A 72089-nucleotide genomic window follows, 5' to 3' on the forward strand; every position below is an offset into this window, starting at 1 on the left:
TGCTCATTAGCTTAATTGATGTTTAACCCGTAGATCAGCAGCTGATGATGGCTCAATTAAGAGCTTGCTTGGTGGAGGACAGGGATTAGTCCTGTGTAAGTAAGGTGGTTTGTTGCCCTGCAGCCGTGGCTCCTCTGGACCCTGATCCTTCACTGTGGCCCCTGAGGGTCCGAGCAGGGAGGACATGTTGCCAAATACTGCCAAACAGGCTACAACCAGGAGACAATTACAACAAGTACAGCTGAGTTTTTACAGGGCTGATGATTATTTTCATTAGCATTTCATCTGCAGACTGTTTTCTTCATCAATCCATAAAAAAAAAAAAAAAAAATCAATCTTTGGTCCATAAAATGTGACCAAATGGACAAAAATGTCAATGAATGATTAACTGATCATCAAAACTTCCTGATGATCGTTTGGGACAAACTTTTTTTTACAAAACCACTTTCAAGAAAAGCTTCTTTCTCAGCACAAAGCTGCCGTGCAAACCGATCAAGAAGCTAGTAAAGCATCAGTAATCTGATGGTGCGTTCAGGGGCAGCTGTTTGACGTGTTGAGGAGACATTTCGGTCAGATCTGGAGGAGGTTTAAGGTTCAGGTCTGAGCCTGACATGCGTGCACGTAGGTTGGTTTGGTGCTATTGTGCTTTTTATGTTTCATGTACACTGAGGTGGACACTGACATCTGACGGAGAAGGTTCTTACGCTCTGAAAGCTTAGAATGGGAAAATGGGGCCGGGAGCTCACCGCAGCCTGGGCAGGATGGATGCTCGGATTCAGTTTTATTGCTCAAGTGTTCCCAGCTGCTGTGGAAATGAAAGCTAGTAAATTAGAGCGGAGCAAAGCAGGTTCGCGCTCGGCCAAAAATACAGGATTCAAATGATTTCTGAGAAGTGGCAGAAGCTCTGGTCTGGGGAAACAACCCTTTATGGAAAACGTGCTGTTACTTGCAGCGCTTTCAGCCACATCTCATGGCCTTCATCAGGCCATGGAGTTTGCTGCGTGACCCTCCTGTACGTGATCAACAGACTCATCCAAACAGCCACCATGTCACCTTTCAACATACATTTTAAATGGCGTCTTCATTAATGGCTGAAGCAGCATTTAGTGCCCATCCACCCACGCTGCCACTGAAAAATGCTTTGCTACGCTGACATGCTCGACAGCGATCGGACAGTCACGTGACTCCTGCCGACTTTGCCGCCTGAAAACCAATCGGATCCAAAACTGTGCCACGCTGAACTTCTCCGTTCTGGTCCAGGCCAAAGAAAGCAAACAGGAGGTGCGAGGAGCGGCACCAGGAGAGGCGAATCGCCTGGTCTGGTTCCTCCACCCCGCGTGGCGCTCCGGCTGCAAGCACAGAAGGGAGGCCATTTTGAAAGAGCAGCAGGGGGAGAGTGGATTGCGAGGTGAGGCTTGCTGCTGCTGCTGCTTCCCACATTAAGTGGCTGATGGTCTCCTCTTTGCACAAAAACACCTTTGGCTTTAAGTTCCATTAAGGGAGAGCGAGTGAGGATGCTTCTGTCCCTCTCTCAGCGAGCTGGGGTAAAGCGCAGCCCGGCGATGATTGAATCATAGCCATAATAGCAGAAGGCAGAGGCCTGCTGCGCGCCTGAGTTCTTCCTGTTCTCCTCGCTCAGCGTGGGAACAGCCGCGGACAAAATCTGCCCTGGAATCAGCACACAAAAGAGGCCGTGAAAGCAACGCGACCAGAGCAGGTAGTAATTGCTCCTTTCTGCCGAAAAGCCTCGTCCGTTTGAAAAGGAGCAGAGCTCGCGGTGCGAGGCTTTCAGTCCGCCGGCGGTGACGGGGGCACGCCGGTCTAACCCGGCTTACAAGAAGCGTTTTTCCGCCGCCGTGGGACGAGAGCAGGGGTCAGCTGCAGGCGACCGCGCGGAAACGTTGTTCTATTGTACGAGGCTGAGGCGGAGTTGAAAAGGTAAACAGCCAAATCAATGAGGGGGCAGGAGACGCGCCCTCCACGGCGCGGCGGCGTCAGCGGCTCGGCTCACCTCTGTGCACCACTAAAGCTCAGCACTGTTCCTTCTGTCCGCTTCGCTCGCTGTCAAACTTTCAGCCTCCGCGGCGCGTTGATGTCATTTTGTGCTCCTGCTGGCGAACGCAGCCCGGCCTCAGCAGTGATTAAAGCACGTCGATACTCAGCCGGCAAAAAACACATTGATCAGGGAAAATTAGACCCCAGTTAAAATTACAGTGCACGCCAAAGCCCCCGTTCCACTGTGGGTCTGGGGGGTCATGACCAACGCGCAGTGCTGGTTAACTGATCGGGGTTAGAGTCTGAGCTTCGAAACCAACGCAACATTCAGAGCTTTATTATTTTATCTAGACTGTCAGAAAATCATTAAAGTCTCTTTAAAATCACTTGTTTTGTCCAAAAAACCCCAAATTATTCAATTTAAATCCTCACATTTGAGCCAGAAAACATATTTGTTGTGTTTTGCTTGACTTAAACCAATAATCCATGAGCAAAACTTCAGCAGATTGATTTTTTGTTGATCAATATTTCAGGGCTGATCAAAGCTAAAATCAGTGTCAGATATGTGACTTTGTGTGTGAATCATTTTCTTATCTGTTCTCTTCTCGTTTAGTTCAGTAATAAAGCCAATGAATCATTTATGATGACACATAAATGACACGTTTGGTCCATTCTGAGCCGTTCTGGAGCTTTCGATCCTGCATGATCTTCCTCAGCAGATGGAGTTTCTTTTTTTTCTGAGCACTTCAGCAAAGACTTCTCCTTCATGTCGGCCATGTTGGCTTTGCTGCCGCGAGGCCGACGTGGTCGAGAGCTCCTCAAAGAAAAGAAAGTCTCCAAACAAACTTCATCCTGTGACGAAGGTCGTTCGACACCATCAAAAGCTCCAGAAGAGCGACTAATGGACAGATGGTGGACATATATTTTCTACATTTTTTAAGAGAGACAGAGAAAGAACACGATTGTTTAAAGATGTTAGAAACTGAGCTCAATGAATCTGTTTTTTACTAATAAAAGGAGGAACTGGCTGCTAGAGCCCAACAAAGACAAGAATCAAAGCCAGAGTCAGCGAATGTGACGTTTGTATTCTGATATTCAATTAATGGTTTCAGTCATTTCTCGAGCTGTCAGACACTCCCTGCTTCCACCTCATCCAGTGAGAGGATCTGCAGCTGTTCTCTGTAGTTAAGAAACAAATACATGCAGAATATACGGGAGAAAAGAGCACATCTGATGATGACAAATGATCATATTTGACAATTTTCTGACAGATTGGTGAAGACAATGGGCAGATTAATTAACACTGAAATACTCGTCAGTTGCAGCTTGAACTCTGGAGTGATTCTGGGTGTTTGGCTCAAAGGCTAAAAGACCTCAACCCTTCACTTTGCAGCGCTGTTGGACAGTAGAAGCTGCTCTGAGGTGCACTCTTCCCGACAGACACCGCTGCTCTCTGTAATGTCTGGACAGAGCGACGGCCGGCTGCCTGTGTTTGCAATTCAGCAGGAAGCTGCGGCAGGAGAGAATGATTGTACTTCCTCAAATTAGCAGAAGTGAGGAGGGCGAGGAGGGCGAGGAGGGGCTGGCTGTTTTTCACCCCGCTGTGTTTTGACTGAAGGCAGCAGAGCACACGATGGAGCACATGGCTGAGCTTCAGTCAGGACAAGCAAAACCCCGAGCGGCTCCCTCACCCAACGTGGACGGACGTTCAGGAGAATTAATTCTGAGATTACTTCCACTATTAAAACTGTCTCCTGAAGTTTCGTCCTGGCGTGGAGCTTTACTCCGCCGATGCGCGCAGCTTCGCCTGCAGTCACGCTTCTCAGGGACACAAAAGCCCATTACTGGAGCTGAGCCCATGAGTTATCTGCAGCTTAAGCCCCTTTTCACTGAACAAGTCCAGCTACAATATTTTGTTCAATTTATGGATTGTGTTCCTGTGTGAGTACACGAGTGAAAGAGAGAGCCCTCCAGAGACTAGAGAGAGAGAGAGAGAGACGGTGCTGCATGGACGCAGCGCAGGGAGAGGACATCTTAAAGTAAAGTGCACCATCAACATTTCTTCATCCCACTAAGATCCAACAGTTCAACAAGCAGCTGAGGGAGACGATGATGGTGATACAGGCCTGCTCGTAGTGGGAGGAAGGATAGATAAGGTAACGTGTGTGTGTGTGTGTGTGTGTGTGTGTGTGTGTGTGTGTGTGTGTGTGTGTGTGTGTGTGCGTGGTGGGGGGGTTCGGAGCTCCTATTAGCTTTGACATCTTGACAACGTCAGAAACAACAGAGCGTTTATTTTTGTTTGTCAGCCAAAGCCCACACACGCTCGCACCTCACACACACACACACACACACACACACACAGGTGCTGACATCAACCTGTCTCCATGGTGAAGTTTGACAAACACTGGTGAGCGTTTAGTGAGAAGGAGGAATTTAACCAGCATCAGTTTCTTCAAACAGCTGCAAACTTCCACACAGGCCTTTGTTGGAAGACGCTGAGCTTCAGAGCGAAGGGAAGCAGAGCGACGAGTGCAGGCAGAGATCTGACGCTGGCTACTTCAGCTTCCTCTGGACGACGTTCTGACTCCAGCAGGCGGCTCTGATGCAACCTCTCTTTCAGATTCAGGCTGATAAGACAGGTTTCTTTCAACGCGGGCGTCCTGAATCAGAATCAGCTCATTCCTCAGTTAATATTTACAGTTTTGGTATCTGCAGCTCTCTCATCTGATGCTGTCTGAACTGAGATGCAGGAGCGGGACACGTTTGAGCGCTGAGGTTTATTTCACGGGCTCAAATGTGCAGCCCTCTTCCCTCCCATCAGCCAGCTCACGCCTGCATCTCCATATTACCTGTCTTATCTGGACTAACACTGGTTACACTGAGTATCTGAGGCGTCCTACTGCACAAGTCTCACACAGACCGGCTAATCTGACTGCTGGAACGCTTTCCAGCACTGCTCAGCACCCTTATCTGGACTGTCTCCCTCGGGATCCGGTGACACCTTTCTGGCAGCGTGGACTTTACCTGCAGGCGCTGCTGAAACGCTCATCTGTCCGTGTTGCAGCACATCCCTCTGCTGCACTAGATAATGATGCAATAGATAACAGTTCCTCCTGCCTCCTCCTGACATGAGAGACCTGTCTCCAGAGACATATTCTCATTGCCCTCTAATCCCAGTCACCTGCCTGTGCGAGATGCTGCCAAACCAGAGCTGGATGTGAGAAAACTGGCAGAAAGAACATTCATCACCCCCCCAAAAGAAACCTCTGAGATCAGTTGACGGGAGTTTTATTCGGGTTTATTGATGCCATCATTACAGGGCTGCTTCCACGAGCAAAATGGTTTCCGGGTTGGAGGAGGAAATTAGAAGTTTGATGGCACTCTCTCCCGGGAGAAAAGCAATTACGCACAGCAATGAGAGCACAAATGTCGGAAATGGGCTCATGAAAGAGACATAAAATTATTCGACAGGCACAATAGCTCAAAGGATATGAGGAAAAGCACCCAATACGTTTCCTTTATAAAGGAACACAATTTCACAAATCACTACAGCCTTCCTGTGGTACAACAGGGCTCTCTCTCTCCATCTGCCCACTTTCTCGCCGCTGTTCAAAGCTGCCATTTAACGCGTAAACCAAATTGATGGCGCGATAAAAGTTGCCAATAACCTCGACGCGCTTTTCTCCGAGATTAAATCCACTTGCAGAAATGAAGAGAAATGGCATCAAAAGCGGGCTGACACTTGTCGTAAATCGTTTCTGACAGCTCCTAATGGAGTGTTATTACTGTGGCGCACAACGCTCAAACCCGCCGGCTGCGAGCTGCTCTTCAGCGAAGCTCTGCGGGGCTGAAACCTGCAGCGAGGCGGCGAAAAGCAAGCTTTCACCGCAAAACTGACGCCAACTTAGCAAACTACACGAGCACCGCGTGTCCTTGACACAAAACACTGAGGGAGACTGAGGCAGCCCGGGCAGCCCCGTGCACAGCCCCCCCAGAGTTCCCACAAGCACAACACCGCGCCGGTCACCAACTCCCAGCCAAACGCGCAAACGTCTGACGAGCGTCTGGAAACACAGCTGTCAGCTGCCAAAACACAGGAAGAGGCACAAAATGTGGCACAAGCTGGCGAAGAGTCACTTACCCGAGCAGTGTATCCACATCTGTTTGATGAGACGGGAGATTCAAACGTCACACTTTGTTGCGTTCAACACGCGCAGGCGGTTTAACGGAAGCCGGGCAGTAACTCTCCGCCGACCGCGGTGGGCTACCAATTAAAAAAATTCTTCCTACTTGATGTACAAGGTAACTATTTAGTTATGGCAAATGGTGCCTAATCTATCCTGTGGCATTGCTTCATGACTGACAGGAGCATGGCCAATGGGGGCGAGCCGTCCGCGCTGCTTCGACCAATCACATCGCCCGCACGGAGTTGGTGGAAGGTGAGCCGTGAAGTAGGAAGGGCTGATGGCGACATCATGTGTTAAGAGTTTGTATCCCTCCGCTGGTCATGTTTTGAGAGCAGCGACTCTACTTTAACGGCTTTTATTAATATTAACCAACTACAAATCAGCAGTTTGCACCATTGTTTATTTTTACAAGCTACGCGATAGTTTTACTACAAGCAAATAAAACATTTTGTGCGGTGAAAAATATTTATATGTATATATATATATATATATATATATTTTTTTTTAATTAAAATTCTAAATGACTGAGTGCCATCATGTAGACCCCTGGCCAGTGGAAGTTGTACATTTACCAGCAGAGCAGACTCAAGCAGCAAAAGGTCTTCGGTCAGTTATTAGCTGAAATAAAACGTAGTTCTACCATTTATTTTTATGTGCTAAACGCTGTAAATGTGTGATTATATACGTAAACGTCCGACTGGGCTCAGCTGTGGTTTGCCTGGTGTCCAATGAGCGATCATGCGCGAGTCCCCGCCGCCCTACTTCATCAGCTCACGGCGGAGGAACACGATGTTTACAGTGAGCGGAAGAGTGACGTACAGTGACAGATTCAGCCGTGTGGCGCGTGAGGCGTGTTAGCAACACATGTACAGAAATTTACCTTCACGCGAGCGCACGTCTTAAGGTGTGTACGTAGACGACGTAGATCCTATTTTACACCTTTTCCCACTGTTTCCACTTTGTACTGTATGTGCGTTAGGCTACGTCACGTCACGTCACCGTGGAGCAAATGGCAGCGAGATTTAAAGTAATACAGCTCGCGTGTGAGGCGTGTATTTTGGCGTCAAACGCAGACAGGAAGTTCAGTATTAAAAATAAAATCCAAAATAAAATCAAAGGAAAGTAATTAATCATATTTGAAGGCAATATTTTTATACTCATTTTGTATAATATCCAAATATATTTTGTTGGTTTTATTTTGTGTCCTTTTTATTGTCTATTTGTCCTTTTTTTACGTCTCCTTTTAATTCTTGCGATTATTGCCGTCTATAACATCTTAATTTCCCCTGACATGGGATCAATAAAGTTATATCTTTAAGATATATACAAAAATAAAGCATTACCACATTAAAACCAAATAAAATAGCTCTGTCATCCAAAGTAGAGCCATGTGCTCTGTGTGTGTGTGTGTGTGTGTGTGTGTGTGTGTGTGTGTGTGTGTGTGTGTGTGTGTGTGTGTGTGTTCTGATGTTCAGTGTGTAAATGCTAACATGTTGAGATATTTCAGTCATTCACAGCAGAATGTTGTTTTCACTTCACAGTTAAACAGTTTGAATACACAGTCCAACTTGCAGTGGAGGAAGTGAAGCAATTTACTTCAGTAAAAGTAACAATACTTCAATGTAAACTGCTCTTTTCTAAGTAAAAACACTGCATTTAAAAACTCAGTACAGACGTATTGTTATTTAAATGCCATTTAAGTAACAAAAGTACTTGTTCTGCAGGAACATGTGACTGATTCATCGTCATATGTGACGTTATTAAATGTGAGTCTGTATTCATTTCTGTACATTTCCCTAATATTTGCTTCTTTGTTGTGAAATATTAGACAGTTTGAGGAGTTAATTCAATGAAACCACATGAGAAGTTCAGAGGAGAAATGTCACTTTGATGAAACAAACTCATAGACATCTGAAATATGGCAGAAACCCGTCAGACACTGAGTTTTTTAAGGGGTCTGGAATCACTGATTTGACAGTGTGTTGTGTTTAATGGGGTTATACAGAAAGTGTTTGAGGTGAAATCTGGTGGTTACCTTCCATCTCTGCCAACTCGTAAGCTTGTACAGGCTTTCCGTGCTGGATCCACGATGGTACTCCTGTCTAACACACACATGATGAGCAGGGCCAGCCTCAGCTGTGCAGAATGTGACCTCAGGTCAGGTCTAAAAGGGAAGTGAAAGATAGCATGAGTGGCAGCTGGAGTACAGCAAACACAATACAGCAAACCAGAACACATGCTACTCGAAATAGGAAACCACTTCCACGTCCCAAACATCTGAGTAACAGTTAAATCTGATACGGGGTTTAAAGTCAGGTCAAGAATCCCTACAGCTGAGCATTTTAGGTGGATCCAGACAAACAAACCTTTATTTAAACACTCAGAGTGTCAATCAAAACAATGACAACAGATGATGCAGTTTGATGATGTCGTGAAGTAGTGTGGCATCATGGGAGTTGCTGTCTTCACTGTTGAACAACCACTGCTGATGAAAATCGACCTGATGTGACTGACGCAGAAATGCTCACTGATGACATGTTAAAGGTTTATTCATGTTACACTGACGTCCTTCCTTCACTCTCTGAGGGATCATCTGGTGTTTCTCATGTCGCCGTTGACAGGCGACCGTCCGACACGCTTACAGATTTCTCTCAGTGTGAACATTGTTGGAAACGTTTGGGATAATAAAAAAGTGCACAGCTCAACATGTTTAACAGAGGTCTGTTTGTTTTTAGACACTTTAGTGCAGAATGTTGCATATTAATACTCCATTATAAGTAAAAGCAGGAGGTGTAGGTGGGTAGCAGTACGTCTTGTTATTAAAATGCATCCCCTCGTTAAGCTGCCGTCCCCCTTTTATCCTCCACAGTACGGAGAGTGCAGACTGGCTGTTAGTCCAGTCTTCCTGACTCACTGATCTTTTATCGGACTGAGGTTTGAAGTTGGAGTCTGTCGCTGCGACAGAAAAGTACAAGTACTGCTACATTGTGTTTAAGTACTTTATGTGTTTTTATGTTTTATTTAACCTTTATTTAACCAGAAAAGGAGGGAAGACGAGCATTACAAAGTTCCAACATAAAATAAAACGTGTCAAGAAGAGACACGAGACAACAAGACAGCAGGACACTTGAGTAAATGTACTCAACTGTGCAATAACATCCTTTATTATCCATACTGGCGACAGTATTTTTACAAACTGTACATATTGTGGATACTCATGGACTCATGAAATTCAATGTCCTTTCTATGCAACAAGTGCAATACAACATGTGACGTTAGTAGATTTACTCATGAGAATATTGGCAGTAGTATTTTTATAGCATTGAGTATTTTTAGAATCAGTACATAAAGTACATGTACATAGTTATTTTCTATTCTGTATCCTGTACACTTTTTTATCTTGACCTTTCTGTGACTCTGTTTTTGCTTTTTGTGATACCTGCTGGCTGTAAAACTTAATTTCCCCAATGTGGGATCAATAAAGTCTTATCTTATCTTATCTTATCTTAGTTAGTGCAGGCAAACCTTCTGAAGAGTTAAAATCCGCAGCAGACACACGCCTGAGTGTGAAGTGCAGTCGTGTCTCAGAGGAAACACACAGAGTGGCTGCCCTGTCACAGGCTGAAGTAATAGGACATATGGAAACAGAAGCACACAGCAGGGAAGGGAAAGGACAGCTGACTCCACGAATGACACTCCGAGATCTCACAGCTGCAGCTTTTCATCTCAGCGCTGCCGTTACACACACACACACACACACACACACACACACACACACACACACACACACACACACGCCAATCCGCTCGTTTGCCCGAAATCAGCTTCTGGAAACGCTTCCTGATGTTCTGGCTGAGCTGTTAATTGTGGGCGTCTCCATCAAGGTGAGGCTTTATCTCAGCCTCACAACACAAGTGACACCTCTTCAATGTGAACCTGACCTGGTGAGGGGGAGAAGAACAACATAAGATAAGATAAGATAAGATAAGATAAGATAAGATAAGATAAGATAAGATAAGATAAGATAAGACTTTATGCTGGGGAAATTCAGGGAATATTATATGTCTTTTTAAGTTTGGTGCCGCTATGTAAGTATGAATGATTTGTTAATGAAGTCGATGAAGAATGATTAAGAACTACGAGTACTGCAGTAACTAGTAGTAGTAGTAGTAGTAGTGTTGACACCAGCTCAGACACAGAGAGAGGCAGCGACACAGAGGGAGATTACACCGTGTTTTGTGCTTTGCATAAGAAGCTTATGTGATGGGGCTTTTCAGAGGAGAATTGCTGCAGTCAGATGGACGTCCCGCTGCCTTCCGCTGACGCCGTCCTGCTCGTACAGCTGGGTAGCCCAGCGGTCAGCCGCTTGGCTCTGAGGTCAGGGAAATGCCACGGGAAAAATGACAACAAACAAGCACAACCAGGCCAGAGTTTGAAAACAGGAAGCAGAGCCCCCGTCATGGCAGGACGAGCGCGGCGCTCAGAGCCGCTGAGCCTGCTGTCCATCAGGTTACTGCTGCTGCACAGTCTGACCGCCTTCATCAGAGCACACGTCCCACTGCAAAGACTGGTTTTTATTTTGTTCTGATGCCATCCACCAGACGCTTCCACTCACCGGGCCCAAACAATAACTACAGTTTGGCGCCCCCTGTTGAAGAAATGCTGAATGGTGTAGCTCATGAGCAGCAGGTCACCGAGTGTCAGTCCTTGTTTTCACATCGTAATTCATTTTCCGGGATTAAGATGTTGTGTTGATGCGTTTTTCACGTGTCTCACATATCAGTGTGAGCTCAAACTGAGCCTGAACGTGTTTGCAACAGATGTCGCCGTGAATACTTTTGCACTTTAAGTAAAATCTTGAACGGACAAAGATATGAGCATTTCTTCCACCGCTGCACGTGTTCACCTGTCGCACATGGTGTAATATCCAGGTGTCCACATACTTTTGACCATGTAGTGTATCAAGTATTCTTTGTTGTCATAGAAAGTTTTACTGTACTGGAATTCTGATAATAGTCTTTCCCACATGAAAGCCAGTAATTCGGTGTCTCCAGAACATCCACATGTTATTTTTATTAGTGGAGCTCATGTTTGTTCATTGTGCAGCTCTGGGATCAGCTGGTTACATTCAGCCCAGAGTTCACAGATATCAACAGTAACTCAGTGACCCTTCCATTGTCTTTCAGCCTGAATATTCAGCTCACAACACTCTGGAAGATTGCTAATGTGTCCAGGAGGGCGTGAGGTCACGGTGGCTGAGAACACTGCAAATATTACCCGATGTTATGCAATCAAGTGGAGATGCACTGAGCGAGTTGCTGATGTGAGGAGTACTGAGAGCTGCTCTGTGTTTGTGCAGCAACACCAAATGTTCAACCTCGGAGTTAAAACCGAGATCCAGGCTGATAAATGATCTGATGATTGTCCAGTTTGCATGATGTGCCTTTGAAAGGATGCTGCTTAAAATTACAATGTTTGATGTGCAGTTCATGAAGGAAAACATAGAGAAAGGATGCAAACGTAGGTAACATTAAGCTAAGAATCAGCCATGTTTGTAGCCTCAGCTGTACTTTGCATTTAGTGCTTATGAGCAAATGTTAACATGCTAATGCTCTAAAGTGCGACAGTGAACATGGTCAACATTATACCTGCTGAACATACCTGCTCACGTCGGCGTGTTAGCCCGCGTATTTCATGTGTGCTGCTCGGTCTGACGAGTTGTGGAAACAAACGTCTCAAGCTGGAACGGAGGAAGCAGGAGTGAGAACAAGGTGTGAACCGGGTGCTTGCTTTTGTTGATTGGATTTTCTCACATCTGCAGATAATCATGGAGCGCCGGCAGATCAGACCGGATCATTCTTTCACGCTGCCTTTGCATGGAGAAGTGAGCATGAAGTCATTTTCACACAGATTTCCAAACCATACTGCGAAGCAGAGAGAAATACTGATTAAATGTACGGATGGAAGTCGTGCAATACATTTTTCTACAGTCCATACAAATTAAAACCATTTTACTTTTTGACTTTTTTTGCATCCACTTCCCCTGTAGATGCCTTTGAGCATAGCTTTATACATCATGTTTACATACATATTCCACTGTGTTACACCTGTAACTGCTGCTTATTGCTCTCTGGTTGTGCAGCCTGCAAACAGCTGTCCACTCTCCGCTGGCCGATCTCGTTGTTAAGCTTAAATTCATCGTCTGAATCATCTGATTCATCACTTGGAACCAAACTATGATCCACATCATCAGTTGCTCCGGGCTCGTCTTCGTTTTCAGAGTATCAGTGTATCATAGTGTCAGTGACACCACAGTGCCACCAAACAGGAAAACACACTACCTGCTACAGCGTACTGCCTGCTCTCTGCATACTGTGAGGACAGCTGAGGGTTTACTCAAGCCAAGTGAGCCAATTAGACAAAGTGAGAACTGATCAGTCACTTTCAGTGATTTCTGAGACGTCAGATGCTCTCACTCATGTCCAGGCTTCTGAGATATCCACAACATCTCCTCTGTGATCCTCATTTCAACATAAGCATGTATTTCCGGTATTTCTAGTAACAATGGTCCAGTTATTTAGGATAATCCACAGACTTATGCTCCACTGTTTTCATGGAGGTTTGTGATGGCCGCACCTGCTGCCACACACCTGATCTAACCGTCGGTAAACTTCCTGCACTCACCTGAGTTTTCTTCATCGTTCTCACTGAATAGTTCAGTTTTTCCTTTGTGAAAATTCTCCATGAAAACCACAGAAATGGTGCTCATCTCTGGCTAACAGGAGGCTGCTCTCGTGGAGACATCGAGGCAGATTTTCCACCTCTCTTCTGTCGACCTCATCCCGTGTTTGTGGGTGACTCACCCGGCCGTCATCAGCAGATTTCATCATACTTCTATTTTTGCATTCAGCAACACAATCGTGAGTGAATAGTCTGTACAGTAAAAGGCTGAAACCATTACAGCCAGTGTGTCGAGCTGAGGAATGGTTGTGGTTCTGGTGGCGGGCAGCCTACCTGTCTGGAAATCAGCCATGAACAGGTGAAGACGTCAAGGTCTAGACAGACACACAGCCACCAAGAAAACTAAAGTAAACCAACATAAATAATCTTTTTGGCATAGTTAAAGATAAGTTCTTGCTTTGGAGAAAGTGAGGGAGTCACAGTAAGTTTGGATCTTCATCTGTCACAAAATGAAAAAGTTCCTTTAATTCGTTTCTTCAGGATGCAGGATTTGACTCATACCAGACTCATCTCACTGTAAAATCCCTTCATCAGTTATATTAAATAAACATTCTTTCATTATTCACTCAGTGTAATTAGATTATCTTCCCACTGAACACAGCTGTGTGATCAATAAATCAAAGCACGTGGAAACGAAGTCCATTAACGGCTAAAAGTTCCAGCTGGGTGCGACGTGCAGACTTTAGCTGCCTGAAGTAAAGGAACAGACATTTTTCAGCACTTTGGTTTTTACAGTGCACCACCACCATCACCAAACAGAGGATGTCCATGAGAGGGATGGAGCTGAGGCTCGTTGTGTTGTTTTTTCTCTCAAAACGCAGGAAACTGGTGATTCAAAGGCAGACAATAAAACAGCCTCCCGAGGTGGTTCTGCATAATTGTCCACTTTAAAGCGCTGTGTTTGATTCACCGCACGCCGCTTTACGTAAGCTCTGAATGCCTCCCTTTTATCTGAAGAAAAGACTCAAAAAAAGCCAAATGTTGTATGTGTGCAGCCTCGTGTTCGTCTAACCTTCTCTGGAAGGCTGCTGCTGACAGATCACATGGAGAGACCAAACCGAAAATGTGTTTTGTTGCTTCCTGCCCCGTGAGCAGGCCGGCTGCTTCCTGCTGAACATTTTCATCTTCAGACACACAAACACAGTGGACTGCTTCGTTAAAACAAGACTCCGCCGGCCACTGCAGCTTTATTAAATCCCACTCAAACACGAGGAAATAGTGCACTCGTTGGGGACTATTTTCAGCGGCGGATTAATCCACTTTTGGGGCTCCAGTGAGAATTCATGGCAGCAGGACGGCGCGTGTGGGATTGAGTTACAATAAACTACAGCGTGTGTGTTCATGTTCATGTTTCTAATAGTTTTTGGTCAACAGTGGAGCTCCACGGCACAGAGGAAGAGGATCCACGAGGCGGTTTGAGCTGTTTTACTCGCATGCAGACAAATGGCTTCATCCCACTCGAGTATACATGCACACCCAGATTCCATAAGATGAATAATCAGTCTTTAAATCCGCTTTAAGAATAATGCAGCGTGGTCTCAGTCACAACCAAAGCACACGCACTGCCTGCTCATCTCCAGACACACAGGCCTTTAAGTCCATTCATTTACCCAAATCTGAGAGTTAAGCGATGACCCAGGAATCCATGTTGGCGGTCCACACGGGGGCCGTGACCTCGCCATGGAACCAGCGCTGTGAGCGTCCAGCTGTTCGATGAGTGTTTTCATCTGCACGCTGTGAAGAGACGTAATAAACATAACCTTTTAGTGGGAAAAAGACTCATCCTGCGAAGGGTTAATCCACCGGCCACATTTTCTCACATAAGGCTTAAACACGCTCGTCTTTTATTAAACTCAACAGACTCGAGCAGACGGCAGCATCACGTCAAACTCAGCTCTCTCTTATTCCTTTTCTTACATTTGCTAGTGAGATTTTCATTTCAGCCTTTTGCTAATGCTCTTATCTGGAGACATTTACAAAGGTGCTTCAGCAGAATGTGCTCGTGTTCCTAAAACTGGGCTGAAAGTCTGCAGCCAGGAGCCTCGAGAGGCTGCCATGTCGGATTCACTGTGTGGTCAATCTGTGATCCTGACCGAGAGGCGAGCTTTGAATGAGTGATGGAGCTGCAGCTGAGGATGATGAAGGCGTCAGTGTGACCAAATGTTAATCCGTCCGATGTTTGTCAGGACATTTCACTTCGTACCAACACTACAGGTGTGACGTTTAAAGGGCATCTGATCCCCAGTCACCTGGTCAGAATGGTTTAGTCCCCCCCCCCCGTCAGGCTCAGAGGCGACTCTGTGTCAGAGGAGGCAGAAACAGGATGAAAGGAGAAGAAACGTCGTCGGCTTTGAAATGCTGTCGGCTGCACGGTTAAAGTGTTGTTTTCAGCTCTTCTTGTTTCTCTTCTGTTTACTCTCCTCTTGCTCGTGTCACTGCAAACCAAAGAAGCTGCATTTTAAAACTTCTGCCAAATCATAAATAAATAATAAATAAAGTGAGATTAGAAAGAAGAGAAGTGCAGGCTGGTCTTCTGTCTGCTCTCAGCCTGATTCTCCACCCTCACGTCCCTCCACGCGCTCTTATCTGCAGCTCTTCTCCTCTTTCCTCCCTCTTTATCTTCCTTTATCTGATGCCAGTTTCACTCCTCACGTCCACCTTCCCTCCTCTCCATCTCTCTCTTTTCTCTCTGGTCTAATCGTCTCTCCTCCTTGTTTATTTACTGCTTTCTTAGTGCTCGCCAGGAGATGATTTTGGAGGCTTTACTGTTTTCATGAGGTCCTTTATGAACCACCAAGTGTGAAATGCTTGTGAACACTTCGCCAGATCTTCTCTTTTTCTCGGTCTGGCTAATTTTTCCTTTTCACATCTCCCTCTCTCCTCTGAAAGTTTCATATCAACGTTCTCGATGTTCTGGATTTCTGAAAACCTGTGAATCTTCCTCACTTGCCGCTTGGTCTGACACGTCAGGCTCCATTCTCAGTGGATATTTTCCAGACTTTAATCTTGTGGAGACGACTAGCTTATAGTTTTGTTTTGCAGCACATTGACTGTTTGGTCTGGTCACTGTGTTTAAGGAGCAGCTTTACATCAAATAAGCTTTAATAAAGTCTCTGTATGCTCAGACGGATAGAAACTAGCCGGTGAAGAAAGTGTTGTGAAGACCAAAGCAGAGCTAAAATTAGAGGATGCACATTTATCAGAGGGACACAAAATGACTCCAGTGAGGGCAAACGCTGTGTATTCATTTAGAGATGTTCAATTCAATTATTTGTGATTATTGAAAATGACTCTCTCTTCTGCAGTAGTTTCTACTTCGCTGCCTCGTTTCTTGGAAAAGAGAAAAATCTGTCTGGTTTACCACAAATTTTAAGGGGCATAAATTCACATAAAGGACTGCATGTGAATGAATTTAGAGAAGATGGACAGTAAAGACACACATGAGAGGAAGCTGCCAACATGGTGAGAGCTGTATGTTCAAACAACTGCATGAAGCAGCATCAGTGTTTGCTTCATTGCCAAGAGAAGCTCAGACTGAGCAGTTTGAACGATCCATCGTCACCAACCACCAGCTGTAAGAGCCAAGTGGAGGATTCTCTGTCTTTAAGAGGAGTCTCAGCTCTCTCCACGTCCACTTCCTGCGTCCTCTCCGCCTCGACCACAATGGCCGTCTATCACAAGTCAACGACCACACTGAGGGCTGGATGCTAACTTTAGCTGCTGCTAGCCAACTGTCTTACAATGACGTGTGTCATTTTCACAGGTTTGAAAGCAGGACTGACGCTCTGCTGCGTGCACGAGTACCTGCAGCTGAACCGACTTCATCCTGCAGCTTCTGGGAGGTTGAAAGAATACACCTGACTCACAACATAATATAATCCTCACTGCATTTTATGGTAAATAAAACTAACAATGCACATAAACCCTGCGAGGTCACATCAGTAAACTGAGCTAATGTTTGTTTAATGTTTATATTTGTTTTTGACTTTTCGCTCCTTTTTCTCATGAAGAACTGGATGCTTTCACCTCTTTGAGCCTCTGTGGATTATTCAAATGACACAGCTGGAGAAGGAAAAAATGACTCTTTGGTAGAAGTTCCCATAAATCAGTGATGTGACGCCTCATGTGGGCTGCAAACAGACATTTGAAGAGGTCACAGTGTAGAAAGGTTGGGAACCACAAAGAAAACCACAGACGTGCAGCAGCAAACATCCCCCCTTCTTTCTGTCGACTGGAGTCTCGCTCGTTTCTCTTCAGGTTTTCGTTTATGTTTCTTGGCTGGAAGAGATTTTTTTTTTCTTACCATGACAGTAATTTAGACAAACAAGGTGAAACGGCAGCATCTCTTTGAGGAGGGACAGCCCTAATTTCTGATCCAAAATCTGATTATTTTATCTGACTTAACCTCTGGTGGCAGTCCTGGATGATTCCTGGTCTTTTGATGGTGTTTCTTTATTTGTCAGGATGCTCCCAGCAGGAGGACGGTTCCTCCTGAGGCAGCTCTCTCTCCGTCTGTCTTGACCTGCTGCATTGAAGCCTCTGTCCTCTCCCTTTTCAGCTCCCCCATCAGCTGCAGAGTGTGTTGTTCTGCGTAGAGGTGTGTGGGTGCACATCCCTCTCGCTGCAGTGACCCGCTGCTCCGCCGCACTCCGCTTCCACAGCATCCCGCCGGCTGCCTAGCAACGCTCAGTGTCCATGGCAACGGAGCCAACAAACGCCCCCACTCCTCTTCAGCTTGTACCCCTCAATTAGGGCTAAATTGTGGCAATCAGGAGAGGAGAGCCGCAGAGCGGATGAACGGGGAAGGCCGGGGGGAACCTTGGTGTCCAGGTTGAGCTGAACAGGCTAAGCTAATGCTAACATCTCAGCGGGGGAGCGCTAATTTAAATGTGAGAGATGGAGATGGGGTCAAACAGAAATCAGTGCTTCAGGGTTGACGAGCTGTGGAACAACGCACAGCTGTGGACTGTGTTTTCAGAGAACCCTGTTAGAAAACGAGCGACTCAGAATCAGCCTCCATACTGAGGGAAGCTCCGGATTACAGAAAAGGTGGCAGTGATGAGATAATATGAGGCTGCAGATTATGTGGATGGAGGGAAATAAGTGCTCTCAGAGTTATGAGTGACTGAGTGGTGAAGACACTGCTGCTCCAGATGTGCTTTAGCTCTCTCTTGTGGAATTAAAGCAAACCTACAACAGCTGAAAAAAAAAACAAGTTTTCCATCTCAAACTGTGGCATCAGCTCATCTTTCCTCTGTAACTCAGTGATTATATGAGTTTGACAGTTTATATGAGAACATTTCAGAAGTCAGAAGGATGGAATCAGGTCACCTAACGAGCAGAAACATGATGATGCTGCGCTGCAACATCCACACCGGACGAACTCTGCTTTACTTCAATGACAGCATTCATTTTTTCAGGTCCAACGTTTTGGAAAAACTCACTTCTGATAATATCTGTGCATGAGAAACATGATGTTTACAGTTTGGGTGAGATTGTGTTTATGGCAGATGATAATGGAGTCGATCAACTAACGCTTCGAAGTTAAAATGAGAGTGAAACACAAACAATGAAAGTAAGGAAAATGCTCCTAATGGTCAGAAATGACAATGAACAGATGAAGAAAACTGTTTTTTTAAATGCATTTTGTTTGAGTTTTTTTTGTTGTTTTATGTCTTTTTATTGGCTGATTTTGCTTCAGATGTGTACATATATTGAATTACAATTCCAGCTGTTTATTTTTTGCACATTTTTGGTAAATGTGACTGTTTTGATGCCTTTCCACATGTTTTCATCTGCCTTCCTTCATTTCTGATGTTGTACATTCTGCCTTCCTTCAGCTCCGATGAACACAAGCCGTCAGAGAGGGAACGAAGATCAGATCAGAGTCTTAAAATCCTCCTCTGTGAATCTGTGGACAAAAACTCACCAAACTCAGTATCTTTCATGTGTAAAGCTCTCACTCGGTGCACGTGAAAGGTATTGTACAAATAAAGTTTATTGTTATTACCGAAAGACAAGCAGTCCCAAAGTCATATTAAACAGAAACTTCAGTGTTTTGAGTGTGAAACCAGAATGAAGAACGTCAGCTGCAGCTGTGCTGTAGTGATAAGTGTTACTGATGATGGAGGAACAGACAATGAAGATCATACAGACTGACTGTAATCAAATGTAATCAGGAAATCCCTCCATGAAATGTGTTGTAGTGAAACCAAACAGCCACTGGAGGGCGACATTAGTCTAAAAATGAGCTGAAGGGCTGAACCACCGTCTGTCCTGCAGGGGGCGCTTCATGCCTGCAGACTAAACTCTTCCCTTTGCGCTGCAGTGAGATCTGTGTGAGTTCACTCGTTTCACTCCTCCTGCTTTTAATTTGCACCTGATTCAAAGTCGTTCATTCATGTTTGTTTTATTGTATTTTTCATGTCATGTTTTAGGACAGCAGGAGGGAGATCCGGGCGCCGTGACCTCCTCAGCCGATGGCGGACTCAGGAGGTCTGTGTGGTGAACGATCATTAAGGATGCTCATCTGGACTCTTTCTCCAGGAACATCTCAGTGTTTGTTTGAGCCCCTCCAGCAGCTTTGTTCTTGGAGAACCTCCTTTTACTCTGGAGGGTTCATCAAGTCACTCTGAGGATCTCTGAGGGTTTTCTGAGATGTTCTTCTGCCTGAGGAGTTCCTAAGTGAAGCCTTTTACTCGGAGGGGTTCTTGGATAAACGGTGGAAATGATCAGCAGGTTCCTTTAGACACAAACAGCTAAAGAGCTCCTTCGGGGAACCTCAGATGTTTTATAAAATCAGGCTCAACTGGCAGAATTTGGAGGTCAAACAGTAGAAAAGTGTCACCACACGCACACACAGCATACACACACATAACCTGACAGGTGGGACGATCAGCACACACACACACAAACAGTACAGGAAAGACAACAATACAGGACGATGTCCCTCCGTGTCCACATACAGTGTGAGCAGATGGAGGACACCGTCTCTCTCTCATGTGTCTGAAGCTTCATGTGTGTTAATTTCTGGTCGTCACGTTGAAGTTAATGATGTCAAAACAGCCTGAAGGGAGACGGAGCTGCTGCAGAGGACGATCCTGCTCACTGCTGAGGCCAGACCTGGGTCTGATCTGTGACCCTGCTGACCTCTGATGGACCTGAGACCACTGACAGACCTCAGACCAGTGACAGATCTGAGACCAGTGACAGACCTGAGACAGACCTGAGACCAGTGACAGACCTGAGACCACTGACAGACCTCAGACCAGTGACAGATCTGAGACCAGTGACAGACCTGAGACCAGTGACAGATCTGAGACCAGTGACAGACCTGAGACCAGTGACAGACCAGTGACCACCAACAGACCTGAGACCAGTGACAGACCTGAGACCTCTGACAGACCTGAGACCAGTGACAGACCTGAGACCAGTGACAGACCTCAGACCAGTGACAGACCTGAGACAGACCTGAGACCAGTGACAGACCTGAGACCACTGACAGACCTCAGACCAGTGACAGATCTGAGACCAGTGACAGACCTCAGACCAGTGACAGACCTGAGACAGACCTGAGACCAGTGACAGACCTCAGACCAGTGACAGATCTGAGACCACAGACAGACCTGAGACCTCTGACAGACCTGAGACCAGTGACAGACCTCAGACCAGTGACAGATCTGAGACCAGTGACAGACCTGAGACCAGTGACAGACCAGTGACCACCAACAGACCTCAGACCAGTGACAGACATGAGACCACCAACAGATCTGAGACCAGTGACAGATCTGAGACCAGTGACAGACCTGAGACCAGTGACAGACCTGAGACCACTGACAGACCTGAGACCAGTGACAGACCTGAGACCACTGACAGACCTGAGACCACTGACAGACCTGAGACAGACCTGAGACCTCTGACAGACCTGAGACCAGTGACAGACCTGAGACCACTGACAGACCTGAGACCACTGACAGACCTGAGACAGACCTGAGACCTCTGACAGACCTGAGACCAGTGACAGACCTGAGACCAGTGACAGACCAGTGACAGACCTGAGACCAGTGACAGACCTGAGACCAGTGACAGACCTGAGACCAGTGACAGACCTGAGACCAGTGACACTGGATCTGCTTCCTAAACTTCAGGGTGATGACCTTTATTTTTATCGTCTATTTGTTCTTTTTCTACGTCTCCTTTTCTATTCTTGCTGTCTGTAATGATGTAATTTCAATCAATAAAGTTGTATCATATCTTTTATCTTATCTTATCTTATCTTATCTTATCTTATCTTGTCTTGTCTTGTCTTATCTTAAGTCAGCTCAATATTAAAGACATCGTCATTGTTTCATATCTTGTTGTGTAAAAAGGTTTCCTCTTCTCCTCTTTCCCTCCCTCCTCATCCCTTTCTCTTACTCCTCTTTTTACTCTTCATCTCTCTCCTCCACCTCAACCACCTCCTTTCCTCCTGCTCTCCCTGCTCCTCTTTCTCCTGCTCCTCTTCCTCTCCCCTCTCCTCCTCTTTCCCAGCTCTGTGCAGCTCCCTCTGTCCTCTCCTCTTTTTCCTCCTCTTCATATTCCTCCTGTTCCTCCTCCACCTCCTCCTCCTCCTCCTCCTCCTCCTGCTGTCCCGTGTGAACAGAGCCTCTTTTCTTTCCTCTCTCCTCCTCTTTGGATGACCGCCTGTTCCTGGAATTCAGAAACCCCTCTCACTTTTAATTTATGCGCATATTAATTGCTCTCCATTGTAATTTCCACCGTGGGATACAACATGCAAATGCGCCATGCGTTTGTGCGTGTGCGTGCATGCGCGTGCCCCTGCGCGTGCGCGTGTCATCTTTTTTTTTTTTTTTTTTTTTTTTTTTTTTCTCCTCGGCCAGAAATCCGCCACAGACATTTCCCCCCCGCTGGATGTTCACGTTCATATATTTAAGAGTTAATTTTTATCTGAATGTTTGAAATGTGAAAATGTAAAAAGGCCGAAAAAATACTCTTATCATTAAAAACTACAATATTTTACCTGCAGGGAAGCAGCTGCTACCTGAATTTACAAAATAAGCAAAATGAAACGAAATGAAGTGAAATCCGTTGCTGTGAATTCACTGAATGTTGATGGAAATCAGGACTTCGTTGTTTCGTATTTTAACCTCCAGAAAAAACACCAAATCTTAGAGGTTTTAAAAAGATTGACTTTAATAAAAATTCTTTGTCTTTGCGACCCTTTTATGGGGTCTCATGATTCGACTTTCTGCCCTTTAAACTCATTTTTCTTTAACCCTCTGAAATTAATATGGCGTCTTAAAATGGAGAAAAAATTGTTGAAAACGTCAAAACAAAAAGAAAAGAAAAGAAAAAGATGAAACTGAATAAAAACGAGGAGCGTCTTTCTGTCTCCTGCTGAGTGAAACGTGAAGTCACACTTTGATTTCTCTCGTTCATTTCATTCATCTTTAATCATCATCATGCTTGTCTGATTTTCATTAAACACTCTTCAGTTTTACTTGATGTCGTTTCTCTGCAGAAACTCTGAAGTTGACAAATCCAAAACAGGAAAACTCACATTTTCTTCTTCTCGGTTTTTATTAATGTGATTTTTGTTTATTCCGGTAATATTTTGTTTATTTGTGAGAACAGAAAACGATCCCGCGCACGTGAAAATGAAAGCAGTACAATGTGTTTAATGCTTGTAGAAATACACCAAACACATGTGTGTTTAATTCACCACACACCGCCACCTGCTCTCATTATAGTCCACATCATTTCACCTCATCAGTGATTGGATAATTATCAGTGGCTTCCAATAAGCGAGCAGCCAATCAGAAAAGCTGAGCGCGGAATATTAATACACGTTTCTTTATTATTTCTTTATTTCCATTTGTTTCAGAACCAAAAAAAAAAAAAAAAAAAGAAAAAAAAGAAACTTCACTGTGAATCAAAGAGGAAACAGGCCTGAGCTGCTTCAGGAGTTTTCACATTCATCTGATCTCAGATCAGTCAGCAGAGATGCTCCTCACCTGAAATCCTCTTCATTAAAATAAAAGTCAGCAGATCCTTTAATTACGGGACAAAACTCCCTTCAATCATACATTTAATTTGTGAATCTGTTCATCTTTTTTCCAGAAGTCAGACTGTTTGTCCTTCTTTAATTTTCTTTAGATCTGACAAAATAAAGCCAAAATAACAAGAATTAAAAAAAAAACATTCAGACTGAGTGAGTCGATTAAAATGAGGTGATGTGAGAAGAAAAGGTGAGATGTCCGGATTCCTGCCAGATTCAAGACGCTGAGGAGGACGTTTGATTTATTTTTCGGGTTTATTTAGATCATCAGAGACCTGAACGACCTGCCGGGTGGAAGAGTGTCTGAACCACACCTCCTCCACCCTCCTCCACCCTGCTGCACAGTCGGTCGATCTGATAATCGATTTATCATTATTAATTATATTCATGGCTCATTATGAACAGAAGAAACCAGAAAATAAGGTCAGTATTTATTTTGAGTCCGCAAAACTCTGAATCATGAGTTCACTTTTTAAAGTCAGGTGTCGGATAATGAGCTGTGTGAACTGATCTCCAGTCAGTGATCAATAACCACGAGATGCAAGAAACAATTCAATCAATTTCAAATCTATTAAACTCACATCTGCACATCAATTATAAATGTGTTAAAGCTGTTAAATGACAGAAAGTAGAACATTAATCCTGTTACATCAGACACACACACACACACACACACACACACACACACACACACACACACACACACACACACACAGCAGTCATACCTCCACACACTCAGACCCCCCCCTCACTTCACCACGTGTTGCTCTCAATGAACACCTGAATCAGGTGACGCGTGAAGAGCAGCAGCAGCAGCGAGAACACGTTTCAATCCTCACCTGTCGTTTCCAGGTGAGGCACAGATCACATGACCACACGGTGGACGCGCACAGCTCGAGGTGACCACAGTCAAACTGCGTGTTCAAACGCGACGCTTCTCTCTGCTGATTGGCCCCTTTGGAGGGTTTATAAGCCGTGACTTCATGAATAAATGATTATTTTTTACACGCGTTAAAAGTCAGTCAAGAAAAACTTGTGACGTCTCCTCCAGCAGGACGTTCGTCTTCTTCAGCTCTTCCATTTATCACAAACACCCTCTGATGGAGAAACGTCATTTATATTTTTAAATCGTGAATTAATAAAAATAACTGCAGACTTATTAGAAAGTGTGAAACCCACAAATATTTATTCATTAATGAGTAAAGACATTTATATCTGCTTTGTTACAGAAAGGACTCATTCACAACCCTGTTAACGGCTTATAACACATCTATAAATCATTAGTCAATGATTGATTAACCTTTAATAAAGTCATTAATTACAGCTTATAAAGGTGGAAACAAGCTGAATAAATCAAAGTATGGGCGTCATAAAACAGCCGTGATGTTTATCATCAAAACCCTTAAATGGACGAAAATATCACATTTTTAAAAGACACGTCTGGATGTTTTCTGGATTTGAAGCAGCTCAGCAAACAGAGTTTAACCAGGTGGGTTCACTTTATTTAAACATGAACATCATCATAACTCTGTCTGGACACGTGAATGTGGGTAAATATCTGAAATGTTTCCAGGAATCAAAAGAATTTGATTTTATAAATGTGACAAAATTTTGTTCTTGGATATAAAAAATGCGGGAAAGTCAGTTTCTGGAAATTTGCTGCAACAGATCACAAATCTGTAGTTTTATCTGTGGATCAGAGGGTGTGTGAGCGAGCAGAAATCCTGCACGTTCAGTAAGACTTCTGCAGAACGTGAAACTCTGCCGCTGAAGGTGAGGACACGCGGATCCTGGAGCTTCAGGCTGGACGTGCAGCTCTGAGCAGCTTCACTGAGTGTTGGTGGAACAACGTCAGACACAGATAATGCAAAGCTCCCTGCTCATAAATCATCCCTTTAAAGCTCGTGTTAGCTGGAATATCTGACTGCCGCCAGGCTCGACCTAAAAAACTGAAACATTTGGGAAATAAAAGCCTCCTCGGGCCTCCAACATCCGTGTGAAAATCCTCCTCTTCTCTTCAAAGTCCACATGCAGAAAAGAAAAAAACAATCCCCTCGTTTCCCTCCAGCGCCGACATGAATTTCGGACTCATTAGCATTTATGCAAATGAGTTTCTAATTGCAGGCGTAATGACTGTGGCGTGGGAGATTTTTCAATCCGCCATGTTTTTTGTTACTGCATGCTTTACAGGATGCGTTTTTTCCCTTCATTTGTTAAAACAAAAGCGGACCTTTCTCTTATTTCCAGCCGCTCATCCGACAGGAATCCTGCTGGAGCTGAACGTCACGTGGAGGAAAGAGCGGGGACTTTTTCTGCGTTTGCAGGCCGCGTTTATCTGCGCCGTCGACCACAGCCTCGTTGTGCTGGTGCGGCGCCGCAGTGAAGCCCCGCTGCCCGGCGCGCGCGGCTTCACAGCGCGCAAAGGATGCTGGAGGTGAGTGTGGAGATGCCTGTCAAAGCCTGTGGCTCCTCTGATGCAATGCGCGCGAGCAAAATGGAAATGCAAAATGGCAGCACATGAAGGAAGAGCAGTGTGAGGGTTTTAGCTTCCAATCAGGCGACAGTCAAAGTCCTTTATTCTCCTGGGAGGAATAAAAGTTTTGACCCCCCGACAGAAATATTTGTGAGGCAAACGTGTCAAAGCAAACAGGTTGAAGATGAACTCAGACACGCTGAAGCTTTGTGCGCACACATGAAAGCAAAACTCGCTGTTTTCTGTCGTTTCCAAATGTTTTCTTTTGTCTGCGCTCAGCCTTGTTTTTGATTTAGCACCACAGCTCCCTGCCTAATGAACTATTTAGGAGAACAGTGGTGTGTGTGTGTGTGTGTGTGTGTGTGTGTGTGTGTGTGTGTGGTGGTAGAGGGTTGGTTTAGGGGGGTTAGTCTGTCTGCTTTGGCACAAGGAGGCTGTTTGGCCCCCATGGAGCTCCAACAATATGGGCAGATTTTGAGGGACAAAAGATCCGGAGCTTTGAGTTGCAGAGCACGTCTCTGACACTGGGACGCTGCTGTACTGGGGATACTGGGGATACTGGGATGTTACACTGGGAGACGGTGCTGATGTGAGGACAGGAGCCGAAGCAGCTCACCTGCTGCACAACAGGTAGCAGGATTTCAAAATCCCAGAGTCCTTTTATTCCTGCAGAGACATGAAACCCAAAGCACCAGAGTGCAGCCTGTGAGTGTGTGAGTGAGCGTTTTTCAAAATAAAGGCACAGTTTAAAGATGTGGGACGGTGGCCTTCAACACGTCTGTGTTTGCTGGACGGTGAGAAGACTCAGGCCCTTCGTCACATCAGCGTTGTCCCGATGCTTTCCTCCACCTGAAAGCCATCCTGTGGTCCTGTTTCGTCTCCACGTCCTCATTGTTCTGCAGAGCTGTTTGCTTCATTTAAAGCTCGTCACTGTGGACACAAAGGAAAGATTAATGAGACGAATGCACAAAGATGTGACCCCATGAAGTGCATTTGACTCCTGCTCTCTTCACGTTGCATCATCTCAAAGACAATCCGCTGCATCAAAAACATGCTGGTTTATTATTTCTCCACAAATTAGATTCCAAGAATTGCAGGAAAACATCCAGTTTGTGTCTCTGCTGAAGACTAAGTGAGACGAGCTGTGGACATGTCCTCAGCTGCTTTGACGATGTGAGTGTGAGCAGGGTTCAGGGTTCAGATCCTCAGCAGAGACTGGACGAAGCGTTCATTCAGTGTGTGTGAGGCGTTCAGAGGTCTGAGCTCGAGCGTCGCCTGAGAACCAGACCTCACTGCACATTTGTGCTAATTTAAGTGAAAATAAAAGTGTTTTCTCGTCGTGTGTTAAAAACTGTAGAACCTCTCAGTGAAAACAGACACAAAAACCTGCTTATGAGCCGAAACGTTTTCAGATGAGACGAGGTGCTCCGTGACTCCTGCAACCTTTTCCATTTCTATATGTTTTTCCCTCCTCTTCATGGTGTGAAGAACGCTTTAAACGTCAGCGACGCAGCAGTGGAGGAGGTCTGCACACAGGGACAAGAGCAACACACAACAGACAACAAAACAACAAGAGGGGAGCTGATCACATTCTGAGATGGGAAACATTTGATGGTTTCTGCTTTTTGTCTCTGCAGCCCGGCTCTTTTTTTTCTTTTTCTTTTTTTTTTGGCCCTGGTTCTCATTCATGGAGGTGTTTTACATGCTGATCAGCAGCTGAGCTGGTTCACTGAGGTGTGTGTGTGTGTGTGTGTGTGTGTGTGTGTGTGTGTGTGTGTGTGTGTGTGTGTGTGTGTGTGTGCTGTAAACGTCCTGCTGCTGGTTTAAAGACAATCTGAGATCCAAACATAAACAAAACAAAGAGCTGCTGCTTGGCCCTGAGCTGTGACTGACAGGTCTGTCGGTGAAGTTATTGATCTTTCACTGATCAATGCAAACAGGAAAAACAGCAAATGTTCACTTATTTATCACTTCATGTCATATGAATACACCTGTTATGTTTATGCTCATTAATAACAGATTTGGCCTTTAAGATAGCTCTCATGGAGGGTGGCCAAAATAACAGCAACGCCTGCCAGTCCAATGCTACCAAACACAACAGCTCCTGATTAAATGCTGTAATGAAGCCCAAAATGCTGATCTGAGAGCTGTCGATTCAACACTGTCGTCTTTTCAAAGCCTGTCGTTTGTGTTGTTGCTCTTTTGGATTTCATTTCATTATCAGGAGGAGGACAGTAGCTTTGTGCCGCTCTGACTGGCTGCACATTTTGAGACTCGATTCCCTTCACAGTGAGACACACCTGCAGCTTAAATACTGTCTGAGGTGCATGAAGATGTGTCAGCACAGATTGTCTTTTTGTAAAGGTTTATGTTGCAGTATGTCACTCTGACTGTTAAATATAAGCATGTCAGACAATGTGCTTATAGGCCACAGGTTTTAGGAAATGGTGAGTGAAATAAACTGAAGGTTACAGATTATTTGTCTCGGTCATGAACGTCTGATGCCATCGTTCATTGTTGTTCATATCAGCTGCAGAGAAGCTGTTTCTCCTCATGTTGCTCCTGCAGGAGCCTCAAACCTGCTCAGTGACTCCAGCTGCACCATCTGCATGAACCTCAAAGTGCTCCTGATGCCACACCTGAAACTGTAAATCACTTATTGATCAGCCGTGTGTCGAACACCTGCACAGTGAGCAGGGTCAGTTTACATGTAGCTGCAGGAAACGCTTTAGTTTCATCTGTAAAATGTCACAAAGTCATAAAGTGACGTCTTTAAATGTCCTGTTGTTTCTGACCAACAGTCCAGAAGTCACACACACACACACACACACACACACACACACACACACACACACACACACACACACACACACACGCACAGCAGCTGGAACCAGTTTGGCATTTGAAAACAATAACTCAGTTATCAGAGTAGTTGCAAATTAATTTTCTGTGGATTAATTAATCGACTGAACTATTAATGGTCTTAACTGGAGTCGCAGAGACGTCGACTGTGTTCACTCAGTTTTGGCTCTTTTATTTGAGTATTTCCATTTTGTTGCTTCATGTCTGTAGTCACTCTGCAGGCTCAGATTTTTTTATGCTACAGATATGATCATCCTATGAAATATGATGCACTGTTACAGATTAAACTACCAGCAGTGTAAAGTAGGTGTGATCAGCTTCACCTGTACGAGCTACAACATGAAAATGCTGCTCACACTGAAAGCATCACTGACTGTTCAGTAATGTGGCAAAGAGAGGATTTTCTAAGCTGCTTTACTTTTAACACTACAAACAGTTAAAAAATTTGAATATAGAAATACAAAACTTTTACTTTTAATGCAGGATTTTTATTGTTAAATTTCTAATTTTATTTGAGTAAATGCGTGAAAACCTCTTCCACTTCTGGCTACAGATATGTTCACTGTACTAATTACAGTTTTAATTATGGACCTTAAGCGATTGAGCATTTAGTTATATTGTCACTTAAGCTACGGTTGTAGTTGTGCTCATAATTAAGCTTAAATTGAAGCTATAGTTCTATTTACAGTTAATAACACGGTTAGGGAAGTTGCTGCAGTCACCGTGATATCCTGAAATTAGAATTGTGCTGCAGTTTCAGGCCCGTTCGGCTGATTCACGCTCATTCAGTCCTGCGTAATAATTCAGTTACACTTTTCATCCACAAACATATGAGCTGGATCTGAACCTCGGGCCTGTGCACAGTAAACTGGATGGAGTAGAGGAGGGTGGTGTTGGAGGGCGGTGGGGGTTTTACCGCCAAGCCCTGCAGAAATGGCCTGATGGGTGCTAATGAACTTGGGATGTGCCACCACAATGCGGAGCGCCCCCTGGTCCACCTCGGTGCCCGGGTTCCCATGCAGCCGACGGAATAAGAGAGAGGGATGATGGGGGGAGGAGGAGAGGTGAGAGGGCTGAGGAGGGGAGGGGTGGCTGGATGGTGCACCCAGCCTATTGTGCCCGGTCCTTAGCCCATTAGCCACCACCAACCACTCCGCTTTCCCAAGAGGAGCTCGAGGCCTGCCTGCCTGCCTGGACTCGGTAACCAGGCATCGGCGAGGGCGAGAGGAGGGTGGAGAGAAACAGTAGCCGTATTTAGAGTTTGATCTCCAGGAAAGCGTCCAAAATTTGGAGAGAAAGAAAAGGGGAGCCCGGGACATTGGTAGGCAGAGAGAACCCCCCGACAACAAACCCGGGGCTGACAAAGTTGTCTCTTTGGCAGTCGCGCCTCCTATTGAACCAGTAATTTATTCAAAGGAGATTTTTATCCCCGCGATCTGATTATTATGATAATCAAGTGACCCAGACCCCCTTTCTTGGCTCTTGTCTGCGGGCTCTGGGCTCGGCGTTGACAGTAAAAGCTGATTTGCACGGTCTTCACCCCCTGGTCACATTCCTGGACTCCTCTGTATCAAAGACGCAGACAATGAGAATAGTGGATGTGCGCACTTGATCCAGGCGCATGAGCGGAGGCCGCAGTCTCCGCCGGGGGCTTTGTGTCAAACGAATACTAGTAGCCAGACAAGATTACACGAAACTTTTTATAATCCCACATGGGCCAAAACGGGGCTCAAAACGACACACTTGATACGTGAAACTCCCGAATAGACCCACAGCAGAGGCGGCGGAGAGGATGCTGCGTGTGTGGAGGCGCTTATGGTGCCCGTTTACGCGTAATTAGGGAATTAATTATGAATCTGGCCGTGAGATTTTACGTTACAAGAGAGTGGACGTTAGTGTTTTCAGAATTCTGTTTGCTTCAGCCTGAAATATAAAATAAAACGAAGAAGTCCAAGGTGAATTCAGATGAATAGTTTCCAGGATTTTGAGCCATAAAAGCAGAGAAGTTGAGCATCGACGCTTATTCACGACCACGTCTGCTTTCATATTGTGGAGGGTGGAGACAAAAACAGACCTGCATCGTGTCATAAAGGGGAGGGCCTTGGTGGCGGTATATGTTTTTAGAGCAGGCATGTTTTAAGTTCATATTGCATCTGACGAGAGGAATGGCGAGTGCGAGGCACGGCGCGGGCAGGAGGGGGGGAGGCGAGATCCACCTCCGCGGGAAATAATGGGGATGATAATAAAACAGGGGGAAAACCCGTCCGAGGGAAGCTGAGTGGATGGAGCCAGAGAGACGTCACGGCCAGCCGCAGCCATGAAGACTGAGCGGTCCAGCCTCCGGCAGCTCAGTTGGTCTCCATCTCTCGAGCTGCTCGCTTCTCGGTTTTGGAGAGCGGACACCGCAGCGACTCGCAGACGACGGCGTGAGTATGAAGTATAAGCTGTGTTTTCTGCAAGGGGGGCATGCGAAGGCAGGTGCGGAACAGCGGCTAAAAAACGGAGGAAAACGCGTTTGCATCCGCGCAGTGTGCGTCGCCGACCTGCACACATAACGGAGCAGGATGCGTGTGTAGTCTGGATGTGGCAGGAGCAGGCGAAAATGGGCGATGGGTGTTTGAGCAGCAGGTCTTCAGCTCTAAATTAGATCCCTTTTCTTATTTCTGTCTCTTTTCGTGTCTTGACGCTCTGAGGAGTGTAAAGTAGGAGGTGATATTTCATTGAGAATGGCAGCTGCTGGGAGCGAATACGAGGAGGTGGAAACGGTGCCCAGCACAAAATGTGCACATTTAATCTTTAATTTAATGTTGTATTTTCAAACTGCATCAAAGGCTCAACAGACAGAATAATTCTAATTAATTCGTGTCGTACATGGAGTGTGGAATAGTGTCCGGGCCCAGTGAAAGGTCACAGATGGACATGCAGAAACCAGCCTGCGCTTTGGTTAAATGGTGAAAATTTTCAGTGAGACAGCAACTTGTCATTAGACTTGGTTTGGCTCTGCTTTGAGGGAGAACTCCCCTGTTTCACAGCCTCGGTGACGCATTGTGTGCAGGCTTCATATGCGCCATTCACAGGGAGCCACAAAGGCCAAAAGGCGCTTCCAGCCCTGATTCCATTTCTCATACACACCTCCAGGCACTTAGCAGGGTCACTTCTCCAGCTCTGCTCGCCGAGGCAGCGGGAGCGGCAGAGTCAGGCAACATATGGCACCAAAAACCCCATCCAGTAAGACACGACCAGGGTCCGGGGACAAAAAGAGGGATCCTTTTTTTCTCTCTCCCTTTTCCCCCAAATTAAGCCCTTGCAGGACTCTGTGTGGCCATGTGGCTTAGATATGAGGATTACCAGCAGACAGGCCTGCAATGCATGCGTAATAAGACAAAGTGGTGGCGTTCACACCCATAGCTGGCGGATAAAGGGATCACAAGGCCAAATATCCAGTCCACACGTGTGCGCCGAGTACGAGGCCTGTGCCGAGAACACGTGTGCGCCCCTCGGACACACCGGGGGACAAAACTGTGCCTGTGGAGCTTTGAGAGAGGTTTGAAGAAGAAAAAAAAAAATGAGATTATGCAACGTTTCACATGACGAATATTATAGTATTAATGTGTATGCAGGGGTCAATGCGTGAGCAGAGGCAGTGCGTGAATCTGGACACGAACGCTGACAAAAATGTTTATCTTAAAACTGGAAATTTGGAATTAGATTTTTAAAATTTAGGTTAGACAAATTCCCGTTCTTTATTCTTTGATTGATTGAACTAGTTGCACCACACACTGCACGCACTGCACACACACACGGAGACAAAGTTGTGTGTGCCGTTGCAGTGTATTTTAGGGTAATAATTTTGCGACAGTCACTGACCATGTTCTTTTGTGTTCCAGCGTAAAGGCGGCAGCTTGTGCATTTTGTTATGATGACAGCAGCAGCAGCAGAAATGTGCATTGATAATACACGAGCTGCTGGAACATCACACCGTCCACACGACTCAAGTCTGCACCTTTTCACGCCCATCAGCACTGTCTTTTATTACATTTTTCACTGTGGGAGCAACATGCAGTTTGCTGATTGTCTTTATGTTTGATCGGAGGCTTTAGTATGTGAAATGGGGTAATTTGGCTCCTCCGTGCTGTAGAGTCCATTTGAAGAATAAAATGATCGTCTCTTTTTTCCAGGGATCCCTGGAGAGACATTCAGCGGCCTCACAACACGTGGCTTACTGTAGGTAATACTGGCTACCCGCTCTCACTGCCACATCACACAGGCTTCCGTAGTCAAGTTGGGCATTTTGGGTAGTTTTAGGGATTAATATATTTCATATGTGAGGAAGTAATAACCGATATATATGATGCTCTTTAGTCAGAGGTGTATAGTTAAGTTACAGTAAAGTTATATATAATTACAGTTTTGAGGCAGAACAGTATTTATTATATGTAAGAAGATGGTTTCTAAACCGCAAATATGAATTAAATATTTAAACGCGAATATGGTGAAAACAGCCACAGCCCAACGTAACACCATGACAGAAATGATGACGTTATTTTGTAAAATTCAGACAGCATCAGGGGTGTTTTGTTCAGCCGTGGCTTCATTGGATGCAGGACGTGTGGAAAATGAATTAACTGATTTCTACAAACTGTAATTTTCAGCTCCACACACCACACTGTGGCTGTGAACGCTTGGTGTGTGTGTTCATCAGACACACACATCTCGAGTGTGTCTGCCAGCAGGCCCACACCGTCACCTCAGTATGCCCTTCCATTCTGCTAAATTCAGAAATACTCGTATCCACCTGGAAACATCGCTTTGACGTGTGCGTAAAAGACTTTATGTCGTGCGTAAAACTCGTGCGTAATTACCTTTGTTTCCTCAAAATGCAGCATTCCGCCTGACTTCAACCTGTGTCATAAAATGGCGTAAAAGGAAATGTTTTTTCCACGTGGTTTTAATCAGATGATAACCAATGAGATTTTCTAATAGGAATCAATTTCTTGCTAATCAGCGCAGCACTTTCGCATAAATTATTTCCAATTAGAGGCGCCGGATTTGTTGACGTCATGTGCGTCTGGCCAATGGCACAGCCTCATTAGGTTAGTTTAAAAGAAAGAACCTGGCGCTCCACTGATGCCTTAAAGGTATTTTTGGATTTTATCTGAGCTCAGACGAGTCGAAGAAAAGAGGCCGCCGTCAGTGTGACACCGTGAGGCTTCTGGTTTAAACTTTGGCTGAAAAGAGGCACTTTAAAATGTCCACAAACTTCATTCTGTGAAGTCACAGCGTGAATAATTTCAGGAGTGAAATGCATTGTTAAAGACGAACATCGTGGCGCTGAAAACCCTCCAGACAAATACTGAAATGCTACCAGTTTATTAGAATTATATAACAGCAGCACAGCCGCGAATAAGCCAGTGTTAATGAAGGCACTATTAATGGTAATGGGGAAACAAGTGCAATCTGCATATATTATCTTTCTCTTTATCCAGCGTGGAAATCTTGAAAATATATGTGATGCAAAAAGGAGTCAAAAAGCTCACAGCATCGTCTGCTGCTGAAAGTGTTCATGTTGCATCAGTCCCACGCAAAATAATCTGAGAGGCATTAGTGAGGAGTTCAGACACCAAAGAGAATCACAGGTTCGCGAATAAACTAAAACATTTTTTAGGATTTTCAAAAGGAAATTATGTAGCTATTTTCAAATAGTTGTAGTTTATTATTGTGGCTGAAACACTTGAAATAACACTGAAGTGTGATCATTATGTAACCAGGCTCATTTTTAATAGGACTTGTGAAAATGTGTCTTTTATTATTTTATCTTTTGCAAAAAAAATATGAATTATGTAAATTACCTCTCCATCAGACTGAGCTCTTTCTGATGTAAACATATTTTTTACATTTAGCTACAGCTCAGTGTGTGTGTGTGTGTGTGTGTGATTGCACTTATCTGTGTGTGTGTTTTTGCATTCACACTTAATATCTGATACTGTCCGTAATTAAGAATCTGAACATGTTCAAGTTCACACATTAGGTGTGTGAGTGTGTGTGTGTGTGTGTGTGTGTGTGTGTGTGTGTGTGTGTGTGCATGATCCAGTGCAGCATCATTCTGAGGGCTGAGGCATGTTTCAGCACTTAAAGGGCCTCGCTTTGTCCTTGTGGATTGAAACAAAGCACCTTGACGAAGATCCTTGTTACCGTGATCGCCTCCTGAACGTCAACAGAACCTGCTTTTAAAAACTGACACACATTCGGACAGTAGAAGAAGAAGAGGGCCATCTGGTTATTGTAACCTGGAGGGAGAACAATGCCAGTGGGATCTGTTGTTAGCTAACAGGGATGTAGCCGTCTCTGCTAACGCCTGCGTGTTGCCAGTCAAGTCGTGTTGGAGTGTCCAGGTTTGGGTGTGTGCGATGGAGGCCGAGAATATTCTGCGCCTCGCCCTCCTCTGTCACTCTCTCTCTCTCATTCTCTCTCGGTATCTCTCCATCTCCCTCTCTGCTTTCAGCCAGTCGAGCTTTACTTGGCGGTGGCGTTGGTGGGGGAGGAGTCTGCCACAACAGGGATCTGGGCACACAGAGCAGCTTTAATTAGAAGGGGCCTTGTGCCATGTGCCACCACGGCATGTGAGAGGAGTGTGTGTGCTGCAGCATTGTCTATACGGCTGTATGTGAAGAAGTGTGTGTTTAGCTTTATTTTTGGGTGTTTTTGTGGACGTACAATATTTGGGTGTGAAAGGATTTGTCTGCTATGTGTACTTCATGCTCCGCTGAGTCTGAGTGGGTGTTTTTGTATTGCGTTGCTGTTATTAATGTATATGCACAGATGTTTTTTCTTTACGTGTGTGTATGTACATCTTAAACCCTTCTATCTTCGCTTTGACGCCAACCTTGAGCGCCGGCCAACTGCTTTGACATCAGATAATGTAAATGAAGACAAACCAGTTTCTTTTGTAGTCAAACAGCCAGGATCTTTTAATTTAAAAATGAATTTGGGCCGTGGTGGGGGGCGGCGTTTGAAGCCATCACCCTCCTATGGAGCCAGTCAGCGGGTAAGGCGGGTGCGCCATAGGGATGGGCGCTGGGCCGGAGAAGGGAAGCTTGGTGCAATAGCCGGTTTGGACTGGTTCGACAAGTTGCGTACATTTTTTTATTTGCCTCTCACTGATTGTTTGACTTTAGAGAGTTTTTTGATATAGAGGCACTGCTCACAGGCCAATCAAAGCTTTCTTTGCACAAAAGGAGGTGTCTGATTGGCCGAGGCGGTTAGAGGCGGGGCAAGGGGCCTCTTAGTGACATCACAAAATGAAGGGTCAGGACATTTAAGGGCCGCTGTAGGTTGAGCGAGGAAAAAGGCCCCGAGCCAGAAGAGTAACGTCTTTGTTCGGACTTGGCGTCAACTGCCGTTGGATCTTTTTAGATTTCCAGACTAATTTTTGGCGTGAATTTTAACTCCTTCCTAAGTTGGTCCGTAATCATTTCAACCCTGTGAAATCAAAGGCATGGAGACATATAATAATGTTTTTAGTAATAACTTTCTCCTCTGCTTATAGGTCAGAACTCGGCCCATGTTACTTCGCCTGCGGCTTGAGAGGATGGGTAGCCTTAGGGGTTGGTTGTTATCTTTGGTTATCTAGCTGTATGAGTGATGTACATTCTTCATAAAGCTAGATAACCGAAAGTAACAAGAATCCCATTACGCTCCTGAAAAGGCATCAAGACCCCAAACGCGACTCCTTCCAAAAAATCACAAACTCTGCCACAAGAAAGGCAACGAAAGAGAAGAAAATGGACGACGTGTAAAGGAGATGGACGCGGAATGCAGCAAAAGGTACGGTGCGTGATTATATGTGTGAGAGTGCATGTAGGCGAGAAAGAGCCACACCACGAGGCCTTGAGATAAACCTGACTTCACCGAGGCTCTGTCCATGTTTTCGATCATTTAGAAATGAGGAATAACGCTGGTAGAGATGTAGACCTAAATGGGACATTGCTGCACGTATCCCCTACAGCTCCCTGCAGCCAGTGGCAGTGATCCATAGCAGTACGGTTGGTGCAACAGGATCACTTTTAATCTAATAAGCCCCATGATCCTTGTGTGGGGGGCTGCATGCAGGGGCTTAGCCATAGTATCACATGACCAGGAGTGACGGGCTCGCTGAAAAAGACCCACACTGATTCACCAAAGCTGGTGGACTTTGACAAGTGGTTTAACAAGTCACTGTTAGCTAATCAGTTTGCTAGCCACTCTGGTCAGTGCTCCATTCACTTGGCTCCATGAATTTCAGCTTTGCTGCTTGCATCTTTGGCATCAAGAGAACATGCAATATGAAAAGAATTTGGGCCTTTCATATCATAGGAGCTGCATACGGTGCTATGAATTATACATATGTTCTGACTTGGATGGGATTGTGCGAGTTAAGAATGCTCCCTCCGAGTTAATCCGGGCTCCCAACTCCCCGCCGGCACCTAAGCGAACAGACAAGAATTTGTTTGAGGCCAATTTTGTTAAGTTGGCCGTTGTTGATTTTTTTTCCTCCTTCCCACCTACTCCTTTCTCCCTTTTGCATGAAAAGATGTTTGATTTGGGGTCCCGGCCGTTGTTTGATTTGACGTGACAGTTGGCTTGGTTGTGAATGGGCCGTGGCAAAGCCTCCATTGCATGAGGTGCTACCATGTGGAAAGGCCTGATGGGATCTCGCTGAATGCTGCTGTGTGTGCGTGCAAGGCTCAGAGGGGGGAGTGGTCCAGGGGCAATCAAGCAGAAAGTGCCCCCAGTGACGAGATCCATGTGCGAGAGAGGGAGAACAATCTCAGCCTGAAGGTTCTCTGCCCAGGCTCATGGTGAGGAGTAATTGGTCAATCAGATCTTCAACCTCAAGGCCTCTGATGGCTGATTGAAGGTGTGATTTCTTTTCTGCCCATCAAAGCCACAGGGTCACTCCTGCTGAGAGGGGCCACTGAGGATTGTTCCCAAGGTCTCGTGGCTTTGGAGCTACAAGGCTAGCAGTGAACCCCAAATGTAATACATAGTCCACACGGCGCTTTGCTGTCTCAACATGGCTCAGCTAAAACGTCGCCCTCCAGTTCGGATATATTCAGCTTGACGTGGTACAAATTCTAAACAGTTGTGCAGGGCCAAAGTGAAATTCCTGAAAGCTTGCGTGGCAACCTCACCTCACAATGTCAATCTCGTCGAGCCCTGCAGATGTATGTGCCTGCCTGCTGCATTGCAGGTGCTGAGTGTGACATTTGAGCTCTGGGCTCAGCTAGCAAGAGAGAGGAACGAGGGCCTTGACAGGAAGTGACAGCCGGAGATGTCACCTTCTTGGATGGCAAAGTAGTACCTGGTTCCCTCTCTACTGTGCTGCTACCGCCGCTGCCTGTGTGTCTTTGTTACAGTGCAGTCTTACGAGCGTGGCATGGTTTTCATCTGTTATTGTAAATTCGAGGTTAGCGATTGTGCCTCACTAATATCCAAGCACTCGAGTATTGGTGCAGGTGTATTTTGCATTTGCGCACTTGTAACAGGTCCAATGCAGGCAGATTTTGTGCAGTGTTAAGATAACTTTTCTCTTTTTGCTTCCTTTTTGTGTCAGTTATAGTGTTGGGGCTAAATGGGAACTGAAGTCTTGGCAGATTGTGTTTATACCCTAAGCAGTGCCCTGGGAGACGCATGTCATGGTGCAAATGCTTTGTGCTGGCTCTGTGTGTGGCACAGTTATATCACTAACACTTCACACCGGGGACCACAGAGCAGAGACTGTCTTAGCTTCTGCCTGCCTGAAAATGGCACGGAGATGGGAGAGTTCCTAAAAATCACCTTAGGGCCTTTGCTCTCTCTTTTCCTGTGTCCCCTGGCAGTGTCTGAAATAGAAAGAGAGCGCGAAGAGAAAGGGTGGAGAAGGAGAGAAGAGGAGGAGGAGGAGGAGGAGGAGGAGGGTGGTGGGTTTGTCTTAGCTTTCATGCACTAGGCAAGCAGATTTAGACTCCAAGTGTCAAATAGAAAAACAGCCATTGTGGCCGGGGTCCTACTTGCCCCCCCACCAGTAGACTTTACAGTCAATAGAGCTAGTCCACTTGTCACTGAGGGACAATGCGCCCCTTTGCCTCCCTTTCACCCCCGCCGGGTCCGAGCAGCCAGACAGTTTTCTGAATAAGACCCAGTGATTCTTGCCCCCTTTTCTCTGGCTCTCTTTCTCTCGACGGAACACACCAACAGGGTTTGGAAAATGGCTTCGCTGTTGGGCCGGAGCAGAGGGCCAGACCTTGTTATTTTCTACGACATCGGCATTCCCTCCACCCACGTACGCTCACAGAGAAATGAATGTATCTCAGGCAGTTGCAAAAGTCAATGGGCCTCCCCAGACAAAGGAGATTAAGTTAGGCAACTTAGCAGTAACAGGTGTACTTTGACTGCGCTCGGACCACACGGGGGTGACTGCTGTCGTCTGACCCGTCGCTCTGTTTGCCTCCTTGTTGGTTTTGACTTGCCTGGAGATAAATATGAGATTTGCTTTGTGTTCTCAGACGACAAGAATGCTTCAGACCCCGTCAACTTGGAAGTTTTAGTCGAGAGTGTGCTTGGCCTAGCTGTCTAGCACTGGCCTCTTATCATTTTTACTGCTTTTGAAAATGTAGCTCAGTTTTGCAACATTTCTTCACTGATTTGCCAAGTTTTCTCCAAAGGGATTCTGCAGATATCTTTAGATCTCGAGCTGTGCTCACCCAGGGGAGCGAGTTAAGGGTAAACAATGCGGGCACACAGAGGAAGAAAGAAATATCAGAGGGAGTGCGGCACAGCACTGAAGCATGAATACATTTTCACATTTAGAACTGAGACAGTGATGTTTTAAGAGGGGAAATATCTTTCAAAGGGAGAAAGAGCGAAGCCTTTTCTATCCATACCTTCAGTATTTTCAGCCACAATAAATCGAGCCATTCGGCAGCAGTATAAACAGAGACGCTCTCAGAGCCAGAGCAAAACAGTGCATGCATTTGTTTGTTTCAGTCGTTAATAAAGCTTTTACCGAGAGCCTCGGTCCTCAGAAAAAGCCCATTCTGGTGAAATGACTTGGCAAAGCATCCGATGGAGGGTCTGTTCAGACTGAAGCTGCTCCCGCTGCCATTGTCTAGCTCTCTCTCACACACCTACGAGTCCAGAGTAAGCACACAATTTCATTGTTGCGTGAGCTGTTAATATCAGAGGCTTCACAATAGAGCCCATTCGCCATATTTGCATAAGGCACTTTTCCAACAAGGACCCAGAGAGGGCTTGAAAGCTGGCCCACTCCAGTGCCAATGGCAAAAAAATGTCAAGTGCCAATTAGGAGAGGTTTGCCACCATTCAGCAGTACCCCACCCCTGTAGTCCTTCCCCTCCCTGCTTACCCACCCCAACTCTCTCACACTCCAAGTCACCCCTGTTTTTATCACCTTATTCCAATTTCAGACGTAGCCATCCCCTACTGACACCCAGAGACAAAAGCTGGCTCCCTCCTCTGCTGGCTAATGGAGGATCCTTTCTGCTGGGCTCAGAGTATTAGCAAAATCAGACAGCGTGCTCTGTTCACCGATTAGTCAGCTTTCTTTGTTGATTTCTTTGAATAGAAGGGTTCATGAACTATGCAGCTAAACCTGCGAGATATAGACTCCACCTGCTGAATATTGAACTTAGCAAGCTGGCTACATTATGTCACTTTGGTTTGAGACTTGCAGGTGTTGCTAATTGTTCGAAGGATTTTGGTGAAGACAGATGCTGATTTCAAGCAATTAAAAATAACCCCTTTTATCTGACATCCCCAGCGGCTGGCCAGCGTTAGTGCTAATAGCATTTAGCTACCTAATGACTTGCTTTAAGCTAGTCCTGCTTATTGTTTTGCACTGATGCACATACAAATGCCTATTATAAGAATGGCTGCAGTCAGAGACTATTTGAATTGAGAGCAGCACAGGCTTTGAGTCAGCTGTTCAGGCTCAAAGAAATGCTCAGTAACACTACAGTCGGATTTACCAGAGCTACGTCAAATTCAAGTTAGCTTAACTGGTGAATGTCAACAGTGCTGAGCAGCTGTTTACAGCTCTACCCATGCTGAAAACGCAGCATTATTTCCACTAATGCTCAAATGCAGCTTTCACATGCAAAGTACGTGGTGACAGGAATGTAGAGCATCATCAGCGTCCTTGAATTTAAGTAACGGAGTGTTTACATTAGGACAGCCTTTGCTACAAAAGGCAGCAGCATCAAATAAATAAAAAAAACCCGGTGTCCTGTAAAATGACGGGGATGCAGCAAATTGAATTTTAAAAAATTAAGTCGTAGACACAATAAAAGAAGGTAATCGTGTTTGTCCAATTGGGCTGCTGTTGTTTTCCACAGAGCGTTTACCTAACTTACCGCCTCCTGCCACTCAAAAGGATTTTTCTCTTGTCCCTTTTTCTCTTTCATTCTTTCATTCAATCTCTGTGTCGAGTTTTTTTTTCTTTCCCACCCTTGATTCTCAGATGGTTGGATCTGATTTGCATGCATTTGCATAATGAAAGTCATTTGCATGCTCAGGGGCAGACTGTACCATGAGAACAGACATGAAAAGGTGTGTGTGTGTGTGTGTGTGTGTGTATACATGCATTCATGTGTGTGCGTGGCTTGCATTCGTATGCTTCTGTGAACTACACATGTGCGTTTTGATGGATAAACCACGTTCTTAAAATTTTCCCTCTTGCCCTCTGATTTTCCCTTCCCCGTTTTCTGTGCAGGCTACCACCACCACCACGCCGCTGAAGGAAAGCTGGCAAAAGGAGACTGAGAAACAGAGAAGGAGGAGGAGGGGTTGCTGTTGATTCTGCCCTCCCTCTCTCCTCGCCCTCCTCTGCATCGCCTCTTCCCTCCTCCTCCTCCTCCCTTCCTCCTCCGCTCCATCCTCAGCAGACTGCCCCTTTTTCCTGTACAGCGAGACGCAGCCCGCGCCACCATCTTAGAGTAACGCTGGCATGAAATGGAAGTGGGAAGACCAGTCAGTGCAGGTAACACACCAAACCCACTGCGCCCGCCATGCTGCATCCTTCCACCGGCGCCACGCCGACCCTCCGTCCTCTCCTCTTCCACCTCCCCGTGCCCTCGCTCCCCATCTCCAGCGGGCTACAGCCTCCGTTTTAATCACCTCGGATATTTTTGCTAATTGCACGATTCGCAAGATGCGCTGATGGGTGGAGGGGAGGGTGAGTCGATGTGGGCGGAGCGTGTGTTGTATGTGTGTTCACATTAAATCACTCTGCTCTCAATGCCTCTCTCAGGAGGCTTTCAGTGGGCATCTGTCCTCCGAAGCGCCATGTTTTCTTTCCCGTTTGGGAATTCTCGTGCCATCCTCACACGCGTGCCCCGACATGGCGGCGGCTGCCATTTTGGAGATACGATGCAAGCCGTGCCTTCTGGACAATACAGAGGCACAATTCAGAACTCGTGTAATTGAGCACTCCGGGATGTGTGCACTACGTTCTGGTCACACACATAAACCGAGTGTTTCTGAATCATGTTTTTTTTGGCTGTAACAGTGAGGACTTTTAGACTCATTCTAAAAAATCTCCTTAAATGAGGTCAGAAGAAATGTCAAGGTGGGCGCATCCGTCGAGTGGAAAGCGATGATATCCATGAGCCACTACTCACATTCTCACACAGGGACGCTGCAGCGCACAACAAAACCAACACAAAGCAGAGAGAGGGCGAAATAATAAAGAAGAGACGGCGGAGAAGTGAGAAGGCAGGACCTTGATAGGCACCGTCTCAGGACTGGAAAGCCTCTCTTTGTGTGAGTGGCCAGTGTTGGAGGGCAGTCGGTGCTCAGACAAGTCGAGTATTGTTCTCCCTGAGCGAGCTCGTTATAGTGCAGCATTATTCCAACCGGGGAGCTCCCAACTTTGAAAACTGCTTAAACCAAAACACCAATTAGCATCGGCTGGGCTTGATTAAGTAAGGCAGCCGGTAAACAATGCACGCCATTGTCCTCGCAACAGAGAGACCTCCCTTTGTTTGTGTCTGTGGTGTGGAGGTCGGAGAGACAATGCTAATGCTAACTTACAGTAGGGTGCCTGACCAAAGGGCTAACAGAGAGACCGCTGGTCCCCCCTGCTGGGTCAAGGTGAGGGAGGAAAAGGAGACTGGAAGGCAGCTCGTCATCCAAGGTTCAAGGTAACTTTAAGACCGAAAATCTTTGAAGAAGTTGAAAAACGGCTTTCCATCTAAACCTCCTTCTCCTTAAAATTCAACACTGATTTCCAATATTTACACAGACTGAACCTTAAGTGATCGCAGCTCTCAAATTAGGTCACGCGAAGCTTTTTCTGCATTTAAATTTTTGACGATGCAGCCTTTAAAGGCGGAGGCGTCGCTTGGCTTTGCTGAGAGGTGCTGCGGTAACTGTGTCAAACCCAAAGCGCACTAATCACGGCCAGGCCTCCATAAACAGGTGGTAGATTGAGCAAAGGGGGCCGGGGCCGTTCTCAATTTACTGTGTAAATTATGCAGAGCCCAAAACAATGCAAACAGTAGACAGTGGAGTGGCTGGCGTTGGCTAATGAGATGATGAGAAGCCTGGGAGGGCTGGGAGCTAGTGGAGATGAGGGGGTGGGCACGGCCGGCAGCTTGTGTCTGGATCTGTGTGTTCGTGCGTGCGTCTCAGTGCGAGTGTGTGTGAGGGTCTAGAGGAGCTTTGGCAGGGGAGCAGACACTGCCCCGTCTGCACAGACCCCATCATCAGCACCCCTCCTGCCCAGACTGAGTGCTGGGGGGGGGGGTTAGCAGGCAGCTGGGGCACCCTGCCCCCATTGCTCTAGCAAGAGCACCAGCCTTGGGAACCTCTGTGGCAGGGGTCCCCCCAACACTGGCACGTAGGGGCCCCCCAAAAGTCTGGCTGCAACCCCCCATCACCACCATCCCCTCCTCCCTCTTGTCTCCCCAACCACCACCACCCCACCCACCCTAATGTGAGGCTGGGGGCCTGGGAAGGACTTCAAGTTCATGGCCAGACCTCCTATTGAGCTGACAGCCTGACTGTTTGCTCAATTCGGCTCCCTATTCAGAGCTGCAGGACGGGGAGGGGGTGTTGCTGGATGGGACACCGTAGCAGTGTGATAGCTATTCATTCAGCAGGGGGAGACGAGTGAAGAGCGAGGGAGAGAGTGAAGAGGGACGGGGGTTCGAGTCGGGGAGCGTAAATAAAAAGTGAGGAATCCAGGCTCAAAGTTTGCTTTGAGCGGTGTGCGCCTCTCTCACACTCTTTTAGACTCTTAATTACCGGCGCCTTCCACTTTTCTCGCTCCCTTTCTCTGACTGTACCCCCCCCCCCCATCCCCGTCGCACACACACACTCATGAACACACACACAAAATCGCAATCATTCTCATCATCCCCTCTATCCCCTGGTTTTATTAGGCCACATGCTGGGGCTGTAAATTTACCATTAACAAGCTTATTCACTGTAGTCCTCTCAACAAAACAAGACCATGATGCCAATAACTCAAAGCGACACCAATACCCGAAACTGCCTTTTATACCACCACCCTGCGCTGTCAGCCACTCCCCCCTCCCCCTCCCTCCCCCCTCCTGAGCTGAGTGCACCGGCGTAATGTAAAATGCCAAGTCTAACGTGATTTTTACTAACAGCTCGGCTAATTAGCACGATGGTTGTTGATTTCTGTCGCTAAGCAGGACGGCTGCGTTATCGGTTCACTCTGCACTCAGTGACCCACTGTAAGATTTTAAGTTGCTTGTCTGAGCTGCTTGAAAAATGTGACAAAAAAAGGGGGTTTGACGGCCTTCTGAAGTCCAACTCAGCCTAGCTTAGGGTGTGTCACATGCTTCCTCTTTGTATTAGCAGCTCGTAGCGTACCAGGCTCCCGTTAAGGCCTTTCAACTTCAGCCCCAATCCCTTCAGCCGGTACATGGAGCTGCGCTTGGATTCAGCACACACGTGAAACGCCCCATAAGTTATTTTTCATGTGTAAAGGAAAGCGAGGACAAGCCTTCTTTTGATACACCAAATTTCAGTCGACCGTCTCAGATAATTGTTTTGGCATTCACGTGATTGGCCTGCCTGTGTTGCACTCGCTCAGAGGAATTGAAGCTGTGTCTTCATGTCGTCTTTCTCTTTGCAGGTGAACACTGTTGGTGCAGCGGGATCCAAAACGGCACACGATGGAGGGATAGCGGGACTCCTCCTTCCGGCCAGGACTAAACCAGGACGCCGCCGCTGATGTCTGACTCAGCGGTGAATCCTGCCGTGACTCTGTGCTCTCTGTACCTCCTCGGTGCTGCTGCGATGCATTGTGGGAGCCAGCCGTCAGGCGGGACTGGCTGTGAACGCCTTGAGGTGTTTCAGCAGAGCAAACATCATGATGGACTGGGACTGAGGTTCTGAAAGATCAGCAGCTTGAGGATGAACTGCTCCAAAATTATGACCCTTGTTTTCATGTTTGTGAGGTTGTGCCACTCGAGTTTGTACTAATCATTCGTACCTATAAACTACTTAAAGGTGACGCAGTATAACGTGTCTTCAGCTAACGTAGGCCTCACTTACCGTAGGTCATGTTTGATGAGATGTAGCCCAAGTTTAGTTTGATTTCTGTTTCGTTATAGTTGCTAGGACTCAAAGACACGTGAATGTGAGACCCACGGCAGCAGTGAATAATACTGCACTGCGATTGGACGGCTCCATGTGTCGGCTGACACAATGGCGAAGGAGTGAGCTGTCGTCTTTATACTCTATGCAACTGTTTTTGTTCGTTCTTTTCATCTTTAAACGCGGTTGGCCAGAACCCCTTTTCATCCTCACTCTGGAGTTTTTATTTTTTGGGCTACCAGCTTATAGACGTTCCTTCATCATGCTGAGAAATGGCTTTTGAGGAGCCCACCTTCCCGTTGTTAATGTACTGACACAGAAATGACAGTGTGTGCGAGTGTGTGACAGATGACAGAATACAGCTCAGGTTCATATGTACTGAATCTCATATTTGCAGCCTTAACAGACTTTGATTTGACTGTGCAGCCATGAGCCACAGTCTGAGTAAATGTGGACTCACACGTTTAATATTCCTGATGGCAGACGTGTGTTTGATCAGCAGGAAGTAGCTGAGCAGGGCTCATGGCGGCGTGTATACAGAACACACCACACTATTAAAACCTTCCCAGCAGGCTGAGCGCGTTGGTTCACTGCAGTTACCTGCTTGGCTGTAATGATACATCTTTGGGTGAGACATGACAAATACATTGGCTTCAAACACTGCCTTAATTTCCTGTCCTTGACATTAACACACACACACACACACACACACACACACACACACACACACACACTCACACACACACACACACACACACACACATCCAAATGCAATAAAGCAAGTACTATCGCAGCCTAATTCATTCTATATTAATTTTCGGGAAGTGGCAAATTTTTTATTACGATTGATAATCTATGCAAATCTTTTAAATATTACTTTAAACAATCTATGTCTATGCAGTGCTTTTGCAATTGATTCAAGGGAGACTATCTTGGCCTAATTTAGAAAATGTATTCTTTTGATAATCATGCACATCCCAGTGCTCAAGACAATTACTTATCTGCCTGGATAAGCTTGAAATTATGTTTTTAATCTTTAGCAAAAAAAAGTCACTCCTCTGATATCAGTCCAGAAGCATGAAAACCATGAATTGTGGTCTAAAATAATTAAATCGGTTGCACTAAATCTCCTTTTTCCTTAAAAGCAGATCAAACATATCTATTCAGCTATGCCTTCGTGTAGCTTATTGTTTTATATAAGCAGCAGTGTTTGTGTTACGCAATCGAGCCGCTGTGATTGAGTGTTCACCGCTGGTGCCTTTGTATGGAAAACTGTGTTGGAATAGTAATAAAGGTTTACATTGAAAACAATGGAAAAACGGCTGTGGTGCATGTTTTGTCACTTTGATCTGCGGCAGGATCCTCCAGCGATCAGTGCAAAGGTTGTAGGTTCAGCGGCCACGTGTGCTGCCGGAGTGTCCCCGAGCAAATCGCCGAGCTTGGTGAGTCAGTGATGATAGGATTCAACGAAATACATGAATGTAAATAACTTTCTATCCGGGGAGGCAGGGTGTAGATTGAAGTTGACTGAAAAACAAAAATCTAAATATACCCAATAGCTGGCAGCTCCTTAAATGTTTTGTTTTTTGTGGCAGTCACGTCTGCAGAGAAATCAACTGCAGTTCAGTTCCAACATTATGTTACAGCCAAATGAAAAGATTATCACAATTCCCCAGAGATCTAACAATTTTCTAAACACCATCAGGGATGTGGGTTTATTTTCTGTAGTGTTTGGCATCGAGCTCGGCAGCCGAGCTCTGTCCTCTTTTAATGTGAAATTAATCAGTGCGAAGACGCTCTCCGTAGTCACCAGCGGAAATCCTGACCTCATTGTTGTCGTATAGATGAGTAATAAGCCAATATGCATCTACACACATGCCATTACGCTTCAGTCGTTCCAAATGTGAGTAAACAAAGACACAGAAACAGTGCGGATTGTGCCGGTCTGCGTGCAGCACCGGTGTCGTGCAGGCCACCGTGTGCTGTGCAGAGCACTGCGTGATTTGCTGTCTGACACCACATATGGCAAATGCGCCAACACCGACATATGGGCCCCTCACAATTCATTAGCATTGTCATGTAAAAGAGGGTAATCCCACTGTAAAACAAATGAAATGTAACCCTTTACAGTACAGGTTGATCACGCAGCTCTTTTCATTCATTCCCCTCTTTTATGAAGTCTCGTGTAATTCAATGAAAGAGGTTTTTAACGCAGCTCCGACGCACCCCCTTGGGTGTCTGCATCCTCGGTGTGTAGCGGCAGAGGCTTTACAAGCCGCTCTCCCCTTGTTTACAGCTGCACTGCGCGTTGAAATGAGCCGTAGTACACATAAACAGCAGCTCCATGCAAATATTACAGTGCCCTTATTAACCAGGGCAGGCTGCAATTACATTATGTCCCAGGCGTTAACATCCAGAGAGCGAGCGCCGGTCCTCTGTGACAACTCCCCTCGCCCTCAGTGTTTCTTGGCGGCGTTATGGCCCTCATAATCTGATTCACAGTTTTTGTCATGCTGCCAAGAGGCAAGTTGCATTAGCCAAGCACTATAGGCCTTAATGAACTGAATGTCAATGTTAAGCACACTAGAGCAAGCTGGAGTGACGGCGTACAACCAGGCTGTCATTTGCAGCCATGTTGGATCACAGTCTAAGTTATAGCTGTTCGCACTCAAAGGTTTGTCAGATCCCTGAGAAAAAAAGAAAACGTCCACGTGCAGAGCGTCCTGAAAGGACAGAAAGGAGCTGCTCTTATGGAGTCAGGGTGTGGCTTCCTTTTGACATAAAGCACAAAATGGCTGTTCGCTGCATCCCATCCTGAGAGCGACGGGACTCCAAGATGGCGTCGCTGTGACTTTAATGTTGGATCGGTTGAGATCATTAAAAAATGGACGGGCCGCACTTTCAGCCACAACGATTTGATGGACAAGTACACAAGGGCCAGTGGCAGGGGGCGTCCAGAGTGGGAAATGGCGGGTTTTGGTGCACGTCCAAGGTCTAGGAACTCGGGTGCTGCTCCTTTCACAAGTTCCTCAGAATCGTCATTGGTATGCAGGAATGCGCCCCTAGTAGGCCATTCTGTGTGATTTTGGAGGGAAACGTGTTTGCAACCGGTCGCTAGGACAGAGGATGTGTGTGTCTTTGGATCCGATCGTGGTCAGTGCCAAGAAAAAGTGGGCGTCCGTCCAGATCTGTCCACCTTTGTGAGCTGCCTCCCAGCGGTGCAGCCCGGCAATTCTGTTCAGTGAGCAAAGACAAAATGGCTTCAGATGCTTTGAAGGGTACGTCGTCCTGTGAAACGCTCCAATTATAATAAATATAGATGATGAATAAAGAGGTGTGTGTGTGTGTGTGTGTGTGTGTGTGTGTGTGTTGAGCTGGATTGTCTCAGCTGAAGATTATCAAGGCTTTCCAGATACTCGATCCTCACAGCGACGGCATTGATGCAGAGCTGCATTTTAGCTCCTTTTACCCCTAAACGTCACCGCTGACCTGAGTAAAGTTGAGGTTTTAGTTTTTCACTCTTTTGAATCTGTTCATTCATGACATGACTGTCGATTGAGATCAGACAACACCTGCACGGAGACGGAGCTGCTTCATTTCTGCTTAAACTGCTTTATCGTTTGGTAAAAACGCTGAAAATGAAGGTTTACCAGGTTAATTCCGATGTTTTCCTGCAGGTTTGGGGAAAATTAAGAAAAATATTCTCAATCCAAAGATGTTTGGCTCTGACACTCCAACAGTGTTGTTACCTGTGATTGGTTTACCTGCTCCAGGTAATTATCTCACCTGACCTTTACAGATTTGTGTAAATTTTGATGACACGTCACAGTCACATGTGACCACTTCAACCAGTGGTGGAAATGAAGTCAAGTCAGCAAGTTCATACAATATTGAGGTACTTATACGTCCTTTTATGTAACTTCATACTTCTTATGTGTGATTTTTATGATTTTACACTCAAAGCCTCCTTCCTTGAAATATGATGCAGCGTTACAGGTTAAACTTGCTCGACCAGCTACAACCCTAAAATTCCATTTACATACTAATTCATGAAAAAAGAGATGAATGTAACACTGATATGTTCCATTCTGTGTGATCAGCACCTTTATTGTCGTTACCTTGATTATTGTTTGCTGATAATTTGTACTTTCACTTAACAAACAGGACTTTTACCTGGTAATGTGGTCCTGTACTTTTATTAGTTCAGGCTCTCAACAGCGTCTGTGTGGCTGCATTCCAGCATGTAGTCAGGTCCTGCTTTGCATTTAATATATTCATTAGAAACGCTGCTGAAGCAATGACTATATTGACAGGAGAAAACACCAAAACTTCAACCACATTTATCCCCGTTTTAGCCTGAACTTCTCGACTTCTGTTGACCGAAACAGTTTTTACTGGACGTCTGACAGTGACGTGAAAAGCTGAGCTAAAGATGCATCATAAAGACTGGTGTTTCCTCAGTGTTGTGATGAATACACGTCTGTCAGGGGAAAAACTCACACTTCAAAATGTCTTTTACAGAAACTTAATATATTTTTGTAGCTTGACAAGCCTGCACTTTCCAGTTTATCTAATGGATTTGGAAGGGTAGCAGAATTGTGCGCAGTGCTCGAGGACCTTCCGGCCCTCAACTTAATTTAAAACATGAAAATCACCTAAATGAGACTGACAAGGTTTCCACCTGACAATGACGATATTTCAAATTCGGGTTTTGTCATTTGCACAGGTAGCATGTAGCTTTGACACTAAGCAACACTAAGCTTAAAATCCACTCACACCCTGAAGCAATTTCTTGGAGCTTATGTATTTATATAATGAAGGAGAAATACTCAGAGAGGTTAGCAAAACTTGCGGCTCAGGCCTGATGAGTTCGACGTCCGGATCACTGAGGATGCTTTTCTTGAAGGCGAGAGAGCCCTGTTGTGGAATGTCAAGTAGTTTGGCCGGGGCGGGTGACTGAAGCGGGAAGTGATTTGACTAATGTTTTCCCTTTCATAGCGCTCCTCTCCACCACGTCCCCCTCCGTCCTCCCCAACCGCCAAAACCTCCCCAGAAAACTTTACGGTGATGTCATTCATATGCAAAACAGGCGTGCTTTCAGCGGCTGAATGTGTGTGCGTGCGTCTGTGAGCGGGTCTGTGTGCGTGTGTGTGTGCATGTGTTGCTTGAGTGGCTGATTCCATTACTTGAAGGACCATTACACTTGCCTGTCAACAGCCAAAAGACCTGAGAAAAATTAGCAGATTAAATCACTCGGCTCCTCTCCTCCTCCTCCTCCTCCTCCTCCTCCTCCTCCTCCTCTTCCTCCTCTCCCCTGCAAGCATCCAGGCTGTTGTGTCGCACCATGAAGGTGTTGTGACAAAATCAAAAATGTAATGCACCTCCTTTGAAAGTCGCATCAGTATTTGATCAGTGACAGGTCCTAATTTTGGCGACGAATCTCTCAAAAATGACAAAAAAAATAAAAACAATCATAATGGTGCAAGACACAATCAGGGCAGAACTCCTGGGAGAGCGAGTAGCTAGGAGGCAAAATCCTATAAACGGGGGCAAACGGGGAGACTGGAGTTAAACGTGCTTTTACAGTCTTGTAGAATCAGATTACGCAGCAGCGCTCGCGGTTCCAGCAGCGACGTGTTTATTGATGCAGTCAGGTGAAAGTTCAAACGTCGTAGAGGGTTCAATGGATTTCACATTAGTTAAAAACCATCGACTCTGTGGCTGCTTCAGTCACCAAAGTCAAGCCACCGACATAAATCTGATCATAATCCTGCAACGATCTCCAGAGGATGCACCTAGCTTTGCTTATCGTGGGATGACAGGAATCCAGCAGAGCTTCTCCCTCCAAAAACAAAAGAATAAATCCCACGTCCCAGAATGTGGGAATGAAACCCCCTCGGGTCAGATTAGCATTCTGGGAAAACAAAATTCCCCACTGGGGCGTTTGCTACAGACCAGATGGGTGTACCCCGAAAATCAGCCACACAGGGGGAAGTGGCTGAAGAAGAAGAAGAGGCTCGGCCCCCGGGGAAGATGGAGGAGAGAGTGTGGAAGGAAGAGGGGGAGGTTGCGAGAGAGGGGGCGCGAAGAGTTAATGCCGACAGCTCAACAAAGGCCGCCACCGCCGCCGAGGGCAGAGAGGAGCACGGGAAAAGAGCTAAGGTCAAGGGGACCTCAGGGGGGTTCAAGTTCAAGGCGACTGTCAGTGTCTGCATTTTAAGAGCCGCGCCACACCCTCCCAGTGCCGATACTTCCCTTTACGACAACAAGCGCACCCCCGTTTACTCCTGAAGCTCCACACAAACCGCCCATTGTCTCCCACAGATCAGGGCCACACGGAGGCAAAAGGTAGAAGCAACAAGGAGGGCGGAGGTTCGTCTGGGCGGCTCTCGCTCTAATGCGTGAGATTCTGGCCTCCGCAGACGAGCCGCCGTCGGGGTTTTTGTGTGCATTGTCGGTGAAGAACAGGAAGTGTTCAGTGACTTGCATGAAATGTGTTTTATTCAGTGGTCTCAGACTCTTTGGAAATGGCTCTGTCTGCTGTTTGGAGGGTTGGTGGCATTTTTAGACATCAAATTCTGAGGCACAAGTACGGAAATGTACTTTTGATGCACCGTCGGAGCCCTAAATGTTCAGTTTACCCCTTTTGTTTCCTCTTAAGTGCTTTAAGGTTGTAAAAATCGTCTTGGATCAGACCGTGTGGGCCGTGCTGGTGTTGTTTAAGAGACACGATTTCTGATCCAGGAAGTCCAGTTGGACTAACAGACTCTTTAAAGTCTCATCAGATGCCTGCACACTTCTGTCCTTTGTGATACTCACAGACGGATTCTGCAGCTCTGGAGCGTCGTGCAGGACTCAAACTGGTCTGAACGTGGTCTGATTCCTCTCCGTCTGACGGGATCTCATGTATACGGTTTGTTCCAGCTCCTCGGTGAAGCTTTGTGATGTTTAATATTCAAACTAAGAGAGTTTTTATGGCTGGACGGATTCATCACATTCAAACACTTTGTTGTCTTTAACATCATTTCATCCATTTCATTCATTGATTCTAGTGTCACCACCAGGCCCAGATCAATATACTGGCTCTTACTGGGCTGTCATTACCTAAATCTGCTGATGGAGGTTCATCTTTTAAAAACACTCCAGAAAATCTGTTAATTTTAAATTTCTTTCCCCACTCAAGCTCCACTTACTCGCTCGTTGTCTTCGGCTGTATCACCTGGTTTACATCAGCAGATCAAATGCTGAACACGTTCAAATATTAGCAGAATATTGGCCTTTTATTAGTCATTATAGAGCACTTATCAAACCGTCTGGTCATGTAAGATATTTCATTTTGAGGACTCTAATATTCTTGTTATGTTCAGCCATCTTGAATGTTTCCATAATGTGAGCATTGAAACGAAGATCCTGCTGCACGTGCAGAACAAAGGCCTAATGAGACTTTTAAAGTCAATTATATCGATTCTTTCTGCCTCTCTCTCATGTCAGAGGCTACATGAAGATGCCAAAGCAATTCAGCATGGAAAGAAGAGATGTTCTCTGCCGCCACCTTGAAAGACGTCGTGTGGCATCACTTACTGTGAGAATCATGGCTGCCAAGAAGTGATGTTATGGTCAGGCAGGTGCACAGACTCAACAGGAAGCATCATAGTTTCTAGAAGACACAGAGGACCAAACATGTTCCGGCCGACGCCCTTTTCCCCACACATGGGACACTGAAGACAAGCTCCATGGACCTATGAGCCAATTAGAAAACTCTGACGTCACATGAGAGTCAGCTCCCTGAACGTCACCGCTGAATGGTGACACAGCGTTTTGATTACTGTACTCTGTTAACTCAACGTTGTCGATGGCATCCAATCAGCACTGATTTGTAGGTCAACAGTTGTCCAGATGTTTCAGTTAAGAGCAGATAAATATGATTGGTGGTGATGTTAAGGCTGCTAAAACAAGCCATGTTAAAGTTAAGGTCAGAGAAAGATGGTGGATTTGGTTAAATATGGAGAAGATAACAACATTCTGTCTGTCCTGAACCTCGACCACCTCTGAGTCTCTAAACAAGGGAAATATGCTGCTGTTGGAAGCTAAATTAAAAAATTAAAAACATGTAAAAATCATATTGATATGAACTGAAAGCATTAGCTGCTGTTGCAGCATAAACAGAATTTCTAAACTGTGTGTGGAAAACATGTTGAGATGCTGCTAAAATGACAAGATGTTTGGAAAACTTTCACTTCTGTGTTTTTGACCTTGACGCCTTCTTGTCTGCAGAGCACCAAATCAGTGCTGAGTGGATGCTCACAGCCTTTTAGGACTTCACCGTGCAGCTGTGAGACGAGTCGCTGCAGCGTCTTAAACTCACAAATCAAGCATTTCAATCCACTTTGTGATGAAGAAGAGCAGAATTCATGGATTGGGGGGGCTGGATGTCCCCCTCTGTGTCTGTATTAGAGTCAGAGTCTCTTTATGTTAACTAACTACAAAGTAAAGCGGTTTGTCAGACTGCTTGAATCCAGATTTGGACCAGGATCAGGAAACCTGCTTCGACCGTGTTCACACTCATAGAGGTCCTGGCTTTTTCCTGGCTTGAGGCCTCAGTCTGGGAGGGGTGCGACATTACATCACTGCTGACTAATCTTGACCACAGAGCAAAGGTTCAAATCCATTTAATGAACTGGAACACCGCAAGTCGTCCCTCGTGATTTAGAGCCCATTGAAAAAAGAGCATATGTTTGTTTTCTTTTCTGTGACCCGGCAGAGGTCGGAGGTCGGGCAGACCACCGCCGCCACCCCATAAAACACAACATCACAGCTGACCCCGTCGTCACCTCCCCAACCTCTGCACAATGGAAGGTCAATGAGTAGGAAATCTGCGTCCCCGGGTCTCTTTGTTGCCCTCAAGTGGACTAGACAAACCACAACATGCCCACAAGCCGACCCCTGACCCCTCAGCCTGCTGGCCACACACCCCCAGATCTGTGGGACGTCTCAGTGAAGAGACGGACGGTGGTGGTGGTGGTGGGGGGGGTATTTAGTTTCCAAGTTTCCCAGTTCAAAAACTCTTGTGTGAGGATCTTCGAATGTCAAGTTTGCACAAAATACAGTAAAACAGCCATTTTTTGTAGCCTGTCCACAACCAGCACCAAGTGATACTGTGTGTGTGTGTGTGTGTGTGTGTGTGTGTGTGTGTGTGTGTGTGTGTGTGTGTATCACAGCCTGATGTGATGATCCTCTTCCTCTGGGCCATAGAGCTCCATTGTTGTCCATTAAAAGCTCATCAGTGAGCCGCCGTCACACCGCTGTCCCAAACACTCATTAGAGCACCAGACGTGGATTATTCCGCCGTTGAAAATAGTCCCCAACAAATACACAATTTCCCACTGTTTGATTAAAAAAGCTGCAATTTTAGGAAATTACTGACTTTAAAATAAGCAAATGAGGTGTTTTCAAACATTTACATTTTCAGTAATGACCAATGAGACGAGGGCTGAGAGCCATCGACAGTGCAGACGGCGGTGAGACAGTATTGAGTGGGACATCGTTGGTTTGGGTCTTTTTATGATGTTTGCTGACAATAAGAAAATACAGAACATCACCGGCCTTAACCTTTAACTTTATAAAACAGGGACGAACAAGCCTGCAGGTTCAGGTTTTGCTGAACCAGATCAATATTTATGGACACATGTGAAGAAGAATCCTGTTGTTTTTTAATTTGTCTTCATTTAAAGCTTTAATATCATAAAAAACACAAAAATTAAGTCAGAAAATAGTCACTAAAAATAATGAAATTCCATCTTAAACTCTAACTAATGGATCTCCAACACAGGCCCACGACCAAAAACTGCTTTTTAACAAATATCTGACAGATTTGTGCAGAAGATCAAGAGACTTTACAGCTCTACACACCTGTCTTTCAGGTGTTTATTACATTTAACAACTAACAGATTCCAGAATCTGAAAGCTGAGTCTGATGAAGCCTGCTCGTTTTAACTGAGTCATGTTTTACAGAAGGAAACAGAAGCTAAAGATGAGGAATCAATATGCCAAACCTCCTCGATCAAAATAACTTTTTCAGTCCAGCCCTGAACTGTCGCACACGACAGCTGGTCAAAGCGTTTGTGTTTCTACCCTCAACACTTTTGGGAGCAGAGCTAAAGACCATGCAGTGTTGTTTGTGGCGACATTCCCAAAAACAAAGCACTGTGTTAACTTCCTGTCAATGCAAACTGAGCATTTTGAAAACACCTAACTGACAAAACATGAGAAGACTTTTATTTTGAAGCCCTGACAGGAAATGCACTGTGTTTATCAGTGAGCTTCACTCTTCCTGCCTCTACAAAACAAGACAGCGGTCATTTTCTGCATGTTTTGACAGCAGGTCAGGGTGAAATATGGCAGGAAGTGATGGAACAAGGAGGAGCAGCCACAGGGAGCCGACAGAGGAGGAGCGGCAGGCTGCACACCTCCAACTTCTCAGCCAGGTAACACACTCTGAGCCCTGCTGTCTGCACACAGCATGGAGTCAGATCACAGAAGGATGGAAAAAGGCCAATTATTTCCTGACTTGTGACCTGTAGATTTAAACTGCAGCTTTTCCGTCACGTCAGTAAGTTGAGGACAAATCCAGCAGGATGGAAACACTGAGACTTTAAGGTGAATGTGAAAACTGCAACAGGAAAGCCTTTGTCACATCCAGTCTGAGCATGTTTGCACTATAGGCCGTATGTAAACTCGCGAGGGGGTGAAAATGTTTATCCAGCCATGAAGCGACATCTAATTATTCAATTTAAACAGCCAAGTGAAACTGGAAAGTAGATGACGCTTAATGGACACAGCATCTTTTGTTATTTACTCATTCTGGCTGTTAATGTCGCCGTTCCCTGTCTCATTATGGGTCAACACAGGAATATGCACGAAAACACACGTTACTGCATCACCTTCACACACACACGCGCATGCACACACACACACACACACACACACACACACACACACACTCACACACAAACGCATGGCAGTCGCTTGTCAGACTGGTGCCATGCTCCACCTCTCCTCACAGCTTTCATGCTAGCTCCTGGTTGCCTTGGCAACTGGCTGTGTGTGTGCGTGTGTGTGTATGTGTGTGCGTGTGTGTGTGTGTGTGTGTGTGTGTGTGTGTGTGTGTGTGCGTGCGTGTGTGTGTGTTGGCACTGTGTCGAGTACAACGTGCAGAGAGAAAAGGGAGGGCATGGAGAGCAGCAAATGCAGATACACACACAAAAACATGGTCAGGAAACACACACGCACAAATTAATTTATGGAGATGTGAGAAGTGCAGGATTAGCATGACGCCTGGTGTTACTACACATCCACTTTAGTGGCCTGACGGGGAAACAGACCACAAAACCACACCGTCAAACCAAGACATGTCGGAGCGCTCTCTCTCAGAATAAAAGCCTTGTTTTGCAGAATGACTCACAGTAAAAAATAAAAACAATAAAGGCTACGAGAAATCATTGAATGACAGGAAATGCACAATCAGTGACAATTTAAAGGCGGTAATAGAGCGTAATTGACTGCCGCTGTCTGTTAAGTGCCTCCTGTAATTTATGGAGGCTGATTGTGTTTTGTAATGTGTGCATATTGTTATGTAAAAATTCTACGCATGGAATGCATTTTACCTATACTGCCACCGTGTGTGTGTGTGTGTGTGTGTGTGTGTGTGTGTGTGTGTGTGTGTGTGTGTGTAGCCTACTGTAACTATAAGAGGTGATAAATGATGTGTTTTAACAGTGTGGCAGATGATATTTAGGAGAAATGTTTGCATTCATGGGTCCATTTGACTTTTTGGGATGTTTCTAAATGAATGTGAGTATTTGACCACGTGTAAACGCTGTGACATCAACACGTACTCAGATGTTAACACAGTTCAACACGTGATCCTGACGCGCTGATGCTGCTGATCGGGTCTGGCTCAGGGCTCCTGCCTCCTGCTGGGAATCCATTTCTTCACAGGCCTGGTATGTTAAAGCAGGAAAGGGACAAACATAAACTGTTAAAAAAGCAAATAAATAAAGAAACAGAGGAAAATAACTGCCTAAAATTCATTTTCAATTCATTGGAAGTAAGGGGCCAAAACCAGGAAAGGCTCAGACCAGCATGGAGCCTGAAGACAGGAGTGGACGTTTAGCTTAATTCAACGTGTGACGTCACATCTGTACTTTTCTGACAGCTGTGCTGCAGTTAAAACAATGAAGATGGCTGCACTGGGAACCAAAATATAGATAAAATAAACCCAAAACTAAAGGTTAAAAAAGGTTAAAATAAATATTCTTCTTGGAGGAGATCTGGACTCCTGAGATCACTGAGCTGAGAATCCATCTTGCCTGGCAGCGTGATGACCGCTCGCTGGAAAACACCAGCGGAACAGATTAGCGTAGATGCTGCTACAGATGGTTCATCCAATCATGTGCCAAGTGCTGTTTGACAGACTTCCCTGACGGTGCTGTGTCATAAATCACCTGCAGCTTCAGGTTAATCTGCTGCACCGCCACCGCCCCGAGAGAAGTCTCAGCGGTCACATGGTGAAAGAAAATATGTAGGTGTCTTTTACAAAAATGAAGTTTTTTTTCAGCTCCCCACACCTCTAAAGATCATTAAGATGAAACAATCCAATGACTTTTGGGTTAAAAACTGCTCATGTCTCAACCAAATGTCAGTCACTGCTCAGTGTGACAGTGTTCATAGTGTTTTCTGTTCAGCACAAAAGCAGCAGTTTGAGCAGAAAATGTGAATCTGTGTTCGTTCTGTTGTGCTGTTGCTGTGATTTTATTGGGAGAGAAGACGCATGCAGCTGATGTTCCACTGATCTAAGACGTCAGCTGTAAATGTCAAGATTGAGGCGTCACTCCCTCAGAATCAAACCGGCTGTTTGAATCACACAGGGAGAGATCTGCTGCAGGAGGCGGATGGAGCACTTTCTCCACCAGCAGCAGTTTATGAAGCGCGATGCAAAGCTGCCTCAGTCCGCTTTGTTTGGCGGCACATCGCACCTCTGCTGCCTCTCGTACCTCCGTTAGAAAAACACGCCATGCTTTCACTATCACTGTCACTCTGTCCACACACGCCAGCAGCTCTGCAGCCACAGTGCTGCTGTTTTTCTGTCTGGCCAGCTAATTGTAGTTAATTGCAATCACCTGCTGGCCCTGGTGTGAATCAGTCCCTAATTAGAGGCTTAGAATGAAAAGCAGCAGGACTCTGCAGCCTTATGACCAGTAATGGCGGTCGGCTGACCTGCACTGCTTGGATCCAGGCTTTCTTGTGTGGAAGCTGCTCTTGTGTTTGACCCGATGTGCTCTGTTCACATCATATGGGAGAGACTGCAGAATCACACGAGGGTTCAAAATATTGTTTGTGGTAAATATAGAGCTTTTCCCAATAAATATGGGTTTAATTTCCTTGGACGTCAGACTTCCTCTCCAGGCTCAAGTGCTGCACTGGATGTTTCAGAGCTTTCAGAGAAATACCCGGTTTTCAAGCCGTAATAGCGACCCTTGATGTTGACGTTTTTACAAGTCAGGAACCAGTAATTACGGTAACTCCCACATGATGTGAATGCAGCTGTTTTTCAGGTGAACTCTGCCGTGGTTCTCTGGCGTCCAAACCTAATCTGACAGCATTAACGTGTCATTACTGAGGATCCGTGGTGCTCAGGAAGGCGATGAGGTGGCCTCACAGGTGACACTCAGCGTCAGCTTTAACGCAGAAATGGTCGCAGTAGAATTAATAATAATGATAAAAAAGCTCCACACACAAACAAACTGAGGAAAAGTCTTCTGAAAATAAAATAAAACACTTTCACTCAGAAAACACCACAAGTTAATGATCAAAAATACTCAATCTTTTGTCTTTAAAGCTGCAGCAGCCTAATCTCCAGATTAAAGCTGGCATTGTGGCTAACAGGAGTATTTTGGATAGCAGGCCCCAGCGTGGGGCCCTGTGGGGCCTCTGGAGTGAGGCCCTGTTCCTGGGAGCGACCATGTCAATTTATTTCATCCCATAAGGTTAGTTGTTATACACCTTAATCCACATGCACGCCTCCTCCCTCTCTCATTCAGGAACTCTGATTGGATTACACCACAGATCAGCCCATACGTGTGTGTGTGTGTGTGTGTGTGTGTGTGTGTGTGAGAGAGACTGCAAATAAGGGCATATGGAAGAAAGGAGGGAGGGCGTCCACAGAATGATATGTGTGTGTGATTTGAGTTCAGCGCCTTTCACACACATCCTTCATTCCCACCTCCACCTTCTGCTAATGGCTTCATCATCAGCAGGTCATGTGATCACGTGAGCAAAATTAAGTCACTTAAAAATCCAAATACCACAGCGTCTTCCAGCGTAAAGGTGATCGTTTTTGATATTTAAGACTAAAGATTTGTCTCAGTTTGAAGTCGGCTCTTCACTGCATCCTAATCCTGAGCAAACTGTCGTCACACCAAATTAAGACCATTAAAAAAAGCTTGATTTTTGTTGTTGACTGACTCTATTGTTGTATGATTTAATGCACACAGAGGACATGCTGGAAGATATTAAAACTAATTTTTTGCAGCGGTGAAACAGCTTCGGGAAACAAGAAAAAATAAGACTTTGGAGAAACATCTTGTGTCTTTATAAAGTGAATTTACAGTCACTTTTCAAAGGTGCAGTTTGACTGATAATAATCATATACACCTTATTTATTCTGTATGAACCAATTTTCACACATGAAATGAGGCTCAATATGCTAAAAATTCAACACATGTTGCTGCCTTACTGTTAGCACAAAATGGTTAAATGTATTTCTTAAATGTTATCAGGGAAAATGTACAGTTAGTGTTTAATACAGAGTGAAAACAGGAAGATTTTAGAAATTTACCTGGAAACACATTTCATCACCTCAAGTCTGAACTGCAGCATCATTAAAAACACTGTAATTTTTTGGATGATCAGGTGCATTTCTTGGATAAAAAGGTACAAAATAAATCTTCAGCATCAATCGTAGCTCGACTATGAGACCTCTCTCTCTGCGTTAGCGTTCACAGCAAAGGGGGGTCGTCATTGGTTTGAGGGTCGTGCATCATTTCCACCGTTAACCAAACATCTGTAAATCACGACTGTGGATTTTAGATTTAAATCCACAGAAAGCAAAGATGAAATTTGAATAATGGCTTTTTAAAATCCTTTTTGAAGGCGGCAGTAAAACCTTTTTCAGTATTAGTGCTAATGCTGCGCGCCGTCACCGCGTTTCCAGATTCCCTCAGATCTGAGATAGTTGCATGTTGGCATTTAACAAAAAGCTTCAGCTGCTAAATCAACTGGACAAGAGCTTCATAAATGGAGGGTGAGGAGGTTGAAGGGCAGAAACAAACAAAATGAGGGCTTCAGTGAACAAACTGTGTCCGGACAGCGATCACACACGATGGAACAATGGCTGAAGGAGACTGAAAAGTTGAAAACTCCACATCTGTAAATGTCGGACTTGTGCTTTTCATCCAGCCTGAGAGTCCACATTTTTTCAAGAGGTCTCTGAAAGATGAAACAAGCAAAAGAACAGCGGTGAAGCCCATAGTGCAGCTTTCCTCCGTGGAAATATAAGTGAATAGGTTGTCAAATGCATCGTTCCTCACGAGGCAGTGAAATACAGAGCGCTCTGCAGTCTGTGATTTCATTTGAACCAAACGTTAGAAATTTGGGCTGTTTGGACAAAAGCCACAAGATGCAGAGAGGCAGCGTGTTTAACGACGCCGGGCTGCTCTGGCTTTGACCTCTGAACCATGACGACATGCGTGTCATCATATGCACAAGCACAATTACTTTCTATTAATTCAAAGAGACTCTTCAGATTCATGGGAAACTGTCAGCAAGTCCTCCAAACGACGGCAAATGAGCGTTTTCCTCTGCGATCTGGCTCTGGTTCACACTTTAAAACACCTTCTGAAGTGCAGATTTTTCTGTATATCTGTGTGTGCGCGTGTGAAACTGAGCATTCAGGAAACAATGACATCATCGCCTGCTCATTGGTGCTTTGTGGAATGAAGATGAAACAACAACGACAGACAAATGGTTAGTTTATGTTTCACTAGTAGGAAGGTGTTCAATAAAAACAAATAAACTACTGTTGTTTGTGTTCTTAAGTTCCACCTCCAAAGGAAAAGCAGCTCAGCATGCATGAAGTTGCAGGTAGGTAGCTTTGACTCGACTCTGGAGACTGTCCATCTCAGGTCCACGTCGTCTCTCTTGTGAAGACTGTCTGAAAACAGTGCCTGAAATGATTGTTGAATAATGGTTGCATACACCCAAACAGACGGTGGCTTAATGTTTTTTAATGAAATATTAGGTTCAGTCTGATGACGTCAGTGTCTAACAGGATCTACAGTCCTCTCCAACCAGAGGATTTATCACAGTCAAGGTGATTTTACTGTATGTGCTGTTGTTTTGAAAGAGATTCAAGGTCACATCTGCCACCAGACGACTTCCCCCGTTAAACAAGAGACGCTGGGCTGCTGAAAGCTACAGTCTGCTGCCACCACTGTTCAGGTACACCACCCACCTCCATGACAGCATCCACCTGTAGGCTCTGAGCGCTGTGATCTCCCAGGGGGGGACGCTGTTTTATCCTCACTACCTGCTGGGCTGAGGTTTGCATTCCCTTGTGTGGAATGACAAGGTCAGAGCCTCGACGGCAAATATCAACGGTGTACATATTCCCTGTGCACGTAATAATCCAGTTATCACCGATCCATTGACAGAAACGTCTGTCGCTCAGTCTTTTAAGTCGTTCATCAAAAGTGCAAAACATTTGCTGCTTCTAGCTTCTCAAACATGAGGATCCTCTGCTTCTGTCTGTATGATGTCATTCTGAAATGAATATATTTGTTTTAGGCCATTTGTCAGATAAAACAAACAATTTGAAAACATCACTGTGGACTTTTTGAACTTGTGATTGTCGTTTTTCACTCGTTTTTGACATTGTACAGATGAACAATTAGTAGATTTATCAAAAAAAAAAAAAAAAAGAAGAGAATCATTAGCTGTAGTTGAAGAGTCGACCTCGAATGGGCCGAGCTGTGATAACACAAGGAGAGAACATCTGAAAGACTGAAATAATAATCAAAAGGCTGCTCAGAGAGCGCAGACCTCCTCCACCAAGGCCAATAATCCACTCCTCCTTTCTATGATACTAGTGTTTCTAAAGTGCAACCACTATATTTCTGGATATATTCACTATTAAAATGTCACATTTATGTGAATAAGATCATAATTGGTTGCATGATATGTGTGTTCTCCCTTCAACCTGCTCACATTCATGGGCATCATACGAACGTGGACCGTCATACGGAGTCATCATATTTCTACAATCGGCAATGAACTGTCAGTTTAATGGATTTTAAGATGTATGGCATTTATTTTTATTTTTTCTGTAATCCTGCCGATAACATCACCAAACACAGCCTCCTTGTCGGAGGTAATACAGTGAACGTGAATGTGTCCATAAGACATACGGAGTAAGTATCCTGTGGATGTTCCAGTGAGGCCTGAAATGATGATGTCTTGTATATAATACATGTACAGCTCTGTGGGTTTATGAACGTTGACACCTTTGAGAGACGTTGGCTTGTGTCTGGGATGTTGGGCCTGTGCTGCTGCTGCAGGCATCGTGAGCTTCTCTGCATAAAAGCGTGCACTAAATGATCGAGGTCAGACCCACAAGGTCACCGCACTTATTTTCAGCATTTACTCTGCTCCTTCCCTTCAAATCAGCAGAAACACACAGTAAGGTCTTAAGTGACATTTCACTCCGGCAGTCATGGCAACCATTTTACTCTAAACCCCACCATTACCTCCTGAACAGATCAGGTCTGAGCCACACAAAGGAAGGTGGACCCCCGAGTGGGTGTTATGTGCATTGTTCTCCCAAGAGACCTCACTAAAAACACCAGGACAGGTCAAGGCCGGCTCACACACCCTCTGACCCTGGAGAGTGGGGCTGAATGGGGGGTTTGCTGCTCTGATTCAAACCCTGCAGATTAGACCTGTGGAGGCAGGAAGAGGAAGGAAGCCTCGGCTCGTCACTTGACCTCTACATGTGCGAAGGACTGTCCCTCTAGGAAAGAGGAAGGTAGAGGGCAGAGCATCTTGATGGCCTCCTACAGCCAGCTGCAGTCTCGTCCAGGACAATGAGCAATCAGGAGTAAGTGTTGGTGATTAGGGACACACTCAGTGCAGACCAGGCCTCCAGTGAACCTACTGAACCTTTACGTTAACACCAGCCTCCAGAAACCTTCTCAGATCATGTCTAAACCTGAAAGTGGACCTCTTCCTAAATCATATTGCAAGACAGAATGTTGAAATTGGATGATTCTGACATTTTTGAATGCTAAATGCCTACTTATTTCAACTCATTTCCGCGTCATTATTTCTTATATATCCATTTATGGCAACTACAGTATGGTTAACTCATAAAATACACACCACTCGCTGCACTGGCACTGAACGCTGGCACCAGACGTTCATTGTGCACTGCATAATTGTCTAATATGAAGGTAATGTTCTTTGAAATACTGGGCAGCTTTTCCGCCTAATTTTGGCATATGCGAAGAAAACCAAGCCAAACAGTTTTCATACCCAAAATAGAGAGTCTTTATCAAGTGGATTCATCAGAAAACGACAGCCTCACGCTTTTCTGGAGACAACGACAACTGAGCCTTTCCAAAACAATGATGCAAGTTATGTGGCAGTAAAGTGAAGAGTCAACACCCTTTAATGGGGCAAAAAATGAAAAAAAAAAAAAAAAAAAAAAGGGATCAAAAACACATTTGAATAATATGGATCTGGGGGACGTCAAGGAAACTCCAGGTGCCCCCATACATGAGCCACAGGACCTCTTTTCCACCATGAAGACAGACAGGAACACCATTCACACAGGTAAGAACACCATTCACACAGCTAAGAACACCATTCACACAGGTAAGAACACCATTCACACAGACAGGAACACCATTCACACAGACAGGAACACCATTCACACAGGTAAGAACACCATTCACACGGCTAAGAACACCATTCACACAGGTAAGAACACCATTCACACGGGTAAGAACACCATTCACACAGGTAAGAACACCATTCACACAGGTAAGAACACCATTCACACAGGTAAGAACACCATTCACACAGACAGGAACACCATTCACACAGGTAAGAACACCATTCACACGGGTAAGAACACCATTCACACAGGTAAGAACACCATTCACACAGACAGGAACACCATTCACATGGGTAAGAACACCATTCACACGGGTAAGAACACCATTCACACGGGTAAGAACATCATTCACACAGACAGGAACACCATTCACACAGGTAAGAACACCATTCACACAGCTAAGAACACCATTCACACAGCTAAGAACACCATTCACACAGGTAAGAACACCATTCACACGGGTAAGAACACCATTCACACAGCTAAGAACACCATTCACACGGGTAAGAACACCATTCACACAGCTAAGAACACCATTCACACAGCTAAGAACACCATTCACACAGACAGGAACACCATTCACACAGCTAAGAACACCACTCACACATTCAGACAGTATATTTTGTCAGACATGATTTGTTTGACGTCTCAGCACAGCACTGTAGGAGTTGAGGTCAGGATATTCTAAATGAGCCAGTTAAGACAAATTTTCTTTAAGGTGATCTTTAAAAGTGTATTTGTCAACATATTTTGAATACTGGTAATCCAATCCAGACCATTAAAGTAGTGATATTTTTCACCCAAAGTGGATGACATCTGCATAAAATCAGATTGTTTTTATGACATAGATCTCAAACATTCACTGTCTCTTCAGGATTAAACTGGAACTGAGGCGTGAAAACCTCCGAATCATCATTTAGACCATCATGGGATGTTAAAACTTTGCACTGAAATCTAGACTAATGAAATTCTTTCATGCATGACCCTGAGTCTGACACACATGTATTCATGCGACGGGATCTAAAGCTCTGGAATTCCTTACTGCATTTATATGAAGAAATGCCCCCCCACACCACACCACACACACATTCACACACACACAAGAGAAAAGAAAAAGATGATGCATCAAAGCAGTGGTTGATCTCTGGCTGATATTTGCCAACATTTAGCCTGAGCTAAATAAGTGGTACAGCCCAAAAACAAGAAGCTATTTGCAAAGTTGCGACTGTTGTGCATCCTGCAAACTTCTGTAAAATCTAAAACCCACAGCTGACAAAGTAAAAGTCTTTGCTGCTTTAAAGGATCCTCGGCACTTTGTCTTTATGATAATTAGGTTTTGCATTAAAAACAACCGCATATGTGGAGCGCTACAAAAATCTGAAAACAACATTGTTGTAATCAAAAGTGCTTTAGCGTTGAAGGCAGACGCGGCGATTACCATATGGTAACAGCAGCACGCTCAAAGACGTTCCCAGGCTTTGATGGTAAAACAGAGGACACCATTGATACTGCTGTGAATGCGATGCACCCATAATATGCTGCATATGTTTCTCATCCCATTGCAAGTCTATGGGATTAAGCCTCCGAAGCCAGACACACATATATACACACATGCAGAGTCTATGGCCTCGTGATCTCAGGGTCCCCCTAATCATGTTCCTTCCATGGGTCCCCCTCTCTTCATTAAAACTCAGACAAGAAAAGGGGGTGCAGACAGGAGCAGGGTGGCAAAGAAAGGCTGCTGAGACAGAGTCCTCCAGCCTGTCTGGTTAAGAGTGTGGGAGCGTGTGTGACGGTGTGTGTTTTTGGAGAAGGGGGGTGTATGGGAATTGACTTTGGTATTAAACGACCTGATAAAGAGACACCCACCCACTGCTCTCCCCCGGCGAGAGGAGCGGAGTGGCAGGCGAGCAGCGAGGGACCCGCCAATAACCGCGGCAGCAATTTGCTGTCTGGGTGGCACAAAGGGGAGGTCAGAGGTCAAATAAGTGCAGTGAGATGGAGGTGCTTTCTCATGGTAATGCCGTCACAAACAAGTCTGCATCATTCCAGGGCTGTTAGAGAAGATCATGATGCAGTGGGTGGAGGCGTGTATGAATAAGATGCGGCGTATAATGGATGACACCTTTGAGGAATCCATGAAAGTGAACAGGAAGTGTTACACTGGGTTAAGCAAGTGGCAAACAACTGTGAATCACAGCCGCTCACGTAACATCCCAGAATGCTTCAGTCCAGCCGTTTTTGGCTGACAGATTCAGATAATATCACCTCTGTGAGTCAGACTCAACTAAATGACTCGATTTATTGTCCCGCTGTTTAAATTTAGTTTGATTCCTTCATTGAATGACTGAATGAATGACAAAACAAAACAGCCAATGGCCAGTAAGGAGCACAAATCAAATGCATCAATTCACCTGAAAACACTGAAGGAGGGACTGTTTGTGACCACAACACATCACACAAATGGTTCCAAAAATAACCTCATGGTTAAAGTTATGGAACGATTGTTTGCAGACGTTGTGTTTAAAGACACCAAAGCTGTGAACAGAAGACAGACAATGAATAACTTCCTCCTTCTAGAGGGTTTTATCACTTGAATGTAAACAGATGTCATTTGAGACACTTGCGGAACATTTGACGCTGTTGTTTTACTCGGGAGGACAATCTCCAACTGTGGAAAAGAGCACTTCACTAAGGTTAGAGGGACCAGAGTCTCTGTGAAAGGCCCTGGAAGGTCTTTATCTAACAGACAAGACCTGATAGACTGAACTGTCAACTGGCCCTAAATTGAAACTTTTCCTGCAAACCAGTACCTGAGTAATTTTACCTGCATTTCTGCTGCTGGGACCTCTTTGTACACTTTCAAAATAAAACTCGGTGAGGAACATTTCGGGTGATGGTCACAGTTTGCTCAGATTTAGCCACCAAAACGACTTGTTTAGCCTCAGGAAAAGTTTGGGTTTGGGTTAAAATAAGTAAAATAGGCATGTTAATGTATGCTACATACGTAAGGTAACTTACCAGCCCAACATCCTCCATACAAAGACTGAGCTGCTCTTTATGCTACGTTCGTCCTTTGCTTGTTGCCCCCTGCTGGTCATGCACCTTCATACGCACATGTCCTCTTGGGATTTTTTTTTGGACGTTTATTCATTTGTTTGTTATTTTTTGGAAAGTAACAATTTTCTGCATCTGTATCAAACCTTCACACTTTTACCCAAAACTTCACTTCAGCTTACCTTTAGCATCATTAGCATTGCAGTGGTTTAATCTCACACACTTCAGATTCAACCACAGATTTCTGAGTTTTCTCTCTGCTCGCATGTTACTGAAACTGTGAAATTTAATTTAGGGGAGTTTCATGCAGTTTCGGCCTGTTCTCGTCAAATGTTTTGTCACGGCCCTCGGAGTCTTACACAGGTGCACAGGGTTCCCTCTATGTATGAGAAACACCGGCTTTCAGCTAACTTTTGCATTTAGCTCGTCCGTCTACGTGAACTGACCGGATCTTCTTGCCGTTTGACAGAAACGATTGTTTAGTTCTGGGTAAAGTTTCTGGGTTTCTGTCCCACAGGTGAATCTAAAAAGAACCAATCAAAAGTCAAGTTTTGAACAGCAGGAGGTGGTGGATCACACCACTACACTCCTCCACACACACGCACATCCACCCTTTTGTAGCTGGCTGGCTGCCTCTCAGGAGGAGGCTGTGGGACCAGGCCTGTCTGACAGGCAACAAGCCTGCAGCACCTCCCTCCACTTTGGTCTGAGGGGCCGCAGAGACAGAGAGGCCCCTCCATGCAGACGTGAAGCATTATGTTTGCAGGCTGCCTGTGTGGCTGTCTGGGTGGAGAGGCTGTTCAGACGGAGGGATGGAGGCAGCTCAGACCTTTTCGCTGAGGACGTCTGAGCTGTCGACAGGCTCGTAACATGTACTCCAAATACCTGAATACTCACTGTGACTCCAGGTGTTTGTTTCATGGCATCTTCACCAGATCAGAGAGGCAAAGTCCCATTTCTAAAAACAACAGGAACTGGAAATAAATCTTAAATAAAACCATATGACATGACCGATCAGGTGGATAGAGGGTCGTGAGCTCTGCTGCCAGACTGTGCTTCACAACTCTGCTGCAGTGCTGCAGTTTAGCAGCTGAGGTAGCCAAGCGGCACGGCGCTAATGGAGAACAATGGCGCTGGAGCTACAGTACATAACAAACTCTGACCTGGAGCAGATGGAGTCCTGCTGTGCGTAAAGTGAAGCTCGACACTGCAGATCATAGTTTTCCTTTATCTCTCGAGCTTGTTTGACTTCATGAGAACTGTTGTTTCTTCCCACCATCCACACAAGCCAACAGCCAGGTGCTCAGGTGACTCATGTTGCATAATTGTGAGGAGCTCCACCATAACTGTGTTACTGCCCTCTACTGGTTTGGGGTGCAAATGTTGAGGAAAAACAATTCTGTCTCGTTTAGTAGTCCTGCCACTTCGAGGATTTGTCTTTTCTTCTCTTTCCTGATTGTTTCTGATGTGAATAAAAGCTAAATCTGCTAATGACGTCTCTTCATGTGCTTAACTCCAGTAATGCTCTGTGACATTTCCACCTGCTTCTCTTCATCACGATAAAACAAATCACAGCTTCACACTGCATTTCTTTATTTGCTCTTCTAAACACCTGATGTGATTAAAGTCTCTCCCACAGATTCTCCGCTGCAGAGGAACTGATTCGCTTTACGTATTTCCTGTTCAGATGTCTGATTCTCCGTCGACCTCTTTGGTGTATGAAGCACAGGTCGACAGAAACAGTAAAAACTGGAAGCCTGAAAATCGCAGCAGGGCTACATGTTTGTTCAGGGTGTTACTGAAATGCATGACCGTGACATCAGGTGGCGGTTAGGATGCGTACCATGTGACCGCCGCGTCCATAGTTTGAGTCCAGGGGAGGACCTTTTTGTTGCATGTCATACAAACCCTCCCTGTTCATTTCCTGTTTATACTGCTGCTGACACTATGGAAGAAGGGCTAAATGCAAATGAAAAAATAAATACTGGGAAAAAAGTACAATTTCACCTTGAAAGCATTCTTGTTCTGAAACTGAAAAATAACCCTACCAGCATGAAAAAGTGTGCAAACACAGTCAGTCAGTACATTTACTCAAGTACTGCACTTAAGAACAATTTTGACTTGCTTTTCCTTCACTTGAGTATTTCCATTTTCTATCTAACTACACTTTAGAGGCAAATATTGTACTTTTTACTCCACCACATTTATTTGATAATTCAGTTGCTTTGCAGGTTGAGACGCTGACGCTTTGATGATTATTATAAGAGATGAAACATTATTCTGAAACAGTCTTTTCTGTCTGAGGAGAGATTTTCCTCTCAGTATTTTACTCTAATGCTTATACTTTTGAATATATTACTTCATCTTGTCACAGAGTATTTGACGTAGTTCAAGTTACTGGTACATGTACCTGAACTGAGTATTCTCATGAGGAGGTGGAGGGGATACTGGTGGAGTGATGACCAGGCAGCAGCTGAAGCTGTTAACTACAGTTTTGGGCAACAGGGAAAAAGCTGCCGCCATGATTGTTGTGACAGAGTGACAGCTGTCAATCAAAAGAACAATGACCGGCTTTAGAAGAGCTTCAGTGAAGTCCTGAGATCCCAGTTTCTTCTGAAAACACGATTAATGATGAGATTATTATTTGTACAGGGAAGGTTTTCTGGGGGTTTCCCAGTCACTTCAATGCGTTTCAGTTTTCTTCAAGCCAACATCTAGTGGCCATAAGTGGAACTGCATCCTCAGGGACCACAGCTGTCAGCCATGACGGTGCCCTCTGCGTTAGTCTCAATGATGTCTAACTTCTTTTCAAAGGAATTTAAATTCTACCTCAAACAAAGTGCAACAGCATTAATTTCAAGTACAATTTAAGAAAATGTTGAGAAAAGATGTGAAGTGAACCGAGTCAAGAAAAAAGAAAAATGTTGGCTTTGAAATGCAGTGAAGCGAAAGAAATGACGATTTAATGAAGTTCAAAGTTTCACTGTGGAGTTTGTGTTTGACATCAGCAGAATTTTTAAAATGTGGAAAAATTTTTATTACATTTTTTAAACAACACAGATTTTCCTAAAGAATGAGCTTGTGTCAACACAACAACAACAACAACAACAGCAACAACAACAACAATAATAATAATAATGATAATAATAATGATAATAATAATAATAATGGCTGTGTAAACCACATAAATCTAAATATTACGTGTGTGTGTGTGTGTGTGTGTGTGTGTGTGTGTGTGTGATGTCATGATCCCCTTCAATCAGATATAAATGGCCTTAAATGGTCTGTGTGCATTTTAAGGCCCAAATTTATTTAATGACAGGACAAAATACAGAGAAATAACAGATTTATTATTATTATTATTATTATTATTATTATTATTATTACATCACAAAATTTCAGGGTCTCACAGAACTCGTCCTCCTTGGATTCAGATGCATCTTATTCATATCTGGTGAGTCATTTGAGCCTAATTGCAATTTAAACCGTGGACTAATCCAATAATAAGCAGCAGCACATCCGTTATGATGGAGGTCTCTCACAGGACCTTCATTCCCTGCATTACAACATCACTATTACTAAATCTAATAATAATAATAATAATAATAATAATAATAATAATAATAATAATAATACAATATTTTTCAGAAATGGCATCAGCATCAAAATTTCACTTTATCCATAAATTGAAAATCGTTTTTATCCACTGAGCTTCATTTTTCGATGTCAGTAATTGTCAGAAAAAAAAAATTAGAATCTGAGAAAAATGAAGTCACGCGCTGACATGAAATCTGCGGTGAAGTTCACAGTTTTGAAGGAGGATTTATCTATTTCACAATCATGGCTGCAATTCAGCTTTTTGACGTGTAATGTGTGGCTGTGAGCTTCATCCAGCTTTTCCAAACCTGCTCCAGGATCAGATATTTTAACTTGAACGTTATTTTCTGAAATCATTTGCATGTTGATATTTTGCTCCTTCAGACTTTTGGCGCACTGGACGGAGCGCGTTGCTTCTACTTGTCAAAGTTTTCTGCAGAGATGAAAGAATTGAATTGCACATCAGATTGTGGATTGTTTGCTCTTTGCTCTGTGGAGTGTCTTAAATCTGTGTGTATCATCAAAAACATGATGTGATCCTATAAATTAAGAAGAAAGCTTCTCCTCTGTAATCTCAGCGGATGTAATGAAAAATGGCCTGTTAATGATTCCACATGGAGGAAGAAGCCTCCTAAAGCTCTCTGTACATGATGATGAAGGTGGTCTAAATCATCCTCATAATATCTCGGATAAAAGTGTTGAAATGAGCCTAAAATGTTCTAAAATGATCCTTTTAAATCCTGCAGATCAGCAGCGGGCCTTGGCCGGAGGCGGCGGCCGGGCAGCAGCTCTCCTCTGCGGGCCTTCTCCTCCTCCAGGCCCCTCTCTCTCCCTCTCTCTCCCTCTCTGTCCCTCTTGTCTTGTCTGTTGAGGGGTGTCTAATCAGGGAAGACAAGCGGCTGACGGAATGACGATGCTTAATTGGCATGGAGTCGTGGGAACGCGTAAACAAACAGCTGCCATTTTCATTTTGCTTGTTTCCCCCTCGTCCCTCTTCCTCATGAATAAAGCCGCCGCGGAGAAGTGGAACAGCAACCTGGCAGCTGCAGGGAGGCTGAACTGAAGGAACGAGGAGGAGAAGAGGAGGAGGAGGAGGTCCGGATTGGAGATTAGCCTCACTTTAATCCGCCCTCCACCTCCTCCAGTGATGGGAGGAAAAACCGCCGCACAGATATTCTGAACAAGAGAAAAATGTCCTCTTCACATGAAGGAGGACACGTTTCCAAGATAAGCTGTGCATGTGATTATCCTCCGTGATGGAGGCGCGGATCTGCTCTGAGGCAGAGCAGCAGTAATCACAGGTTTCCCTCCAGAGTCCAGAGTTACACAACCTGAAGAGACACCAGGCCTCTCTGTGTCTGTCCCGGTGCTGTCCTGATGTCCCTACAGTCCGACACGGGACCCGAGGAGACACACAGTTTAAGATTAAACTTCTGTTTTTTTCTGCTCCATTAAAATTCAAATTTCACACAGTCTGAATACACAGAAAACTTTATTTAAACAGAA

At 45.2% G+C, this 72089-nt stretch overlaps 1 protein-coding gene and 1 long non-coding RNA gene across 18 annotated transcripts in view; one reads left to right on the top strand and one right to left on the bottom strand.

Annotated features, from left to right (window-relative positions):
• The window catches only part of mef2d (myocyte enhancer factor 2d), an 86820-nt gene extending 80428 nt beyond the window's left edge, over positions 1-6392 (bottom strand). For 3 of the 15 annotated variants that reach the window (XM_076736874.1, XM_076736873.1, XM_076736871.1), the window contains exon 1: positions 6137-6389. The gene's annotated coding sequence lies outside the window, so the exon portion shown is untranslated. Of the gene's footprint in view, positions 1-6136 lie in introns of all 15 variants that reach the window. The other 12 variants (XM_076736875.1, XM_076736877.1, XM_076736872.1 and 9 more) reach the window with 7 other exon arrangements.
• A 23644-nt stretch (positions 6393-30036) lies between these two features.
• On the top strand, positions 30037-46239 carry LOC143324233 (uncharacterized). 3 transcript variants are annotated; one of them, XR_013077449.1, is made up of 5 exons: positions 30037-30741; positions 32494-35771; positions 35862-36139; positions 41064-41330; positions 44457-46239. It is a non-coding gene; the product is annotated as an uncharacterized LOC143324233 (long non-coding RNA). The 3 variants fall into 3 exon arrangements; XR_013077447.1 differs by having other exon boundaries at positions 30122-35771; XR_013077448.1 differs by lacking the exon at positions 32494-35771 and having other exon boundaries at positions 30180-30741.
• The last annotated feature ends 25850 nt before the right edge of the window (positions 46240-72089 follow it).

Source organism: Chaetodon auriga, chromosome 8 (assembly GCF_051107435.1).
Source record: "Chaetodon auriga isolate fChaAug3 chromosome 8, fChaAug3.hap1, whole genome shotgun sequence".
NCBI classification, from domain to species: Eukaryota; Metazoa; Chordata; class Actinopteri; order Chaetodontiformes; family Chaetodontidae; genus Chaetodon; species Chaetodon auriga.